The sequence below is a fragment of the Setaria italica genome, chromosome V (assembly GCF_000263155.2).
Source record: "Setaria italica strain Yugu1 chromosome V, Setaria_italica_v2.0, whole genome shotgun sequence".
Taxonomy (NCBI): domain Eukaryota; kingdom Viridiplantae; phylum Streptophyta; class Magnoliopsida; order Poales; family Poaceae; genus Setaria; species Setaria italica.
Genome location: NC_028454.1, coordinates 26,752,295 through 26,820,260, shown reverse-complemented (window position 1 = coordinate 26,820,260; position 67,966 = coordinate 26,752,295). Strand labels below are relative to the sequence as shown.

General features: G+C 41.5%; 4 protein-coding genes across 7 annotated transcripts; 2 read left to right on the top strand and 2 right to left on the bottom strand.

The window, feature by feature from the left end:
• Nucleotides 1–7,414: 7,414 nt before the first annotated feature.
• LOC101781622 (putative disease resistance protein At3g14460) lies at nt 7,415–11,741 on the top strand. 2 transcript variants are annotated; one of them, XM_004968977.3, is made up of 2 exons: nt 7,415–8,949; nt 9,643–11,741. In XM_004968977.3, the coding sequence occupies exon 1, from the start codon at nt 7,467–7,469 to the stop codon at nt 8,910–8,912; it is 1,446 nt and encodes a 481-aa protein (XP_004969034.3). In that variant the 5' UTR covers nt 7,415–7,466; the 3' UTR covers nt 8,913–8,949; nt 9,643–11,741. The 2 variants fall into 2 exon arrangements, with proteins under 2 accessions (XP_004969034.3, XP_022682286.1); XM_022826551.1 differs by lacking the exon at nt 9,643–11,741 and having other exon boundaries at nt 7,415–8,569; nt 8,688–9,517.
• A 4,684-nt stretch (nt 11,742–16,425) lies between these two features.
• On the top strand, nt 16,426–35,943 carry LOC101781233 (DENN domain and WD repeat-containing protein SCD1). Its single transcript, XM_004968976.3, has 31 exons — nt 16,426–16,788; nt 18,524–18,617; nt 18,753–18,954; nt 19,042–19,183; nt 19,312–19,412; nt 19,686–19,749; nt 19,935–20,048; nt 20,372–20,592; nt 21,316–21,370; nt 21,459–21,548; nt 23,726–23,921; nt 24,340–24,457; nt 24,545–24,608; nt 24,708–24,752; nt 25,558–25,633; nt 25,714–25,787; nt 25,877–25,927; nt 26,797–26,954; nt 29,880–29,927; nt 30,270–30,327; nt 30,413–30,496; nt 30,580–30,811; nt 30,888–31,087; nt 31,631–31,695; nt 32,489–32,612; nt 32,709–32,890; nt 32,981–33,052; nt 33,128–33,288; nt 33,401–33,439; nt 34,721–34,929; nt 35,501–35,943. The coding sequence occupies exons 1-31, from the start codon at nt 16,606–16,608 to the stop codon at nt 35,594–35,596; spliced, it is 3,618 nt and encodes a 1,205-aa protein (XP_004969033.1). The 5' UTR covers nt 16,426–16,605; the 3' UTR covers nt 35,597–35,943.
• Nucleotides 35,944–48,661: 12,718 nt separating this feature from the next.
• On the bottom strand, nt 48,662–52,972 carry LOC101780831 (putative transcription factor bHLH041). Its single transcript, XM_004968975.3, has 4 exons — nt 52,695–52,972; nt 51,887–52,595; nt 49,615–49,977; nt 48,662–49,266 (listed from the first exon to the last, which is right to left on the bottom strand). The coding sequence occupies exons 1-4, from the start codon at nt 52,811–52,813 to the stop codon at nt 49,144–49,146; spliced, it is 1,314 nt and encodes a 437-aa protein (XP_004969032.1). The 5' UTR covers nt 52,814–52,972; the 3' UTR covers nt 48,662–49,143.
• A 991-nt stretch (nt 52,973–53,963) lies between these two features.
• On the bottom strand, nt 53,964–60,308 carry LOC101779886 (dual specificity protein kinase zak2). 3 transcript variants are annotated; one of them, XM_004968972.3, is made up of 14 exons: nt 59,984–60,308; nt 59,830–59,908; nt 59,352–59,722; nt 59,000–59,258; nt 58,687–58,912; nt 58,462–58,612; nt 58,074–58,364; nt 57,720–57,981; nt 56,086–56,320; nt 55,853–56,003; nt 55,553–55,744; nt 54,962–55,015; nt 54,502–54,604; nt 53,964–54,382 (listed from the first exon to the last, which is right to left on the bottom strand). In XM_004968972.3, the coding sequence occupies exons 1-14, from the start codon at nt 59,996–59,998 to the stop codon at nt 54,360–54,362; spliced, it is 2,412 nt and encodes an 803-aa protein (XP_004969029.1). In that variant the 5' UTR covers nt 59,999–60,308; the 3' UTR covers nt 53,964–54,359. The 3 variants fall into 3 exon arrangements, with proteins under 3 accessions (XP_004969029.1, XP_004969031.1, XP_004969030.1); XM_004968974.3 differs by having other exon boundaries at nt 54,962–55,020; nt 59,984–60,301; XM_004968973.3 differs by lacking the exon at nt 54,962–55,015 and having other exon boundaries at nt 59,984–60,301.
• Between the last annotated feature and the right edge of the window lie 7,658 nt (nt 60,309–67,966).

Sequence of the window (67,966 nt, the reverse complement as noted above, 5' to 3'; positions counted from 1 at the left end):
AACCCTGCATTATTAAGTTTGTTTCAACTATGGTATGTAATAATTCGCACCTCGGTATGTGTGTAAAAATGTAATATTTGTTGATGCCTTCTCATCGTGGAAGCGATTATGATGTATGGCTATGGGACACGTTGTGGATATTTCGAGGAGTCCCAGGGACACTCGACAGACTACCGGACTTATACTGTTTTAAGTGCGTTTCGGATAATTGTTGTTTTGACAACGGTTATGCGCACTTAAACCAGCTTAAGTTGGGCGGTTCCGCCACATGAAGCTACAGTGTTTCAACCGATTGATGAAAGGGGTCAGTAAGGGTTGGCCAATTGGGAGCTACAGCGGTTTGGCCAGTATGGGCCTAAAGTGGACCGGAGAAAAGATTAGCTAAAGAAGAAGGTTGGCCCGTGGGATATGATAACTAACTCCGATACGAGTTGTGTTTGTAAATATTTATTATCATTTAAAATTAGAGATAATTTTAAAGATAGATCCTAGTCGGTTAGGAAATTAGTTGTAATAGGCTATAAATAGCCACCTCTAGAGGTTTGTAAAAATACACATCAATCAATACAACCAATCTACTTTTTCCTCGTACTTTACTTTCGAGTCGGCGATTTCGCCAAAATACCTTTTTTTCTCTTACGAGCTCATACGGGTTGGCAGGGTTGCATCGATACGATCTTCGGCCGTTCTGTAAGTTCCGCTTATCGAATAATATCTAAGCTTTAACTTCGGGTGCATCACTGTTGTTTTGTTTAGATTTATTCACCAGTTATCGATATCAACTAGAATTGCAAGTTCTACCTGTTATTTTAATTTTTATCACCAGTTATCCAGCTTGTGATACAAACTGTCAGCTTTTATTGCTTTCTTTCTTTGTTATCATACAACCGATTAGATCTATCCCAAGTTGTTTTTTTCAAGCGTTATTTAGTTTGCTCTAGTAGCTTTTCTTTACAATCGCTACGCGGTATCGGCTGTTTTATAGTTGGTTACCTTTACAGTGAATCAGTCGATTCGCTGACACGCTGTTGAAGATAGATCGGAACTTTGGCCGATCAGAACCCTTGGAATTTAATATTTTTATTTCCTTGTCAATCAACAGGTCAGATTGACTGGCACGCCGCATGAACCGCACCAGAGCGATTACCCGAACAGGAGTTGAGCAGATTCTCCCGGGTCGTGTGTCCGATGCTGAGAATCATCGGCCGATTCTTGGCGCCAACAATTGTAAATAGTGTTTGATTTGCAAACACACCTCCTTTTTGTGATACTAATTTTGCATGCACTCTAATTGGTTTTATGTGCTTATATGAAAGTATGGCAATCTTTGTAGACACAAAGAGAACATTAGGGATACGTTTTATCTATTGTTTTATCCATTTCAATTGTATCCGTATTTTGATTCAAATAATGTTAATATAATATTTTCTCCTCTATTTGGACTTTGAAATCCTTTTTTGGACTACATTTTTTTAGGTTGACGCCATGGACCATTAAGGATGAAACTTTTCTTACGGGATGGTGGAAATGTGCCTTAGGCCCTCCTTAGATACCCTGGCTAAAGTTTAGCTCCCCCTTTAGTCCTTTTTAGCCCTTGGGGAGCCAAACAGGTAGGCTAAAACATGGGTGCTAAACTTTAGCCCCCCTCCTTTAAAAGTGGTTCCCTTGGGCCAAAAGATAGGCCTTGCCCTCCCGCACTCATTGCCCTGCCCTCCTGCTCCTCCGAACCGCACCCGCATCCTCCGCCTCCATCGGCGACGCCTCGCCAGCCTCTCGACGCTCGGCCCCGCCCCCGCCGTCCTCCTTCCGCCTCCGCCCCTCCTCCGCCTCCACCTCGCTGGCCTCCCACTGCCGTCCTGACCACACCGCCTCCGCCCTCTGGCCCACCACCCTTCTCCCGCCTCCGCCAGCCCGTCCCCGCCACCTCCGTACATCCCCGCCACCTCCGTCGCTCGGCCTCTCCCCACTGATGCCCGGCTCGTCCCCGCCACCTTCGCCCGTCCCCGCCACCTCTGCCTCCGCCTATCCCCGCTGCTCCCACCCTCCCGCCGCCTCTGCCCGCCTGCACTCCCACCGTCCACCTCTTGTCCTCCTGTGAGAGCTGAGAAAGAGAGAAGTGTTCGCCTGTGAGAAAGGGACAGAGAGAGAGAAGTGTGGAAGTATTGTCCGCCTATGAGAGGATAAGGCGGCCCGTGAGAAAGAGCCCAGGCGCGCGCGCGAGCGGGCGTGGGAGAACTGGGGCGGGGCGGGAAAGGAGGGGAAGGAGGGTAAAGGAGTCTTTTGTACACCTATGTGCTAAGGTTTAGCCCATGTATCCAAACAACAAAAGGTTTAGCCCATGTATCCAAACAACAAAAGGGGTTAAACTTTATTCCTCCATTTGAGGGGGCTAAAGTTTAGCTTCTGGTATTCAAACAGGGCCTTGATGATCCCTGGGAAGAAAGGGAACAAAGGACAAGCAATTTTCTTTCATTAGACATGCCAATTAACGTATTTTGTGTTGAACAATGTTTTAAAGTACTATATATTCTGTTAGTATAAGAGGAGCACATGTATGGTATTCTAGTATGAATTTTCTTTTTATTAAATTCACTAAGGTCCCCATAGGTTTCGTTTTACAATTCATTTTTGTGTTCTTTTAGTGTACAATTATATGGATAAAATAATATATTTTTAACACTCTTCCACCTTCATATGCATGTGAAACTTCCCCCGCCCTTTACTACCCTCACATCCTGTCCCGAAAGGGAAGGAAAAAAACGTCCCAAAATATACAGGGAGAAAACTCCAAATGAAGCTAGACAAGAGAACTAGGGAAGCGAGCACCGTAGAACTAATAAAATTGTATTCGCCAGCAACTATTCCATATGCGCGTGCGCCGCAAGTCAACTACCAACGCTCGTTCGTTGGCAGCATGGACCAGCGAATGCTCGCTCACTAGTGGCCCCGAAGCTGTATAGGATGGAGAAGACCGTGCTACAGTACAATCTTGTATTTTTTTCCCCCAATTCATTTGGCATATTGGAACGGACGCACAAGCGTAGTAGAGCTGGAGCATCTCGTATTAGGTCTCACGTTGGCCAAAGATAACATAATTTTTTTTCAGCCGCATATTATTGTGCCCGATCATTACCACATAGCACGTCACGCATATATGTCTAGACACGATCGCTTATTGTTCTCATGTAATAAGTAGCCATCTAATTCTAACGTACGGATTGAAAAATCGCTTACGTATCTGTCACCTCTTATTTTGATTCGCAAAAAAAAAACTGTCACCAGCGCTACAGATTTTATTTTTTTACCTAAAATATTGAAACGATTTTTTAAATAAATGAGTTTTAGTACGTGAAATTGAAAATGAATTGAGAAACAAGCAAGTTAAAAACAAGGGAAACTGGGTTACCATAAAATTGAAAACAAAATTGGAACAACACATAGCCCCTGTTTGTATCCGCTTATTTCCCGGTAAAAATAAGCTATAAACCCACCCAAACGTCTTGCTTATTTTTCTCCCACAATCCAGAATACTACTAGCAGTTCGCTTTTCCTCTAAGCAGTCTCGGAGGCGCTTCTCCCGTAAGCCATCCGATTTTCCCCGATACCCCTCACTCCTGCCCCTGCGCCATGTACCACGTCCGCCACCAGCCCTGTCCGCCACCCTCCACCGGCTCCCTTCCCTCCTATGGGCGGCTTCGTCCTCCCTGCCACCCGCCGGCCATCTTCCCCAAGAAGGCCGGCTATGCTGCCGCAGATCCCACCAGCCCCCTCCGCGGCCAGCACCTTCCGCGGCTGACCACGCCGCCGCCGCTCCCGTCGGCCCCCTCCGCGGTCGTCTTCTTCCGTGCCGCGGCTGGCCATGCCACCGCAACTCCCGCCGGCCCCCTCCGTGGTTGTCTTCTTCCCCTCCGTGGCCGGCCACGCCGCCGTAGCTCCCGTTAGCTCCCTCCGCGGCCGGCTGCGGCGCGGAAGAAGACGGCCGCGGAAACCCCGCCGCTGTAGCTCCCGCCAGCCCTCTCCGCAGCCGCCCACACCGCGCAGCTCCCATCGGCTTCCGCAGCTGCCCACGGTGCCGCAGCCCTGGCAAGCCCCTCTGCGGCCGTCCCACGCCGCCACAGGCGTTGGTTCACCGAGTGAATCACTGAGAGAAGATAAACTTGAAAAAAATAAAGGAAAAGAAAAAAAATAAGTGGATGACATTAGAATTCACTTACTGATTCACAACAAAAATGAGCTATTATCAGCCTCAAGGGCATTCAGGTCAATCAACACATAATAATTAGGATTATCAAACACCTAGCTTATTTAGATAATAGATTCTTCATATAGCAGGCTTATCAGATAAGTCTGCTTGTCAGATAAGCGAGTTCCAGGAAGTGTATAGCCATATGAACAGAGAAACAGAAAACGAAAAGAAAAAACATGACACCAAATGGGCCTGAGGAAAAAATAAAGGCCTAAGAACACTATATGACCCAGAACCTTGTTTGGGCACGGTTTGACAGGGCCAAATTTGCCGCAAAGATGATAGTTCTATTGGGCTCAATCTCGTACACAAACAAAAAGAACAAGGAACATTCGGCCCACGACGCTGTTTGTAAAAGAAAGCAGGCAGACAGCGCACAGATCACCAGGAACATCTCAGCCGTCGAAATTTGAGTGAAAATGAAACAGATAAATAGAAATTTCGTTCCAAAATTCACCAAATTCATCTCCGGCTCCTCTTGGGTGGGCCCTGTTTCTAGTTGTCAGTACGATTAAATTTCCGTCGCACCCGAATTCGGCTGGAGTTTGACCCATCATAACCAAACAATTCAAAACCATATCTTATGGGGGCGTTTGATTTTATTGAACTCTATCTTAAGTAGACTTCATATGTTTATGATATCTTTCTTTGAATTTTTTTAAAGAAGTCCTAAAAATACTGGATTATTAGATCTAAATTTTTTTTCAAGGCAACAACGATAAACGAAAATATCTCCTAACCAAATGGCACATCTTGTGCCGTCCTAAAGATTAAGTGGATTTAGGAATAGCAAACCTATGGATTAAAAACAAATATCTACTTAGCAAATACTTATTTAAATTGCTGAATGAAGATGGCACGTGGTAAATCTTACTTAAAAATAAATATCTGAGTTCAAAAATGCCTTTCTCAGGTTACAATTAGACCTGGAGACTCGTTTTTTTGGAAAGGTTTGCTAAAGCTTAGGGAATTAGACCTGGAGACTCGTATTTTTGGAAAGGTTTGCTAAAGCTTAGGGAAGATTTTCTGGGTTGTGGGACTTTCAAGATAAAGGATGGGTTACGAACCAGATTTTAGGGAAGACACTTGGATTGGCTTAAAATTACTCAAAGAGCAATTTCCTAACATGTATTATATAGTCTACTATCCTCAGCTACAGTGGCAATGTTATAAACCAGACGTCATGGAATATCTCTTTTAGAAGAGTTTTAGTTGGGGATAAACTGACTACCTGGCATAGCTAAAACAGCTTCCTACCATCTTTATGACATTTTACTTGGCTCGTGCATAGACATGGCAATTTTACTGTAAGCTCTATGTATCAATATCTCATAAAGTAGCACTCTTTTTATTAATAAATTTATATGGAAGCTAAAGATCTCTCCTAAAATAAAGATCTTCCTTTGGTATCGCCAACGAGGTGTTATTTTAACAAAGGGTAACCTAGCTAAGAGGAACTGGTCTGTGAGTAAAAAATGTTGCTTCTGTGATCATAATGAAAAAATTAGGCACCTCTTTCTTGATTGTCAACATGCCAAGATAATTTGGAATATAACTATTGGGTTAACCCAACCTAGGTCAATAAATCATATGTTGCGAAATTGGTTAACGGGCGTAGAGAATAAGAGAAGAAGTTTGATCTATATGGGGGTTGCTGCTCTTATGTGGGTGATTTGGTGTATTCGTAGTGATATGATTTTTGAGAAAAAATAGTTCACTTCTTTTACACGAATTTTCAAGTGGATGAGATTGGTCGAGTGGTCTCAGGGTTATATTTAGGCAAGCTTATTAGCTACGGTTTGGTTCCCTATTGCAGCGTGAAGATACTAGGAAATCAGTCCGGGCAGCAAGCAAAGCACTAGAAGTCATCGCCGTTGTATCCGCTAGGAAGTTGTGCATCTCTCCATCTCCTTGCAATCTTCCTCTAGCGGTATTATTAGAGCATATTTACCTAGTAGATGGGGATAAGACATACCGGAGTATCATATACTTGTTTTTATTAAGGAATTAACACGAACAATACATAAAATACCATGCAAGGAAAAAGTTACAATCAGAATTTGACAAAAGTCTTCAGCTCCGACGCATCCAACGACCGCTCTGCATCATTCACCATCACTGTTGGTCCTTCCACCAATGGAAGAGAGGACAAAAAGGAACCAAGAAGGATCTGAAGGAACCCCAATAACCATATGTTCCGAAGAACGAATTCATAGAATCGCGGGAGAAACATCGGCGATGCCAGACCCCTAGCTTGATCATGATCAGCTCCTAAAACCGACACATATCCTTCACCTGTCTCGAATGGAACACCAGTGAGATGGATAAAGAGCTGGTCAGCTGGAAATCTGGCCAAACAAACATCCGTCATCACGGAAATCTAGCCAAACCGCATGAAAGAAATCATCAGAAGATACATGCAGCGAGACATCATGAAAATAACTCGTTCTGATAAAATGACCTGGTCAAATGAAAATTAATGTTGCCGTGATATTTTGGCGATCGCCCTATATGGGATGGAATCCAGGGCAGTCAGTTGAACATGACTATCTCCGTCACTCAAGCGGTATGATATTTTCAAGAGATTTAAATATCAATTTAAACTATTTCTTCCACCTTGAGATACAAGCAACGAGTTACGAATCCAAGCAGATTAATAAACTCGTGGTTTGATCAGTTCCCTAGCAATTTTTCTCTCCTTAGAAAAATGAAGCAACTGAAATCGATACTTTATCTATAAAATGCGACATACTTAACAAGAAGAAAATGTGAGACAAGTTTAAGCACTTCTACTGCATTTTATTTTATCTCTTATTTCAACTAAAGCTGGCTAGCTATTGAAATATCGTGGCAAATTATTTAGGAGCTAGAGGAAATAACTGCGTTGCAACATCAATACATCAGGAAAGTCTTGCCGCTCCATAAATATTCCTTTTTCTATTAAATGACCTGGTTAATTGAAAATGAATGTTGCCGTACGTGACCAGGCAAGGAGAATTGAGCTTTACTCAATTTCTTCATCAATATTTTTTAGAGAGCAAATTGCAGTGACCGAGGGGTAAGGGCATCCGAAGTTACCTTTCATCATTGGAGTTGTTCGTTTGGTCTGATCAGCTCACTATTAAATCATTCCTATATACATGTAACTCATTGGCAAATACATACATCAGCTCATCATCAAATACAGACAGATACATACCAATAGATTAGAGTACCACATATGGAGACGATTACATCTGCTGCTACCAGTGACCTAATTAGCCGTGCTCTCTCCTTTCTCATAGACAAGTTCACGAATCGAGAATGCATGGAGGAGAAGGTTCAGAGGCTGCAGCTTCTCCTGCTGAGAGTTCGTACGGTTATCGAGGAAGCAGATGGGCGATGTATCACAAACTCCGGTATGTTGATGCAGCTCAAGCTGCTTTCAGAGAGAATGTACCGAGGGTACTATGTGCTGGAAAACTTCAAGTATAGGCCCATAGTGCAGAGTGCTGGACAGGAGGTGAGTAGCTCCCCTGCACTTGCGTCATCTTTTGGGGCTTCTATAAAACGTTTCCGTATGATGAGTAACAGTACTACTAGGAGCTCAACTGTTGATGATCTTGACGGTGCTTTGCGGAGCTTAGAAACTATGGTGGATACAATGAAAGAGTTTGTTATGCTTATTGGGGGATGTGAACGCGTGTGCTGCAATCCCTATGACACGTATCTTTACCTCGATAACTTCATGTTCAGTCGCTATGTGGAAAAGCAGCATGTTCTCAACACACTGCTGCAGAAAAATTTCAACAATCAGGGTGCTCCAGCCATTCTTCCAATCATTGGTGGTCACAAGGTTGGCAAAAGAACTCTTGTTTCTCAAATATGCAGTAACGAGAAGATTCGGAGCCATTTCTCTTCAATATTGCATATTTCTGAGCAAGTCATAAGCAGAATAGAACATGAGAAATTCCCATGCGTGAGGACTTTGGTCGTGATTGAGTTTATGTTAGATGTGAATGAAGACGATTGGATGAAGTTCTATTCTTGTGTGTCAGGCATGGGTGAAGGAACCAAAGTGATAATCATAAGCAGGCTTGAAAAGCTTGCAAGATTTGCTACAGTAAAGCCAATTCATATGAAACTTTTGTCACAAGAGGAGTACAGCTATCTCTTCAAGGTATTGGCATTTGGAAGCGCAAATCCAGAGGACTATCCACAGTTATCATCCATCGGAAATGAGTTATCAACGCTGATGGGTAGGTCGTGCATCATTGGAAACGTTCTGGCTGATGTACTTAGAAAGAATCTCAACACCCAATTCTGGTTCCATGTCTTAAAAAGGTACAAAGGGACCTTAGAGAACAATATGTTATTGTTTGGTGACCACCCAAGAAGTATTGCTTGTAAAGATCGTCCAATAGACATCACAAAATTGATCTACTATCCGGCTCCATTTCAGATCTTGCCTCCTCACGTAGGATGTGATGTTTCTGCAACCCAGCTTCCTAGGGTTACATTTGGGGACTTGATAGTAGGCTCAGCTGCTCCTCCAAAGGAGATGTTCGAGCTCATGACATGGGAATCAAGGCTGCCTCCTTATTCCAAGATTGTACGGATCTGTGTTCAAAATAAGACTCAAAATGCTGCCCCATTGAGAAAGAAGCGTCGAGGAGTAGTTGCATAATTAACAGCACTAATCGCCAATCTGTGCATTCGCACAGGTTAGTTTGTATAATTTAAGTTTTATCATGTATATTGTAAGTTAGAGTTGTTTTTACATCATATCTTTTGGACACCATGTGTTACTATCAATCATGCTTTGAAAAGTATATGTGAGCCTAAAAGCTGAAATGACGACTGTGTATATCAGTATATGTGCTACTTCTGTTGGAACCAGATGAGCAATGTCCAAGAGGCCTTGCATAATCTTTGTATTATATTTATTCAGATGCATCTTCTCATTCCAATCTCTTTTCTTCGGCTGAATTAATTGACAAACTTATTGTGGGGTTAATTGGATATTGTGGTTCTTTGACCAATCTGCCTGTTGGGAAAAAATTAGGATTAAACTTTGCTTAACTTTCCATTCTATATAGTATAGATAAGCATTTAAGATGATAAATATGTTACGATGCTGATGTATTCATAGGTTACAAATAATATTGTTTTAAGCTAGCAGATTATTAAAATTTATATTACAAATGCACTCTTTTTAACACAAATATATTCACTCAATATAACAGAAATAATAAACCTTGTTCCTGCAGTCTGATACAGTGTACAGGTACTTTGCCACATTCCCTCCTTTTTCTATGGTATTGAAAAGTTTCAATTTGCAAACTGTGTCCTAGGTTGAGTGCAGACATGTTTGGTGTATTTATTTCACTTATGCTAAAATATTTTTAGTGTGTCAGGTTAATGGAGCATTGCATGCTGTACATTCACATTAGGATGGAAGAGCACTGATTTTGATTATGAAGAGATCTGAGGTTCTGCACTCTGCCATTATGCTTATTCTCCTTCCCTTTCTGTTACAATTTTGCACAGGATTTTGTAAGATGGATATTAGCAAGTTTGGATTTCTTGTCACATTGCAGTAGTAGTCAGTTTTGTTTTACATCATATAGCCGGCGGCCAGGATGTCGCCACGCGAGCATGGAGGCCGGCAGCGGCAGCCGGCTCCGCAGGCGTCTTACATGTTTCAACGACGGAGCTGCAGGTAAGAAGAAGCGGGCGCACAATGGCGTGCGCAGGTAAGCCGTTCGACGTAATGCCCGCACAAATGGATATGGTGTCCATCGTGCCGCTCGGCATGCTGGGCGGCCATGGGCGACGGGGATGGTGAACATCTGATGGTAGGGTGCCTGGTGCTCCATGTTGGATGAGTCAGCGCTCGCGCTCGAGGCTAGCCGCAGTGGCGGGAAGTGCAGGACACCGTCGGCCACCACCCAGACCTTTCTGCCCACTGAAAATCGCATTCACTCTAAGGTGAGCAGGGAACCACAGCTATTTCTCTTCCTAGCTGACGTGAATAGGACACAGATGTGTGATGTTACAAATCTTTATTGGACAAAAGTTTTTCTTCCAACATCGATGCGTAGTGGTAGCAAAATTGGTCAGTTTTCTTTCAAAGAATTCGTGTGAGATAAAATGATCAAATTCAATTTATCAGAGAGAACCTATTAATTGTAATTTTTTAGGACTTGAGCTAACTAATATCAGAGAGAGTGAGTCTTTCCTATGCTATTTTTTTAGGACTTGAGTTAAACTACATTTGCAGTGATGGAATGAAACTCGTGCCAACTTTAGGATACAATTTAATTTTTTAGCATGCATGTTTGGTTAGCCAAATAAATTTACCATGTACTTCCTCCGTCTCAAATTGTTGGTCGTTTTGGTATTCCTAGGTTCATAGTTTTTCTGTTCATCTAGACATACACTGTATCTAGATACGTAGTAAAAACTATAAATCTAGAAATGCCAAAACGAGGTACAATTTGGAAGGAAGGAGTAATGCACTAAAATATGTTTTCTAATGGGAGAAATATCAGATGCTAGGAAAAATTTGAGATGATTGGGTATTCTAATTCACAATGGTTTTTAAGATCATAGATCATTGGAAAATTTCAAGTGCACCTTCCCTCCCTTATCCACTATCCTGTGAAAATTGGTGTCCTTTTTTCCATCAAATTTAGTGTTCATGCCTTGAGTGGTTACAAGCAACTTGTAAGCTTTGTCTGAACAGACTGAACAAACATATGAACATGACGATTATTTTTATCACTCGATGATGTTATCAAAACCAAATGCTTATGAGCGTACAGTTTCCAGTGACTATTTCAATCTTTGTTGGAATGCATTGTGATGGTTACGATAGGACGTGCAAAGCGCAATCATCTAAATTAATTTTTGCCTAAAACTTCCATACTATTAGTTTTGTATGATATGTTGCTGTGACAGCAAGTGATCTCCTTCTAAGGTAAGAAAGATGGAAGCATTACTGCATAATACGTTATTTTGTGTCGGCTCATACATGCAGGTGCAAAAGATATGTGAGTTAGGTCCATTTGCACCGGTGCTGCTCGATCCGAGGGCGAGTGGCAGCAGTGACCATGGCCTGCGATGTGCTCAGGTCTCGCGGCACTGGTGTAGAGCTGTAAAAAAAGCTCGAGGATCGCAAATCGCTCGAACTCGACTCGCTAAAAGCTCGGCTCGAGCTCGGCTCGAGACTCTGTCAAGCTCGAGCTTGAGGCTACAGGCTCGATCGAGCTCGGCTCGTTGACAGCCTTACACTGGTGGCTTCTTTCTCGATTATAAGATTACTAGTAGAAATGCACGTCCGTTGATACGGGTCCTTACTTACTCTCACGTTATTATTCGCTTGTTCCTAATATGTTAGTTTCGCTTCACAAAATGTTGCCAGTAATTTGTAGGTGGTTTGATGCCATGTGTTTATTACGTGGAACCAACATATGGAAACAAAAAAAATTCACTGCTTAACCTCCGCTCTATCTGTCCATTCGATTTCCTCCGTACTCATCATCATCTAACCAATCACTGCCTCTTCGTCCATCGATGCCACCCGCATTTTGCCCCATCCTCGCCGTCACCTAGGCGATGCGCATCTTGCCGTCCTCGCCATCGTCCAGGCAAGCACCCATCCTCCCCGTACCTAGCCTCGTTCCTACTTCGAGCGATAGGCCACAGCGCCTCCGGCCGCCATGAGCAGTAATGTGTTCTCCTCTCCTTCTCGTTTTCATTCACCTCCATTCTATAATCCACTCCAAATCATTCCAATCAAGTGCAAAATCGAACCCCCAATTGCTAGATGTGGAGACCTTAATTCCGGATATGCAGGGGATGGACGTGATTAAGAGTGTGAGGTCCCGGACAAGCAGCAGTAGTGCGTGGTGAGCGCCAGGAGAGTTGGCCACGCGAGCGACGGAGCGGTTGCGCGCGTCTCGAGCCGCCGCCGGCAAGCACGCTGTGTGGGTGGGACAAAAGAACAGAGCAACGGCTGGACCTTGGGTCAGGACCTTTTTCAAAATCGTCCAGACATATTCCATGGTGGTTGGAATGGAAAACAACCGTGACGGTTGGAATAAACAACCGCAGTTTAATATTAGGTAGATATATGTACGGTAAAATGCCCATGCTAATGCTATGCTACCTAATATTTCATTATGCAAATAAAACAAAAAATAGTGTATATTTCTTAAAGTTCACACAATGCGAAATGCCATATTCTATGTCACATCAACACTAAAACAATTTACATTCAATATACTTTAATATTACACACTTGAATGTTGAATCTTCCAAGAGGAAAAAACAACAGTCACCGTCGGTCAGGCTCTCTTCCTCTAGGCATTTCAACAAACATGTTGCGTGCAGTGACCATATCACATCAAAGAGATCTTGGTGGACCTCTGATGCTTGAGGAATCTTGCATTCTTCTACTCCGCCTCCCACGACTACCACTGTTGCACATATCAACACAGACATAAAGGATCTGGAAGGCATTACCTCAACCGTTCCATGAGCCACATCTCCTATCTTTACTTGAGCGGATGGAAGATGCAGCCATGTCAAGGCACAAAGCAGCAACACCCTTGCAAGCCACCCCAGGAAAAGATCGTTGCATCACGAAGAGAAAACGACCGCACAATTCCATGACAGCACTTGGTTTCTCATAGCTGCAGGAAGCAAATTAATGTATATCGGCAAGACACTCACATTTAAGAACACATTGCTTGCTGGACCCAAAGTAGCAATGGTTGATGACAAATTTGTAAGAGCGATTTTAAACCAATGAGTGGCATAAAACTTGTCTATTCAGCATATCCTAACAGATCATTCCAAAAGCATCACTTAGTTATACACCTAAAGGGGTTCAGGAAAGAACATAATAAAAATCATTGTGGAGAGAACAGCTCTAGATTTCTCATTGTTCTTGTAGAGCTGACAGCAGAACGAACAATATGATAAATACATTTAGTCAACATGACCAGTGTGAAATGAATGGTTAAACAATCGATCATCATGGCACTGAAAACATGGTTGGTGATTACCTGACAAATATCAAAGCAGCTAGTGCTTCTGCACGCTTAAGTAGTCATCTCCCAACGCAAAAGTAATAGAGGTGATGCGCATGCCAAGTTCAGAGAACTGTAATCAAGAAACTCATGTAACTGAAATCAGCTGCCTCCATACATTATAATGTCACCTAAAGTGACTGATGATGACAGCCTGCTGCTTTACATAATTCGGCATGTCTTTGCTGCAACACTAATAATGTTAAACAGAATATACAAAAGAGGTGAAATATCAATATAGTAAAAAAGAAGCACATCTAATCCTGCCATGTTCATGAAAAGAAAAATAACAATCAGTTCGGAGGCCAATACTAACAAAAAATTCTCTCTAGAAAACAAGCTGTCGAGTTAGAGATGATAAACCAGAGCAACAGATGATATTTATTTACCTCAATGTAATTTACCTTAAAAAAATAGCAAACTACATTTAATACACTAAGACAACAACTGATAATATGTAATACATTCAAATAATAGAAAGACCATGAAAAATGACAAGCTTAACAAAATAGAAGTCAGTCATTAGCGCACATACCAATATAGCCTGAATATCAACACCTTGAAGGTGCCAAACTTCAATTGTGTAGCTCCAGGCTGTGTAGAACAAAATCCACTCTCCCACCTGATTAACATGGTAACAAACAGCTACCATGAGAGCAGCAAAAGATGGAGTTCACTGAGCACCTGAGACATGAGAGAAAGTATATTTAATCCATAAGATAGGAAAGAAAAGCAAAGATCTATTTTTTCTCGTAGCATCTTCACAAATGTTTATTTATCTATGATACTGTACTATAGAACTACCACAAATGTTTATTCATCTATGATACTGTACTATACAACTACCTAAATTGCGGTAATAAGAAAAGTAATCACGCTGGTGAACTTGATTGTTTGGATGTATTTTTCACACGATTAGGCCATGCACATCTGAAATCAATTCCATCACAAAGAAAAGGAATCGTGAGGAAAGACCAATCAAATATTGCAATACAAGGGCATCAGACCTTTGTTACTTAAAATTGGATGTAATGCAAGATCCACATTATTAACAACAAGAAAGTATACATGCTAGGCCACCAAAAGAGTGGTCCTGGGGTCATCGTTAGCCACTGTGTAGCAAATGCGGCAACAAAAGAGTGACATGGATAGAAGAGTGACAGTTCTCAACAGGCACAAACTTATGACATTGGAAAGTACTCTCTTAGCAATACTAAATGCTAGGCCACCAATATTTTACTAAAATTGCATAGAAACATGATGCACATGGGCACTGAGATTTTCATACCTGCCTCAACTGATGAGACTTTGATAGTCCTTCTTTTGAGAATAATAAATGCTAGGACACCAATATTTTTCTATGCACTGAGCAGCAACCTCTAAAGGGAAAAAAAGAAATAACTACTTAAATTAATCGGGATGGTTAGCTAATCAGCTTCAGTACATAACAACAATCAAATTAGGAGGGATGCCTAGCACATATATCAATTGGACACAAAAAGATAAATAGGAGCAGGAGTGTTACCCTGTCAGCTATTCTCACATATACTCGCAAGGACTTTGGTAGATTTATTGTTGCTGGCCACAACATGTCGTGGCAGCGGTAATCAGTTGTTGGATCCTGGATGACGATGGCACCTGCTACCTTAGTCTGATGGCCATCAATGAAAGACCCTCATGTAGTCCACTACAGTTCATGGTTTAGGCATCAATTACATTATGATTCTCCCATATCAATGATAAGCGATGCCAGTCATCCACTGAAATTAACTTTTGCCCTCTCTGATATGCACATTGCAGGCAAATTTTGATTAGGATTAGGAATCCGTTAAATCATTCACAAAATCCAAGGAAACCGTACCTTCATGGCTGGCCAAATCCTAGGCTCGACAATGGCCTGGAGGAGTGCGTTCAGGTGTCCACTCGTGCACGGTCGGCGAAGGGCCTAGGAAGGAGAACGAGTGGGGTGCACCGGGCGGTGACGTTGGCATCGTGGAGGTGGATCCGGTTGGCCGTGGCCAGTGGCTGACCGCCAATGCCACTCTTGGCCATCCCGTAGGCTCCACGCCCCGTCCACCGCATGCTCCATGCCCAGCCTCAACCCCGCGCGTCGCCGTGGCAACTTCCACGCCGAGGCTGAGGCTGTCGCCACCGCCCTCCCTTCCGCGCCTCCGTCATCCACCTCCGCCTCGAGCACATCTCCACAACCTTTTGCGCCGCGACAACGGCTTCCCCCGAAGATTTTGCCAGATCCATCACTTAGTCCAATCCCTTCCTCTTCCGTTCCTCGGTGACATTACCCGTACCCGCATCCCAGGTTTTAAGCCTGCAATTTCGGTTGTAAATTGGCGAGGTGGGGATTATACCTGGGTGGGTCGTCGTTCTCCTCCGTTCTACTCGCTGGACTAGGGGCGGAGCGGAGATCCACTCATCTGGACTTGACTGCTTCTAGGTAAGCGACCCTACCTCGGCTTGGGCCTCGGCTTGGGTGCCCCATGTCGCCCATCGAGTCCGCCTCCGCCGGCGCATACCAGGTTGGCGAGGGGGCGGTCGTGCCGCCCGAGGATGGTGTTGGAGGTGGGAGGAGGGCGGTGGAGGGAGGGCGGGGGATGACGAACCAAGGCTCCAACGGTGGTGACCGTCACCCCTCTTAAAGGAGAAGCATTTTCTCATTTAACCCCCTCTCTTCCCTTCTTTTTCCACCCGAGCTCCCCTCTCTTCAAAATTGGACTGCGGGTTGATTACTGAAAACTTGAGGGGCTTTTTCGCAAAATGACCACGACGGTTGAAGGATTGAAAGAAACATCCTCTCTTTTATATTAATAAATATTAGGTATAGATAAGATTATTTGTGTATTCTTACATATGGAATACTACAGCTGATTTTGTACACTTATCGACGCATATGGTTCCACGTCCAGCACGATGTATTATCCCGTGGTAGTATTTTGAGATGCGAAAATTTGAGAAATGCTTGATTGCTACGAAGTCAACGATAGTCTCTTGCTCACTAAACGGTCAAACACAAACAAAAGGAGGAAAAAAAAATCAATTGCCTCCAAATCCTTAACGGGTCAAAGGAACAGACGACCCTCCGACCCGCGGGGCCTCGTCGCCTTCCTCACGCACCGCAACCACCATCTGGCCTCGTCCTCCGCCTGACCGCCTCCCTCCTTCCGCTCGCGCGCGTGCAGGGCCGACAACATAGAGAGAGGGAGGCGCCCACCGGTGCGCTGAGGATCTCTCCCTGGAGGCCGGTGATCGCCTGGTCCGGCGGCGGAGATGGGGTCGTCGTCGCGGATCTTCGAGTATTTCGTGGTGTGCGGGCTGGGGCCGGAGATCCGGGCGCTGGACGGCGCCAAGGGCTTCCACGGCGTCGAGGACATGTACATGCCGGCCTTCCTCGAGCAGTTCCCGCCCTCCAACCACGCGCTGTACCCTCCCCCGCCGCCGCAGCTCCCCACCGTGAGTCCGCAGATCCCGCCTCCCCTCCCCTCCCCTAGCCGCGTTAATTTGATCGAGCATTGATCTGCTCGGGGTGATTTCTGGCCGAATTCCCGGTAGTTTGGGCCGAGTTCCTGGTAGAATGGGCCGAATTCGTGATCACTGTAAGACCTGCGTGCAGTGTCGGCATTTGGTTAGTGTGGCTTGTTGCTCATTTCGACAGAACAAAAAGCTGATCGTAAGAAGTGAATTCATTCTGCTCTTGTGCAGCGGGCTTAGCATCATTGTGTATATTGCGGGGTTCATGTGTGCAGTGGCTGAGTGTATAGAGTATGCTGCATGTCGTTGGCCTGCTGCTGAACGTGCTACTCACCACCTGCTTGCATAACAAACTAGCCTGCTGCCCCTATGTCTGCACATTGCCTGCCTGCTGGGCTCGTGCTTCACTGCTGCTGCTTGCTTGCTCAATCACCTAGCTAGTGGCTACTTTGTTGGTTCAATCGATTCAATTTGATCGAGCATTGATCTGCTTAGCATGATTTCCGGTAGAGCGGGCTAAATCTGTGATCACTGAAAGACATGTGCAGTGTCGACATTTGGTTAGTGGTGGCGTGTTGCTCATTTGGACAAAGCTGATTGCAAAAAGTGAATTCATGCTGCTTTTATGCAGCAGGCTTATTAGCATTGTACTATCTGTGTATTGTGGCCTCATGGACACAGTGGTTGGAAAGTGGCGCAGGGCTATGGCCTACCTTTCTAAAAAACGGGCACAGTGGCAGAGCCAGAAAATTACAGATGGTGGGGCTGAATTCATCTAGAACATGCTGAATATTATTGACCTGCTGTTCAATGTCCTGCTCGCCACCTGCTTGCTGAACTCACTAGCCTGCTTCTTCCTGTGCCTGCCTGTTGGCCATCCTGCTGGGCTCATGCTGCACTGCTGCCGCTTGCTAGCTCGATCATCTAGCCAGTAGCTTCTGTGCTGATTTGATCAACTTGATTCCACTAAATTTGAATCACATAGCAACAGTATTGATTCAGTCGACTTGATTTCTTAGGTTTGCAGTCCGGTCAATTTTGATGTAGGGATTTGGAGGCTGGTCTCGTAGGCCAGTGGATCTTTGTGCTGTTACCCAACTAGAGGCTAGCCTAACTTCTGAAGAAAGATTCCTTGTCCTTCGACAATTGGCATCCTCATTTGATGCTGAATTTCACGACTATAACTCCTGTTTGTTAGGGCAAATACTGATATAGCTAGGAGGTATCCCTTGTCATCACTGACCTTCCTTGGCAATCTACTCAGCTTGTCCAAGGACTGTCCTGCCCCTGTACAGGCGGTGCCATGGTGTAAGTAGGGAAGTTTGATTCAATATGTCTTGGAATGGTTGGACATAGAAGAATACTGTTAAAATGCTGGTGCTGCAATTGTGATCATGTGATGTATGATTGGACATCATGTTAGAGCACACGCAACTCTTATCCCTGCTGCATGGCAACCAAAAATATCTTTGCAGACTCAAAGTGAAATGTTATATGGATCCCATAAAAATAATGATATGAATAATCTGATGGATGGCACAAATTTAAAGTGGTAACAATTAAAAGCAAAAGGAATGTGTTCTTCTGTTTAGTAAAATCTCAGCCTGTTTGATGACAACAATGGTTCCTTATCTTTGTTTAAATCAAGAAACTAATCCTTTTCCCCCTGTGATTTGTGAATCTGAACCTACGTGACACTGACTGGTCATAAATGCAGTGTGTTTTGCCAGCAGGAGTAAGAATATATTCTTCAGGGCTGGACACGGATGATATCTCAACCTATCCACGTAGTTATCCTATAGTTTTGACAGGTATATGCAATCATTCAAATTTACAGCTCCAGTTGAACAATGATATTTTGCAATTTTTTTAGTATGTTGTTCGAGCCTTTTACTATTGCTTACTGTATACAGATCACCCTTTTAATTATGTTGTCATTCTTGTAGAGGGAGATGGTTCAAAAATTTATGTCAGTTGTATTGCATTTCGGGATCCTATTTGTGAAGATATTATTGAAGCTTACCAGATTCCGGCAAACTCTTTTGCTGATAAATGCATATGCCTTGTGTCTCATTCTCCTAGTTTCCAAGTCCTTCGTGATGCCCTAGAGGAAATATTTGTTCTTTGTTTTTCTCCGGCAGGGTGTAGGTAAACTTCTGTACTCGTTTACTTTATACATGCTCATTTCAAGTTTCAACTACCTCACAGTCTATCCTTTATGATTTCTGATTTCAGCAAGCCTTTGTGGGACATAATATCTCATATGGTGTCACATGTGACATTACCAACACCAGGAAAGAATCGTGTCTTATTTTCCATTGAGAATTGCCTTCTTTCTGCGGAAGCTCCTCCAAAAGACTGGCTTCCCCACGCTGATGTATGATTTCTGTTTCCATTTGTCATATGATATTCAAACCTTGTTTCCAGTAATATTCCTCCATTAAATTAGATACATTCATTTTATTCACTTTCAACTGGTTGTATGAAGCTTTATTGTGATTGCAGATATCATTCCAGCCATTGGTGCAGTGCCTGGATGTTGATAAACTAATACTTCTCTTTACTGCTGTCCTGCTTGAAAGACGAATATTGCTGCGATCAAATAAGTTCGTTCAATCCTCACTTCCCACTTAGCAACTTTTGATCATTTTGCTTCTTCCCATCAATCCATCCTTATGCAGCCTACTCCAATATGCTTGGGTCTAAAATTCCTTGTTGTATCTGTTCACCCTTATCTCTGCATGTCAATAGCTTCATTAGTGAAGGAACTGTTCCATTGGAAATATTACCTCGATATGAAAGTTTTTGACGCATTCAGCACCATTAATGATGAAATTATTATGAGTCTAATAGACTTTTTTTTTGGATTCATAATGCAGGTATACCCTGTTGACTCTAGTTTCAGAAGCTATTTGCCATTTAATATACCCAATTAGGTGGCAGGTAGGTTACACTCAAATTGTGGTTTCGTACTTTGGAAAATTCCTCAACCACACATTTGAGTGTAAAATACTTTTGGAAAAGAATTGCTTGGTTGAGGAATTTGTTCATGTTTGCATCCAAAATTCCTGTTGATGTTATGTTCTGAATCATGTAGTGAATTTATAAGCTTACTTTTCCTGCTGCAGCATGTTTATATTCCAATAATATTCTCCAGTGGGGTTGACTACATTGATGCTCCGACACCATACATGATGGGACTTCATTCTGGTGTTGACACGTCCGCAGTGACAATGGATGGTGTAAGTTGTAATGTTAAGATGATGAGGTCTTTCATTTAGCCAAAGTTTTGTTCTTGCCTCTTTTATCTTTGAATGATACGCCAGTTATCGTTTATTTGGTATAAAACAGAATATTCTTGCTTCTTATGTAAAATGCAGTTTTGGTTGCCTTCATATTCTTTTGTTGCATATATATAGCACACCTTCTGACCATAATTCTGCACTGTCTGCCAGTGTCCTTTTCTTTTGGTTTGCTGACCAATGCATAATTGATCTATCATGCTTTCTCAATTTTATCACATTAATGCATTTCAGCATTGTTACGATTATGTATATGACTGCAGGTAGTGGTGGTAGATCTTGAATACAACCGGATAACGACAACGGAAGAAATTCCTCCAATACCAGAAACTGAACATAGTTTCTTGCGTGGTGAGATATTAAAATTGCTACAACCCAATGTCATGGGTATTGATTACATGAAAATCAATCTTGGCAGTATGAGTGATCATTCTTTAAGGTCTGGCACAAAACCATGGGGCCAGGAGCATGATTTCCAACTTAGGTAATTCTGTTCTCCATTCCTATGCTTAATGTAGGGTAATTAGTATCGTGTTTCAGCAAGAACCTACTAAGGGTAGGCCTATGCTTAATGTAGGGTAATTAGTATCGTGTTTCAGCAAGAACCTACTAAGTGTAGGCCTAGAGATGAATAAGTTTAATTACATTTTAGTTCCTGCACTAGCATATGTACTTACATTAGATATTTGGATTATTTTCCTATTTTGTTGTGTCACATGATACCAGAATCAGTGTATACAAAATAGTCACAGGCAATCCAATTTAGAAACATAAAGCTTTTTAAAACTACGGGAAAGAAAATATGCCCATACTGAATCAGAAGGGACCTTGGAATTCTGTGATGTACTTGCAGTGCTTTACAATGTTTTTCCATTCTCTTGGGAACTATTATTTTGAAGTCTTGGTACACTGAGGTAATTTGAAATTTATTTTTGTAATATTTCCACTCCTTTCCGTCCAGTGTTGTGAAAGAAGTTTAATAGTTTCAGCATATTATTCAATGGGGCATGTGGGCCATTTCTTTGTCTTCTTGCGTGGTTAACTTAGACACATGGAGAAAAAAGGGGCTGGGGGTATGTGGTTGTAAATTGACACAAAAAGTTTGTCTCGACAGATTATTCGTGCACAAACTTGATTTTTTTACTATGTTCTTTTCTATGGTTATCATGTATATGAATTCAGTAGTTGATGTTCTGTTTTGATGCAGGCTGATATTTTTGAGATTCTTTGCACAGATTTTGAGTGGTTACCGTAACTTCATTGTAAGCCATCATGTCTATTAAGTTCCGCATCAGCTATTTATAATGTTCATAGTGGTAACTTTGGGAGTTGCTGTTTTCCCCTTTTCAGGATACTGCATCAACAACCGGTTTCAATTCTCAAGCATTTCTTAAAAAGCGTTCTAGAGCAACTAATCAGCCTGTCGAGTCCATGTCAATGGTATCCTTACAGCTTGTGCTTACTCTTTTTATTTTCATTTGGTATCTTTATGTTGTCATAATTTATAATGTACATTTGATATGTTTTAGAAAAAATATAAAGAAAAGGTGAATCTGGGAAAGTTTGTTTTGGGGTGCGTTTGGTAGCGCTCCCGCCGCTCCGCTCCGCGCGAGAATCAGTGCAGCGCTACCAAACGGCGCCGCCGCCACCCGATTCTCGGATGAATCGAGCCGGAGCGCTTCATCCGCTTCCACATGAAGGGGGGAGCTGGAAAAACCTGCTCTCCCCTGATTCTCCTCCGCTCTCGCTGGTCGCGTATGTCTGCCGGCCGCTCGTCCTCGCCCACCCGTCTGTCCACTAGCTACTCGTCCCCGCCCGTACTCCGGCCGCCTGTCCTGCTCGCCCGCGGAGCTGCTCGGAGGTTGATTCGTGGCCTCCGGAGCTCAATTGAAGGTTGATTCATGACCGCCGGAGCTTGGCCGGAGGTCAATTTGCGGCCACTGGAGTTTCTCTGGAGGTCGATTCGCGGTCACTGGAGTTCGTCTATAGTCGATTCGCGTCTGCCCGTCCTCCAGATTTGATGCCGCTCGAGCTGCTCGTGCTTCACGGCTGCAGCAGCTCGATTGGCGGCACCAAAGTTCGATTGGCGTTGCAGGAGGTCGATTCGCGGTACCAGAGTTTGATTCGCGGCGTCACAGATGGATTTGTGGCATCGGAGTTCGATTCGTGGCCGTGGACACCGTTGCCTGGAGCTGGAGCCTCACCGGAGCTCTACCAAACGGTTATTTTGGGGAGCTGGAGTGCTGGGAGCGGGAGTGGTGGGAGCGAGGAGCGGAGCGCTTTGGAGTCGATTGAGAGCGCTACCAAACGCTCCCTTGTACTTTTGTTTCCTCAACTGATGTTGCTATTTTCTTACATGGTATTTTCTCTGTTTTTACGTGATGTTCTAGAAGGTGGAAGTTTCCAATTTTGTTTTGATTGTATATGATTTCAAGAAGATAACTAGCTACATGTTCCTAAAAAGTTAGTACCTCAATTAGTATAAGCTGTACATTTTCCAACCCTAAGATATTAGCATTAATGAGGGGTGGTTTAGCCGTTTAGGTTACAAAAATATATGAGAAAGCAAGAGATGGGTTTAGCAGCATCTTGTGTTTTTTGTTTTCTCAATAAGTGTACACAAGCTTAAAATGTCAAATAAGAATGACGGAAGTACTATTTTGGTTTTTGAATTAGAGGAACATGCTATTTTGTTCTTTGCAGTAAAACAATAGCAAATTATTCAGTACCCGTTTGTTCATTTGTCAATACTCAGAAGGCTTGATTTGGAATTATCTTCAAAATCAGGACTAAAACTTGCAGAATGGTCCTCATCTCAAAGATGAGGAACCAAAAGAAATGACTTCAAATCTGCAAATTTTAGTTAATGTAAGGTCTTACTGACCACATATGAGTCATCTAAGGCTGTGTTTTAGTGTAATTCCTATACACGTGAATTTCAAAAGTTGGCCTCATAAGATAATAGCTATATCACATTGAAGCTACTTGGTGTTTACTCTCTTCTGTATACTGTGCATTTCCAGAACAAGTTAATGTTGTGCAAGGCTGTAATATAGTTCATTAACTTGTGGAAATATAGATCTTTTAAGTCCTGACACTAATCTGACCATGGTTGATTTTGAGTTTGGTTCCTTCTCTGTTCTACAGCATCTTAATATTTGTGGTTGGCACAGATATATGTATTTGTAGGGCCTAGGCTGTTGTTTACTGGGACAATTCTTCCTATTTAGAAATTAGATTTGCATGCATCCTTTTCTTTAAGAGCTTAAGTTTGAACGTAGTTAATTAAGACTATCCTGGCCATATGTGATACACCTGGGCCTTTCTCATTATTCTTATATGTCCAGTTTGACCTATAATTATTTCAGCCATCGCCAAGTACTTTTGATTTTCAAGAGATGCACTTTTAGATGTTCCAGGCATCATTTTCTGAACAAACACATGCATTGATCGCTTATTGCTACTGGTGTTCCAGAGGTAGCATATAAATAGTATAGGCAAACTATATAAGAAAAAAAAAATGAGGCGTTAACACATTGATTGTTCTGTGTGCTTGAAGCTAAATGTCAAGGAATTTGACCCAGAGGGAGTACTTAAATATCATGTTTCTTTGGCAGATTATGCAGTTTTTAGAGACTCAAGGGTTCTTGGATTATCTGGAGAGATGCAACAGCGCAGAAGAAAATGCCAACAACCTTCTTGATAAGTTGCAGGATGCAACCGGAAGAGGACAAAACCCTCTAAGCATCTTTCCTTCTGAAGCTGCTGATCCTGAGATTGTAACAATAGCTGATCCTGAGACTGAAGGTTCAGGTACTTGTTCGTTTTATTTTTCTACTCTTCTTACAGTAACACTTAGTTCAGTGTTTTAGCAGTTCAAGCTCTATATTAGAATTGAAGGCATACTACTTAAAAACATAAACCATAGTGTGTCATTCGGTTCCACTAAACGCTCATGTTGTCTACTCTCAGTACAGTTTGACCTTAAGTAACATTTGCATGTACTCTAATGCATGTTCCTTGGCAACTGGGGTAATGCTAGCATCTTATGACCTAAGAAAAGGATCCACTTAGAACTATGCATATTAGCATGCATGAATATAATTTATTGGATCTAATAGATCATACTATAGGATTTGTTGTTTATGAACAACCAAATTTCTTTAGTGAAACTAATGGAGGGTACTGAATTTGTGTGTCAACTAAAGGATTCATGCATAACTGTCTGCAGAACCAGGCAATAGACACTGTTACAAAAGGTTTCCAGCAAATGCAAGAACAGAAGAACAAGAAGAAAAACGCAAGCAGATACTGGCGTTAGCTAGTGGGGCTAGTAAGCAAGTACCAAGGTAAGGAGGCATGCCTGAAAAGTTTCTTTTATGTTATCTTTCTGATATCTAAAATATAATACAATGTCCAACGACATTCATTTTCAGTTCTCCTTCTATCCGAGTAAACGGGGCTTCAAAGGCAGAAAGTCTGAGTCCAAGAGAGAGGGCGGTAAGTCATCCTGCTTTGTGCAATAATCTCTACCACTGTTTCTCAACATGCATGACGGTGTAACAATTTTTGTGCATATGTTCTTATTTTTGTCAATAGGCTGAGAGAGAAAGGATGGTTCTGGATATAAAAGTAAAGCTCCAGGTAATTATTGCACTAACCGCAGTTACCCCAACCCCATCACCTTGAGTTCCATGTACTTCTTAGCATGTACAGTATAAAATCACTATTGTCAGTGTACTACAAAGCTATTGCGGATTCTGGAAATTATGTCCAAAGCTGCTTCATGTCATGTTTTTTTTCCTTTAAAAGTATGATCTTATTAATTTGTGAGCTACTAAAGTATCCTGGAACTAACATGAAAAAAAAGGGTTGAGACCATATGTAAGCTGGAATCTTATTTGTAATGGTAACATTTAATTTTAATTATGAAGTAACCAAGCTATTATTAACGCATCGCAGTTAATCTAGAGATTTTGTAATGATTTATTGGGGAAATTGAGAAACCTAGATTTTGAAAGTTTTGACTAGTCTTTTATTGTTTCGACTATTGTCAAACCAAAACCCAATCGTGGGTTAACCTAGTAGCTTAAGATGTTTTATTTGACACTATTTTCTACTGACATAGCAGTGTTTTCTGTAGTGGCATGAGTTTTGTTCATAGTATTGTTTTATTGTGTCTGAGGCAAAAGCCAAAAAAAAGTGCAACACATTCATTATAGGCTTATAGCCTGCAATTTAAAATGTTGCTTTTGCTGTTTTAATTTTTTTGCCACTTTTTATGTAGGCTACAAGAAGCTCATCTTTAAGATATACATTGCTATTCTGACTGTCCGTTCCTAGCGCAGACATAACTACTATTATTTTGTAACTGGCTGATGTGTACAAAATTCAATATGTATGCACACTATAAGCACGTCACTACTAAACGTATGCATTTTATCTCCAGGGACTCTGGCTTCGTCTTCTGAGACTTGGGGCAACTGAGGATCCTCTCTCATCTTTTGAATATGGCACCATCCTAGGTATCGTGAAGTTTCAGTTTACTATTTGTCCGCACCTTCCATATACTCCCTGTAATATGTTTCCTAAATTCTTTTTCCAGCCTTGATTGAGTCCGATGCAGAAGGCATTGGGGGAAGTGGCTTTGTTGAATGCATCAGAGAGCATATTCATTCGGTAATCTGGATTGTAGGATGTTACAATTGGGGAATCTATATGCTGCCACTATCTACTCCATTTTATATCTTGCTTTACTATCTTTGTAGGGCTGGCAATGCCGCTTGACTGACGAGCAGTTTATTGCTGTAAAAGAACTGGTGAGTCAGATTTCTAATTCCCCATTTCCACACTCCTCAATGTTTAAGTACTAGTTCTTTTGCAGTTCTCCTTGTACTTAAAAACAACAATATCATGGTCATAATATGAACCTACTGGTACCATTATGTATCGCATATCCACACGTTGCTTGAGTAACAATTAGTCAAAAATTGCAAAGTTTGAATCTTGAAATGCGTGCAGACCTTACAAAAAGGAACTGAGTAATATTTTACAAGAAATTGAACCAGATAAAAGCTGGTTTCTTGTTAACATCGCCACCTCATACGCCGGTTATATTTACATTATCTCGGAACTAAACCTGATGAGTATCACCAGCTGGCTTGTCAGTTTACTTATGTACAGCCATCACAATTGCACTACATGCTACGAGCCAGGACACGACATGCCAATGACTTGAGCATATATCACCACTAAGGGTCATATGGGAATACACAAATTACACCTTATATTTTGAAACACAGGGAGTACCTGTATGTTTGTTACGGTTATTTGGATATGACCTTTAAAACGAGTTCCTAGTTTTTACATTTGCCACCCAACACAGTACATCTCATCCCGATGCTAGGCCTCAATTGCGGAACTTCATGATGGCCAAGGTGGGACATGCCCCACCACCTGAAATGCTCTATGCATGCTAATCTGCTCTCTTGTTGGCCCCCTCTTAATTTTTCTGTAAGCTCGGCCACTGCTAGGCCTTTCCTTATCTGATTTTCTTTGCCATATTCGTTCTGTGCTTATGCTATCCTTAAAGCACTACACATCTATTTTATAGGGTTATGAAACTCATGTGTTATATACTTGCAGATCTACCAATATGTAATCACCTCATTGTATTCTCCGCATGCAGCTTAAGACGGCTATAACTCGTGCCAACTCCCGCAACGACCTGGCAACCATTAGAGATGCTCTTGAAGTTTCTGCCGAAATGTACAGGAAGGACCCAAATAATGTTCAAGACTACGTTCAGCGTCATCTATTATCTTTGTCAGTATGGGAGGAGCTTCGGTATGTAATACTTAGCACTAGATAATCTGATCAGTTTCGTTTGAAGTTTCGCTTTTTTTTCCTCGAACACGCAGGAGAGCTGCGTATCATTATGCTAAGAAGAAAAAAGGGGAAGAACCCTTACAGCACGCGCACACCCACCCTCAGAGTTTTACAGGAAAAAAACACGCCTGGTAAAACAAAAAAGCGACCAACACTTCCAGCACCTAATCCGGTCCAAGGGCGAGGAGGTAGGGAATACCTTTGGCCCTGGCCAAACCCCACACATGTAATTCCTCACCAGCGAGCATTAGAGCTCTAGCTAGGTTAGGAGATACACCATCAAACACACCTATTTCGTTGGTTCCATAAGATCCATGCGCCCAGAATAATCAGAGAGTTGAGACCCTTCTGTAGTTGTTCTCCTGCTCCTGAAACTGCTCTTTCCCACCAATCATCACAGGAGACCTCCCCAATCTGCGGAGCTAATGTCTGCTGTCCGACAGTTTGCAAAAGCTTGAACCAGAATTCTCTAGCAAATACACACCCCAACAGGAGGTGGTTAATGTTTTCTTCTTCTTGATCACAATGAGGACAGCAATCTGGGTGAGGGAGCCCCCTTCTAGCAAGTCTGTCCGCTGTCCAGCACCTGTTGTGGACAACCAGCCACAAGAAAAAATTACATTTTCCTGGAGCCCAAGCCTTCCATATCCTGGCCCAAGAACGAAAAATAATCTTTCCTTGCAGAAGGTTTTCATAAGCTGAACTAGCAGAATACTGTCCATTGGAGGAAAACGCCAAACATGGGTATCTGCTACCTCAGGCTGAGAGTACACCCACGGTCAAGGCACCTTGAATGTCCGAGACCCAGGACTGATCTGATAGGGCATCATGCACTGTTCTCTTATGAGCTCTTCTTTTGGAGACTAAGGCATGAACTTGTGGAGCGAGGTCGCTAATCCGTTGGCCATGTATCCAGTGGTCACACCAGAATAAGGTGTTTTTTCCATCCCCAACCTCTGTCACAATAGCAATGGAGAAGAAAGCGTGAACACAGGGAGGAACCTGAACCTGAAATGTGGCCCATGGGTGAGTGGGATCTGTCTTCTGAAGCCATAACCATCTCATCCGGAGAGCCCAACCGAGATTCTGCAGGTTTGAGATTCCTAACCCCCCTAGCTCTTTGGGCAGGCAGACACACTTTGGTCCATGCCACGACACAATGACCACCTTTCGCATCCCTTCTTCCTTTCCAAAGGAATCCTCTTCTTATCTTGTCGACTGCTTTAATGGCCCAAGGGGGCAGATCTACCGCCATGGCCAGATAGACCAACATTGAAGTGATCACAAACTGGACCAGAATACGGCATCCCTCTTTAGTCAAGAGTTCTGCCTTCCACCCCGGCAGCCGATCCGCAATCCGATCAATAATGGGTTGCACCTGTGCCTTTGTTAGCTTTCTCAAAGAGAGGGATTCCAAGATATTTACATGGGAAGTCCAATAGCTCACATGGGAGATGACTCTGTATGTTAGCAATTTCGGACTCCATGCATTGGATGGGGTATACACTGCTCTTTTGCATGTTTGTTTTCAGCCCAGAAGCCTCTCCAAATAGTTGCAGCAGCTCAAGAGAAATCTCCATGTCACTCGCATCAGGCAGCAAGAACAGAACTACATCATCAGCGTATAGGGAAATTCGATGCTGCAATGCTCTAGTGGATAGGGGCTGTAGCAGTCCTGCTGCAGCCCTGGCAAATATATGGCTAAGAATATCCATCACAAGTATGAAGAGCATTGGAGATAAGGGATCACTAGCTTGATTCTCAAGTTCATGTAAATCAGTTGCTCATGCATTGATAGGCTCTTCGCACCAATAATGTTGATCTTGCTGTTTACCTTGGAACTTTTCAACTCTAAAAATATATATACAAAAATAATCTATAATCAATACCTTGCGAACTGTTAGAGGACAATTATCTTTATCAGTCACAGGGCATGAAAAATTCTGTAACTGTTTTCTTCTTTAGTTGAAATGATGTGCAGCTCTCCTGCATATTTGAGAAAAAGAAAATCCTGCAACTGTTCAAATGCTTTGTAAGGTGGACTGTACTTATGTACTACTGGTACTGCAAGTAATTGGTGAATGGCCGTTTTCTTGACTGGTATCATGGTATGATGCTGGTCAGGTTTTTGGAACCTTAGTTACACCTTTCTCTGTGCCCTGTTGAAGCAACAAACTGAGCATCTGAATTTCATTTGCCATGTCATTCTCCATAAGTGTTGCACATGGACTTGAAGACACATTACTTTGTCATATTATCCATTTTTAGAAACACCAAGTAATGCTACTACTTCTGGAACTACACATTCTAAGGCCAGTTTCAATGTAAGGTTTCATAGGAGTTTCATGAGCAATTTTGCTGACTTGGCAAGCCCATTATGAGGAGAGAGAAGAGAGAGTTTCATCAGATGTGAGAGGAGTTTCATCCCCATGACACTCATCAGGCATAGTTACCACGTTCGCAATCTTGGTAACTGTGCAATGAAACTGTGCATTGAGACTGGCCTAAACTGATAGAGTTGATCCAAATAGGAGTTTGACGCGTAACACTTGACCAGCTAGTAATCAAGGGACTGCTAGTTCAGTTTTCTCTAAGTTAGAAGGAATGCTACTCTCTCTCTCTCTCCTCTCTCTCTGCATGTTCAAACAAATACGCTTATTAACAGAAGCAGTCGTACTTAATTTGTTTGTGGAAATCACTGTCCCAGTAGCTAGTTCAAAGTACCAACTTCTACTCTTTTGATGTGTTAACTGTTTATGATTTGTTTTTCCAAATGATCACACTCTGTCTAGAAGTTTGTGACTATCCTGCTCTTATTTTTTTTTATTTTTCATGCTATCAATTTGGGTGTTCGATTATGACATGTGACTGCTGCTTTTGCAGCTTCTGGGATGGCTACTTTGAATATTTGATGGAAAATTGTTCAAACAAGTAAGTTGAAACTTTGTATTGTTCCGTGATATCTCAGCCTCAATTCCTTGCATGGGACTGAAAGAATCATGTTCTCAGTATAGATGACAGCTTGTGCACAAGGAGACTGTAAATTTACATTCTGTTCGCTTTCTGTTATCTTCAGACTTTAAAACCATGTGAATTATAAACATCATTTATATTATTGGATTAAGTTAGTTTAACAGAAGTACAGCAGATATTTCAATAACAGCACTAATCAACTATTTATTTGTATGGAGAAGTTCTAGTATATTTGCAATGAAGAATTTTATAAGATTGCATGTTCTGTGTTGTCTTATCTTTGTTTCTTCTGTTCTTCAGGTCAGCAAATTACGTAACATTAGTTACTGCACAGCTCATTGTCATGGCAACTCACATGGTACTGGATTGCTTTCATTTCATGTTCTCTCCAAAAGACTGAATTTGACTGTCCCTAACTTACTGTATTGTACTAAATAATTAAGGCTGGATTGGGATTACCTGACATCGATTCTTGGAATATGATTGAGAAAATAGCCGAGAGAAATAACTTGGGTTATAAGCAGCTTGTAAGTCAAACTGGAACTTTCACTGTTAAGAATGGGTTGCTTTAAACACCTGTTTTCTTACATTTCCTTTAAACGTTCCTCAGATCAAACTTAGAGCATTGCTCACACATCTGCAACAACTCCGTATTGGCTATTGGGGGGTTGCTACAGGGAAAAGTCAGCCACTGCAGTCATATGGCATGGCTTCACCTCATGCCATTGATGTGTCTGATGAAAGCCAACAACCTGCTGAAGCATCTGGGTTAGGGCGAAGTTGGGTGCATAGTATGTTCAGCAGAGACAGAAGTTTAAGAACCAGCTCTTTCAACCGAGCAAGTAAGTTTTCAGCTACAACCATCTGAGGACCTTAATATAATAGATCTTATAATATAATATCGTGGTATAATTTCAGATGATGCAAGTACTGTTTCTACTACGGGCAAAACTGACATGTCTGCTCCACAAAAGAAAACTCAAACAAATATGAGGACCCTTAGAGGACATACAGGTGCTATTACTGCTCTTCATTGTGTAACAAGAAAGGAGGTCTGGGATCTTGTTGGTGATCGTGAAGATGCTGGCTTTTTCATCAGTGGAAGCACAGATTGCACGGTTAGCTTAAAGCTTATGCTGTTATACTGACCCTTGCATGATTACTTTTTGCAATACTTGCTCAAACATCACAGTTCACTTCATTATCATGCATAACAGCATCCTTCAGGCCAATATAGTTATGCTAATCATACTTCTATTCTTCAATTATGCCAACATCAAATAGAAAAAACTTTGCGAAGAGAAGGGAAATTTGCATTAACACTAAAATAATTGTTATGCAAATTGGGTCGACTCGCACTAATTATGACACTTTCAATGTCAGATATTGATTTTCTTTGTGTCGAGAAAGGGTAGCATCTGTCCATACTCCATAATTCAATTTTCTTGGGAAAAAAATATCGTTCATTTGAATTAAGCAAAAGTTCATGTGCACTTTATTTAGAATTTGTTGGTAATAGTGTTTGTTTCAATGCTTAATTCGACATGTTCCAACCATTCCTCGGTTCTAGAGCTAATAGCTTTGCTAAATTACTACAAGATATCTTTTATCTGTCTTTGATGTGGACATTGATCATTCATTTTGTTTTGTACATTTCGCAGGTAAAAATTTGGGATCCAAGTTTGCGTGGCTCTGAACTTCGAGCAACACTTAAAGGGCATACGAGGTATTAGCCATCATCTGAATTATCAGATTTAATGGTTAACTGCACAAAACACTGAATTCCCACTTTGACCCTATCGCAGTTTAATGTCTTATAAACTAGCTAGATGTTTTCTCAACTGAGACAGCATGGATTTGAAAGAATAAATTATCTCTTTTTACTGGTTTATGTATGTTACATAATTGCAAATATTTGGAGCTGACTTATTATTGATGCAACTTGAACCATACTCCCTCCGTTCCAAAATGTAGGTCGTTTTAGCTTTTCTAGATACATAGATTTTGCTATCCACCTAAATATAGGGTTATGTCTAGATACATAGCAAAATCTATGTACCTAGAAAAACCAAAACGACCTACATTTTGAAACGGAGGGAGTATCTTATAGATAAACATTTTCAAGAAATGGGATTTAATGGGGTTTTTATATAGCGTTTGTATCTATTTGATTGAACTTCTATTGGTGCCATTTTGCCTCTATCAAGTAGCAAGCATGGTTGTTTTTTTTGCCTAAAATTATGTTGATATGATCCAAGGGATATAACAAGCTTGATCATAGGGCAAGACTATCCATTTGAGAAACCATCTTTAGTTATGAAGTGTTGGCAATGTTTTCTGTGGTTGTTGGCCGATACACTGTTTGGTGGTGCTTCTAGGAATTAACTGAATCGAGATAGATCTTCAAGGGATCTACCCTTTTCTTGTTGCTCTTGTATTGTTCTTGAGATAATTATAGATTGTCCATTTCATTCACTTCATCCACTGAATTTATCTGTCAATCTCTTCAATATGTGCAGAACAATTCGTACAATCAGTTCAGATCGTGGTAAAATAGTTTCTGGAGCTGATGATCAGTCTGTTATTGTCTGGGATAAGCAGACTTTTAACCTTCTGGAAGAGCTTAAGGGCCATGAGGCACCGGTGAGGATCTTACAAATAGCTGTAGATTCATTTTAATCTTTCTAATTGCCCCTCTGTAGTAACTATGGAGCATGTTTGTGTTCAATATGGATATAGGTTAGTTCAGTCCGGATGCTCTCAGGAGAACGTGTCCTTACTGCATCACATGATGGTACTGTGAAGATGTGGGATGTCCGGACTGATACTTGTGTTGCTACCGTGGGTCGTTGTCAAAGTGCTGTTCTCTGTATGGAGTATGATGATTCCACTGGAATTCTGGCAGCTGCTGGAAGAGATGTGTATGTACCCTAACGGGGTTTTTGATACTTAGTTTTTTAATAGTTTTGTGAGCGGGGTTGCAATTTATTCTGATTTTTTATTCCCACCAGAATGGCGCATGTCTGGGACATTCGCTCCAGCAAGCAGATGTTCAAGCTTCAAGGGCATACAAAGTGGATAAGGTAATGTCTAGTTGAATTTTCAACCCTGTTTGTTTATGGGCACATCTGATTTTGACAAATTCTTGTCGGCTAAAGATCAATGAGGATGACTGGAGAAACCATAATAACGGGGAGTGATGATTGGACTGCTAGAGTGTGGTCCCTTAACCGGGGAACATGCGATGCAGTGTTAGCATGCCATGCAGGTCCCATACTCTGTGTTGAATACTCACCTTCAGATAAAGGAATTATCACTGGTATGTGACTATATCTCATTTTAAGAACAGGGCAGCCTGAAATGTTGCTATATATATATTTATATCCAAAAACTCTGCATGTCACATGATTCTGTTTCTTAATTTATTCCAGGTTCCTCTGATGGGCTCATACGATTTTGGGAAAATGAAGGTGAGGTCTTCGTAATTGTAAAACCAATTTCTGTCTACTGCATTGATGGTTTTGTTCCTATTTTTAGGAAACTGGTGCGTGTGCATGCTTTGCTCTGAGATGTTTGAGTGATGTCTATCAACACCTAAAGATTATCTATAAATTATAAAGGGTGCAATCTAAATGATTCAGTGAAATGTCCCTTTCATGAAAACATAAATACAGTTTGCAATAGGGTACTATAGTTGATATGGTAGAACTAGCACGAAGAACCTATTCGTCACCCTCCTGCAGGAGCCTTTGACTACGTTTTGTGTTCTTCTTGCTTGACTAACCAAGAACTCCTCGGCTGCCTTTATAGACCAGGCGCCTGTAACAAATCTCCCAACAAATCTTGTCCAAATAACTAATCAAATCTTATCTGCTAACTAACCTACACAAACTAATCCTCATCTACTGCTGCCGACTACTGCTCCCACATCCAGTCCAAGGCCAAGGCTGGCCCACTTGCCACAACAATAGTAAAAAAAAGTCCCTTCAGGATCCCATACATATATTTTCACAAACCCTAAAAGGTGTATAATTAATGTGCCTCTCAGCTATTTAAGATCAATGCGTTGGTATTCTAATTTAATTGATCCAATGGTTGTAGTCTAGAGATGACATGCCATAATATGGATTCTGCATTAGAAGTTAATTTTAGAGTAAAGGAGGATTTGTGGTTTTGTACCATGCATGATCAACATGCTATTTATTTATAGAGATTAGAGACTGAACTGTGTTGCAGAACTGGCTTTACCAATAATCACTTGTGTGACAACGGATACAAGATTATCTAGATTCACCATTGACTCAATAGCCAATAGCATGCTATTTAGTATTAGTAGGTACTCCCTCTGTTCCAAATTGTAGGTCGTTTTGGCTTTTCTAGGTGCATAGTTTTTACTATGCACCTAGATATTGTGTATGTCTAGATGCATAATAATATCTATAAACCTAGAAAAGTCAAACGACCTACAATTTGGAATGGAGGGAGTAGCACTTTAGCAGCAGTACATTGTGCCAATGACTTTAGAACATATTGCTAGTATTTGCAGACTAATGCATCGATGCGTTGACCATGCAGACTGTAAATTGTTTGGAGAAATATTTAGTTTTCCAGACAATGGTGAATCTTATTCCTTTCTTGATTTTGTTTTGGAATTCTGTATAAAGTCTAACATTTAGCTGATGCACAAGGAAAAATAGTTGTAATTTGGTAAACAAGTGACTGAAACTAAAGCATTTCATTCTCTTTTGTAGGAGGAATAAAATGTGTCAAGAATCTGACACTTCACACAGCATCTGTTCTGTCCATTAGTGCCGGTGACCACTGGCTAGGAATTGGTGCTGCTGATAATTCTATGTCTCTTTTCCATCGGCCGCAAGAAAGGTTCGGTGGCTTCTCAAATGCAGGATCAAAAGTTGCAGGATGGCAGCTTTACAGAACTCCCCAGAAAACTGCTGCTGTGGTATGCATCTCATCTTAACTTTCATATGTTTCTTCATTTAGTTCATTCCTTGCCAATTCCAGTATTGACCTGCCTAGTGTGACTTCTTGCTAGGCAGACTATGCGCTACCTTTTGCACCATTGCAAAATTAAAAGTGCTGTGTAGAGCCAGGCCACATATTTCGATGACCCATTAGATTACCCTACAATTAATAACGATATACACCAAGTAAAACTGCCTGCTTTTAGAAATAATGTCCTATATTTGAGTCAATCACTGCCAATGATGCTCCTGCGATCTTTTTATGTTCAACTACTGTTTTACTAAATCACTTGTTAAGGGCATGATTCCTTTATGCTAATTATGCCATGATTATAATTGTTTCATTTAATCAACTTCTCTAAGCATGATTATAGGTATGCCGTATGATTAAGATATGTGGTTCTTTATACACTAGTAATGAACTCGTTGTAGTACATCACATATCGTGGCTAGCTAAGTCTCATGTCAGCTCATCATGGGATAATTGTTTTTCTGTCCTGGGCATCTGTATTTTCCCTTCTTGTTGGGGCTAAATTTGCCCTATTGCAGGTGAGGTGTATAGCATCCGACTTGGATAGGAAAAGAATATGCAGTGGTGGTCGCAATGGACTTCTTCGGCTTTGGGATGCGACCACAAGTATCTAGTTGCCATACTAGGGATACATATATGTTCATGTAAAAAGAAGGCAATTGCCTCATGTTGTACGCCGATTTTCATCTTGCTCTTTGTTTTCCTTTTTGCTAGGAATTTCTATGCTCTTTTGAGGATAAGGGACTGGATTTGTTCCGTTCCCTCTTTCTCGTCCCAAAAACTGTCCCATTGTGTACATGCTTGATCTCTTGTGTAAAATTTTGTTTATATTTTAGGTTAAGGTTGCCCTATACGGCGATGATTTTGTAACTATGAGAAACTTGGGAGGTTCTTGGGCTACTTGTCTGCTAGGCTGCTACTAAAGCAAACGTTTGGTATAATACAACATCCCTTCTATGTCTGTGTGCACATTTCTCCAATGAACTGCTCATGGGAGCTTTGTTTCCTATGTAAAATTACTCCACTAAATTGTTAACTGCCAATATGTTACTGACTGCTAACATGCATATCATCTGCAATCTCTGTGGTCGAATTAGGGTAATTCTGGATTGCTAACACGGTGTTTTAAGCATCACATGCGAACTCCTTGTCGTCTTCCAGAAAAGCACGCGTCAACGAGTCGGCTTCTAGAAAAGCACGCGTCAATGGGACCAGGATCCGATGCAGTAGCCACAGGCACTGCAACGTAAGCAGTGACACTGTACCATCCGGGTCCAGCTGCAGGGAGAGGAAGGGGTGGATGCACTGTGCGGTCGCTGTTCGCGCGCCGAAGGAAATGGCACTGGTCATCAAATACTGTAGCGATAATCACTGTAGCACTCAGTTATATCCGTCCATCTCTGCAAACGGATGGCTCGGATTGCATGCAGTGGTAACTTGCATTAGCAGTTACCACTGCAAAGGACCTCGGTCCGCGTCTCAACGATGACTGGCCACTGTGGGAGTACGCACGCATGGAAGAACTTCAATCTGTGGCGGCGCAGGAAGAAGCACATTGCATTCTATAGAGTTTATTTGATACTGTTCAAACCAAGCCGCACCCTTTGCCATCAGTGTGGATATTATGACTGGGGGGCAGGAGTGCCGGCACCGATCACTGTTGGATTTGGATCCGGTTGTGGCCTTGTGGGGCGCTCTTGCTAAGGCCATGTTTAGTTGCCCAATTTTGGAGTGCTAAAATCACTGTGCCAGCACTGTAGCACACTGTAGCGTTTCGTTTGTATTTGTGAATTATTGTCCAAACATTGACTAATTAGGCTCAAAAGATTCGTCTCGCAAAGTACAACAAAACTGTGCAATTAGTTTTTAATTTCGTTTACATTTAGTACTCCATGCATATACCGTAAGTTTGATATGATGGAGAATCTTCTTTTTACATAGTGCCAAAGTTGGAATTTGAGGGTGAACTAAACAAGGCCTAAATCTTTATAGGCCCCAGTCAGCTGCTACCGACTTTTTCTGGATCAAAAGTTTATAATGATAATAATGACATTACCTGCTAACATCATAGTTGAATCTAGCGGCACAACTGAGCAGGCACCTTGCTACAAAAATAGCATAAAGTTGATAACTTCCCACAACCTCGTGATACAAGTAGGAAAAAATGAAAAAAGAATCCACGATAGTTTGACGTGGACACTATAAAAGCATGAGTAGCGTTTGCTAACGAGTAAAATACATGACCGGTCCTTAAACTTATCCAGATGTATCACTTAGGTTCTCGTACTCTCAAAATACATATTTAGCTTCCTAAACTTGGGGCTCGGGTGTCACTTAGATCCCTGTACTTTCAAAATGCATATCGTACTCTCAAAATGCATATTTAGCTTCCTAGGGGCTCGGGTGTCACTTAGATCCCTGTACTTTCAAAATGCATATCGTACTCCCTAAACTTAGCTGACACCTGAGATGACATCCGAAGCCAAGTTTAAGAGGCTAGATCTACATTCTGAGAGTACAGTGATCTAAATGGCAACCGAGCTCAAATTTAGGAAGCTAGATATGCATTTTGAGAGTATGTAGACCTAAGTGACATAGCTAGACAAGTTTAAGGACCGACTATGCACTTTACTCTTTGGTAATTTAGATATACATGACAAATATCCATTCAGCGAAAATCTGTATCCCCGTTTTCTCTAAAGCACGGCATGCATCTTGAGTCCACCACCAATATGATGCGCCTAGCCTCCTATGATCCTTTTGTGTTCACTTCTAATAGTAGTACCGAATTAATTGTTAAAGGTGATATTCACGTATATTATTAAATATGTCCTCCTTGTCCCAGATTATAGGTGATTTTGACTTTTCTAGATTTATAGGTATTTATATGCATCTAGACATACACTAAATTTACCTAGAAAAAAATCAAAACAACCTATAATTTGAAACGGAGGAAGTAATGGCTTCATTAAACCAACTTTATTTTTCTAAGTATGACAATAGGTCTGTAGCATGTAGCATGATTAAAGATTAGAGGTGCTTGATACATTTCAACACGAATGCTTTGTAGCATATCACAGGCCGCGATTATCTAGGTCGCATAAGGACTTATCATAGGCCGATTGCTCCTTAGTTAATCGTATTTTCATTTTTTTGGGGACATTCTAAATTTCCCCTACTGTAACTGAAATATATAGTATTAGAGAATATTTAAAATGTGATCTAACTCCAAGGATTAACAACAGTTACATGGTCTAATGGACATGTTCTTTCACATTGAACGTACATGACTCTTTCCGTAAGTATCAAGACCTATAAATATACTTAATTTGATAGTAATACTATCAAATATTCGGACGTGGAAGCCATACCCACGTACAAGAAATAATTAAGTTTTCACAGCTAAATCTGCACCATGTAAAAATTTTAGTATAATATACTATTTGAGATAATAATGAATCAACAAAAATAATCACTCCATGAATATCTCTTCCTGGCAAAGAAGAAGGAATGCCGCTGCAGCAAAGAAGCCAAGAACACCACTAAAGAATTTAGTACTGCCTCAGGAGACCATCCAAAGTCCTGAGTCCATGCGCAGTGAAGTACTAGAATATGCAAAGAATCCAATAGCTCCAGTCAAAATCACAGTTAGAGCCACATACTTCAGGGATAAAGATCAACGAACGAAGAAGGTAGTGCTCCTCGCTCCACTATAAAAGGAGTCGACACAGCGCAGAATAGAGGCATCGGGGAAGTTCGCAGATCACCGATACCAGAAAAACTTGCATATTCTCTGAACCACCTAGAACTTAGTAGTAGCATACCACATTTAAATTAGCTCATCGTTCAGTGTATCATAAGCGGTTGTAAGGTAATTTTCCTCTTTTCTTTACCCAAGTATTTGAGGTTCCGAAAGCAAAAACCATATGTAAGTTTGCTTGTATTAATGAAGTAGTTTCTTTTTAATATCCGTGTTTCTGCGGGTTTGATTTCTCGGTACGAGTATCTGTGCTAGGGACTCTATAGGAGAAACTTCTCGTTTATACCAAATCTGGCAATCACAGAGAACCATCTGACTACAGAGAAGTGTTCCCTTTAGGTGGAACTGTCTGGGCAAACGACATAAACTTTTACTGTTTAGTCATGCCAGTAGATAACCAGGGAGAGAGACAAATTTTTAATTCAATCTTGCGATAAATATGGTGAGTACCGAGTAGGATTTTAGAATAGCAAAGTTAACTGGCTATTGCAATAGGTCTCGCATACCTGAAAGATCTTGTGAAATATTCAATTCTAATCATATAAAATAAAATCATACATAATAATCACAAAATGATAAAAAGAATTCTATACATACTCTCGTACAAGCTCATATTCTAATACGAATATTATAATCATACAAGTCAAAAAATCCAATCTGAATATTCTAATCAAGTCACTTAATCACATATAGACAACTCTCTAATATATAAATTCTGCCCTCTTTCTTTATCTGTTGGTATACGAGCCAGGTTCAATATTGAACGGTTAAGTTAACTTAATCTTGTAGTTAATACCAGAAAGATCGTGAATACGAAAGATAATATTAATATTAGGTGTAGACTTAATAATACCGAAGATCATATTTGGCATACCTCTCATAGTCAATTAAATTTAATTGGTGATCTAATATATAACTTCTATATTACTTGGGGAAAGGACAAGATGGATAGAACCATAAAATAAAAAGTTTAAGTAAAGAGAATCAACAAATCACAGAAAAATATTCGATTATACAAACCAAAATAAGCTTAGTTTTACACACAGTAGAAGAAGTTAAAACAAATCTAGGTACGATGAGTAAGAATAGTGATCATATTAAAGAAGCTACCAATACCCATATTTTAAATAAATTAGAATTTAAAGAAATAACCAAAAGCTCCGAGAATCTTAATACATCTCAAATAATTGGTGAAGTCAAAATGCTAATACAATATCTAAACACACTCATTATTTCTTAATTATATGTCTGAATATAATCAAGCTTTAAAAGAAACAGGAAAATATTAACTTCACGGATTGTTTTCTCAAATTACAACACTCCTAAGGAAGATTCTGTAGTAATAATAAGACAAAAAAAATACTATACTTTAACTTCTAGTTCAAATATTCGAAAAATTAAATGGTGATGAAAGTAATAAAGATATAATACTACCTTCATCACGAATAGTTTCATCTAGTAAATCAATAAATTTAGAAAAATAGGATATCTAAAAGCCTCATCATAAGAGACAAAATTATCCAATTAGTTAGGCAAGATACAAAACTATAAACTTTGTTCAGTAGATTAAATGGATAAATTAGTTATCCATTTAATTATCAATATAATATATGTCTATATATATGACCTCATCTAAATTATCAATAAAATCACTTTTGCATTTTAATCTATCGAACAATGTTAATGGTTTTGTATCTGGCCTAACTAATTGGATATTTGTCTCTTATGACAAGGCTTTTATATAATTCCATTTTCTGAATTTATTGATTCACTGGATAAAACTATTCCTCATGAAGCTAGAATTATATCTTTATTACTTTGATCACTATTTATTTTTTCTAATATTTGGACTAGAAGTTGAAGTTTAGTATTATTTTGTCTTATTATTATTCTGAAGTCTTCCCTAGGAGTGTCGTAATTTGAGAAACTAATCGGTGGCATTAAATATTTTCATGTTTTTATTAATGCATAACTATATTCAGATAACTAATAAATAATGAGTACTTTTAGATCTTCTATTAATATTTTGACTTCATCAATTATTTGAAATGTATTAGGATTCTCGAAGCTTTGGGTTATTTCTTTAAATTCTAATTTATTTGGAATGTGGGTATTGGTAGCTTCTTTAACATAATCACTATTTTTACTGATCATACCTAGATTTGTTTTAAATTCTTCTAATATGTGTAAAACTAATATTATTTTGGTTTGTATAATCAAATATTTTTCTGTGATTTGCTGATTCTCTTTGCTTAAACTTTCTATTTTATGGTTTAATTCATCTTTTTTTCCCCAAGTAATATAGAAGTTATATATTAGATTGACAATTAAATTTAATTGACTATGAGAGGTATGCCAAATATGATCTTCGGTCTTATTAAATCTGCACCTAATATTAATATTGTCTTTCGTATTCAAAACCTTTCTGGTATTAACTACAAAATGTAGATAACTTAATCATTCAATATTCAACCTAGCTCGTATACCAACAGATAAAAAATGAGGGTTGAATTTATATATTAGAGAGGGGTATTTGTCTATATGTGATTAAGGGACTTGATTAGAATATTCAGGTTGGGTTATTTATCTTGTATGATTATAATATTCGTATTAGAATATGCAGCTTATATAAGAGTATGTATAGAAATTTTTTTGTCCTTTTGTGATTATGTATGATTTTGTTTCGTATGATTGGAATTGAATACTCACAGGATCTTTCGAGTTTGCGAGACCTATTGTAATAGCCCGTTAACTTTGTTGTTGTAAAATCTTACTCCGCACTCACCATATTTATTGCAAGATTGTATTGAAAAGCAGTTTCTCTCCCTGGTTATCTACCGGTGTTACTAAACAGCAAAAGTTTCTGTCATTTTCCTAGTTTCTGTCATTTCCCCATACAGTTCCACCCAGAGGGAACACTTTTCTACGGCCATATATTTCTCTATGATCACCAGATTCGGTATAAAATGAGAAGTTTCTCCTATAGGGTCCCTAGAAAATCAAACCAGCAAGCACATGGATATTAAAAAGAAACTTCTTCATCAATACATCCAAGCTTACATATGGTTCCTTTTCGGGAACCCCAAATACATGGCTAAAGAAAAGTGGAAATTACCTTACAACTGTTTATGATACACTGAGCGAAGAGCTAATTTACTGGTGGTATGATGCTACTAGGCTCTAGGTGGTTTAGAGAATATGCAAGGCTTTCTTGTACTGGGGATCTTTATCAGGGATAGATCCCCAGTATCCGCAAGGAAGGAAGAAGACGAACTCCTACTAGGATTATCATGTAATCCTACTAGAACTCATACCTTATAATTCTACTAGCACTCCTCCTTGTAACCGACTAGTAGTCCCACCCCCTGGAGTATATAAAGGAAGGTATGGGTACCTAGATCTGCAGAAGCACCTCAAGCCTAGACTAACATAGGCTCAACTCATACCTCAACACCCAAGCGCAGGACGTGATATACAATGCCCCAAACAGGATGTAGGGTATTACGCTACTCTGGCAGCCCAAACCTGTATAAATCCATGCCTTGTGTCCTCGCTTTTACCATCAAGTTCGTTTGGCGATACCCCTCGGTAGGTTGCCAAGTATAAAACATCGACATCTGGCATGCCATGTAGGGGTGATCGTCGAGATCATGGGGCGAGCTTGAAGGATCTCATTATCAAAATCAATTTGTTGAGCGATGGGTTCGCTATTCTCCTATTGTTGATTTGTTGGCTCGGCATTTGCCATTCTCCTGTTGTTGATCCGTGCTGATCTCTCGGCATAATGCTACTCCTGTTGTTGATCCGTGCTGATCTCTCGGCATAATGCTACATCAGACACGTTGTGAAGACGAAGACAATGCAGAATCCGATTCGAACTTTAACTCGGTGAGTTCTCCATCCAACGCTAATCTGCATGTCTTATTGGCTCTCCTAACTAGAGGTGGAGTTCGACTCAAAGTGGTGTTGCTTCCAAGCCAGAGTTAAAAAAAAGAAAAAATAGCTATTCCTCACGTGGATCAAGGCAAGGATATGGCACACAAATCCGAGTACTTCCTATGCAAAGCAATTTTGAGGAATTTGTGCTACACGCACAAGGAAGGCTTCAAGATCTTCGCTTGGTGCACACAAGAGATGTACGCGAGCACTGCTACCCGACGTCCGGCCGCATCAACTCACCGACGACGACAACTACTCGTCTCGACTAGAAACTAGTCGGGGCAAGCCTCACGCCATCAATAACTAGTTGGAATCAACTTCGACTAGTTGGCTTCATCAATAACCGTTGCGGCTTCATCGACGACCATCACGGCTTCATCAACAATCGTCCATGAATCAAGCTAAGTCACTTTTCTAATTATTTCATATAATTTTTCTGGCTTGTTTCCACATGATGGGCAACGCGCCGAGAACTTATTTGTGTATGCCTCTCGATGGGAATTACCCTCCAGAGCTACACTTTGCCAAAATATTTCTGGGGCATGTTAATCGAAAGCCATGGGCTCGGTACACCGAATTACGGAGGCTATCTCCACGGGTTTAGTGCATTGAGTTCCGGAAGTTTTGCCACGGGCTTGGTACACCGAATTAGAAGGCTATGCCACGAAGTTTGGTGCATTGAGTGCTGGAGGCTCATAGCGGCTACACCCTAAGGAGGCACAAATTCTGTGCGCGACAACACGCGCTCTTCTCGCCAAAAGGCAAAAAAGTCTAAATGACTACTTTACGTGCAATCGCGCAGTTTTTTTATCGCAATGTCAACTACTTATTTTCAATGTCTCTTCTTAGTGGTCGTTAATCTACTCAAGTAGAACATACCTTAATGTGTGAAAGCCTCAGATCTTCTGTCATGCCTAAAATGCTAGGATGCGTACACAAGACAAAGATCTCATACGCGTAGCAACAGTGCCAATACACGTATACGAGATAGATCTCACACATAATGGCAATGGCTAAACAGGGACTGGGAGCCTAAACGTAACAGGCTAACTACTCGAGAGAAATATGATCGAAATAAGAGCACTACACAAAACATTTACATTCATCACTGAATAAATTTCAGTAGTTTTAGTATTCTACAAATATGCTACATAATGTATGCATCTCTTTTTTCAGGTCAAGCTTCGACCGCAACTCTCCATGATGCTTAGTGTACCTCCAATGGCTCAACTAGCTTCCAAACTCAGGGGCTAAGCACCAATTACTACTCGAAATACCTCCAGTGGCCCCGCTAGCTCCCATACTCGGGGGCTGGGCACCAATAACTACTGAACATGACTCCTACAGCTCACCTAGCTTAAAAGCTCGGGGGTTGGACACCGCAAAACTACTCAGATGATGACTTGCGTGAAGACCAAAAACCCTCGGATTGATTATTTAATCATTCCAAGGCTCGGGGGCTGATAAGCTACACCCAACAATTGATTTTTTCAAGACAAAAGAAGAAGATTCAATTTTTTCAAGATGAAAGAAGAAGATTCAAGATCTTATTGACCTTCAGCCCAATTATTCGATTCAACCTAAGGCTCGAGGGCTACTCCATATCTCAATCTGAAGATGAGGATTACAAAATCAAGACTATTAGGGCTTGAGCACACCATAGTCTAATGGAAGCTTTGAGGAACTTTGAAGATTCAGCCAAACAAAGTACTCGAGGAGCACCAGAACTACTTGGCGAGGATCTTAGAAGTACTCAATGGTTGCTGCACTTGACTATGAAGTGCTCAGGAGCTTGTCGGGGATAGATCCCCAGTACCCGCAAGGAAGGAAGAAGACTGACTCCTACTAGAATTTCCCTGTAATCCTACTAGGAGTCATACCTTATGATTCTACTAGGATTCCTCCTTGTAACCGACTAGTAATCCCGCCCCCTGAGTATATAAAGGAGGGCAGGGGTATCTAGATCGGTGGAACCACCTCAAGCCTAGACCAACATAGGCTCAACTCATACCTCAATAGCGCAGGGTGCGATATACAACACCCAAAACAGGATGTAGGGTATTACGCTACTCTGGCGGCTCGAACCTGTATAAATTCATGTCTAATGTCCTCGCTTTTACCATCAAGTTCTAAGTCCGGCGATCCCCCACCAACCAATCTACTACCTCGAGATACCCCTCGGTAGGTTGCCGGGTATAAAACACCGACAATCTTCGAACTTCTCCTATGCTTATGTTCTGCGCTATGTCGACTCCTTTTATTGTGCAGCGAGGTGCATTGCCTTCTTCGTTGATCTTTATCCCAGAAGCATGGCTCCAACTACGACTTTGACTGGAGTTGTTGGATTCTTTGCATATTCTAGTATTTCAGTGTGCATAGACTTCTGGATGGCACAAGTTCCTGATGCAGTACAAAATTCTTCAGCGGTGTTCTTAGTTTCTTTGCTTTAGCGGGAGTTCTTGCATCTTTGCCAGGAAAAGATATTCTCATGTAGTGATTATTTTTGTTGATTCATTATTATCTCATATAGTATGTTATACTAAAATTTTTACAGTGTGCAGATTTGGCTGTGAAAACTTTATTGTTCCTTGTATTTGGGTATGGTTCCAAGGCTCGAATATTTGATAGTATTACTATCAAATTAAGTATACTAGTCCATCAACCCATGCTCCCGCACGGGCTAATATTTTTAGAAGCTATTGTATTTGAAAATTATGTAAAAATTAAACTCCTAACTAATAATCAAAATTGTTTACCTACTACTCTCTTATTTTTTAATACTTTAACATAATACTTATATAGATATGTACCTATCTTTATCCAGTTGTGATTGATTTCTAATTAATAATTACTCTATGCACGTTTGTCGTTGTCAAGAATTACGAGTCAAAACAACAACAAGTGAATTTGTTTTTATGCGTGTAAGGCTCGGATGGTTTGCACGAGAGGACACGGGGTTAGACTGGTTCGGGCAGGAATAGCCCAACATCCAGTATGAGAGGCAGCTCATGTTACTCGTGCAGAGTTTGTAGTAGAGGTCACAAATGGATGAGAGAGGGCAGCTGGTCCCAAATCTCTTGGGTGTGCACTGATGCTCGTATGGAGAGAGTGTGAGTTGGGGGGTGTTCGGTTGGTTTGAGACCTGTCCTTTGCTCAGTCCCCCCGGTCCTCCTTTTATAGCGTAAGGAAGAGACGGGAGTTACAATTGAGCCAGGAGTCAGGAGAAGTAAAAGAGATAAGCAAGTAAAGTAAAGTAAAGCATAGGGGGAAGGGCCGAGTCCCCGGGGTCGCCGCCTTCCCTTCCAGTCTCTGTCTCCCGTCAGCGTGACTGCCGGAGGGGGGCGGCTGTTGTTGGGTCCTGTCGACAACCTTCCGATCGACCATCATTGCCGAGCGTGCGAGATGTGTGTGTGTGGCGTCCGACCACTGTAGCCATGCATGATGATGATAATGTCCGGCCGCCGCAGCTGTGCACGTCATGGGGGACGGCCGACCTCTGTAGCCCTGCATGCTGGCCGGGAGGTAGGGCCAACATGTCTCTGCCGCCGGACTGAGCGTGAAATCGGGCGGCGCTCCCTCCTGTGATAGGGGGCGTGGGTAATGAGCGCCCTACGACGAACAGGGGAGGCAGCGGATTAGGACGGTGCCGTTGTAGCCTGTGCAGTCATGGCTACAGTGTACCGCCCGAATACTGTGGTGGGTCACGTCGAGGAGCGCGGGAGCCTTTCTGCGCGCTAGAGCCACCTCGCATTTATGGCGAGGTTGGTGGGGGCCCACGAGATCTGCGCCCTCGTCTACTGATCCGCGCCCGCTCTCGGGCGAGGCGAAGCCCTGTCTTCTCGGCCCGAATGCGTCCGACCCTAGGACCATAGGTCGGGCGAGGCGGAGCCTTGCGGTGAGGGGTCGGGCGTGTCCGACCCTGGGACCATGGGTCGGGCGAGGCGAAGTGGGATGCTCCCTGTCCATGCCGAGTCGGCGGAGGTCACTGTCGCCGCAGGTGGGCCCGGGCCCTTATGAGCTTTGTTTAAGGGGCATAAGGAGGTCGTTAATATTTCCCCCCAACAACGTTTTCATCCATCTTCGTACTTTTTTCATTTTGTATCACACCTCCAATCCTCCATACATTATGTTTAGCATACAAATCAATATTTTTCATTGATTCCTCACATACATGTATAAATGGTCTAAATGGTGGCACTCATCACGTGTATATACTTTAACTTAGTATTTTATATTAACAATAACATAAATAGGTAATTTAAAATTATATATTAGTTTACTTTTTGACATTTATGTATGATGCACATGAAGATAATTAGATTAATATTTAGATATTTACTTTAGGTTATTTTTAATAATGACAAACGTGGGTAACATAGATAAAATTTTAGAATGATATTTTAAATTATGCTTCATAATGATGTGTATTAGTAAATTGGATGAAGATTATGGGGTTACTTTAGATTATTTTTTATAATAGCTAAGCTCGGTAATTTAGATATAGGTTTATAACTTATTTTTGAATATTTTCACAATGACATTGATGGGTGACTTTTTAGAAAATATAATAGATCAATGGCTATCATTATTAGAGTTTGCAGGATTGGTGTTTGATGTTTTTAATTTTTATGAGAATTTGTCTCTTTTTTCTAGCTTGTCTCGTGGAAGCTAATGCGGAGTCTCCAACAGAAAAAAAATGAGACTACATTGCTACAAAACTATTACCATAAGCTACCTCTCGTTTGTTAAATATTCGAACGCAATACTTATGTATATATACTTAATATCTTCATCCAATTGTGATAGATTTTAGTTAGTAATTACTCTATAATATTTTCATCCACATTTATAATCTTTAACTTTTCACTTTGCATCGCAGGTATGCGCTTGAATTTGTTTAATGAACCTTAAGTTTGAGATATAATTTTAGCATAGAAATCTATATTCTCATCACTTTATAAATGGTGACACACATCATACATATGGACCTTAATTATTATATCGTATACCAATAGTGAAAGATATACACGATTTAGGATCATATATTGTTGTATATTTTTAATTAAGGCTATTTGATTCAAACGTAGGGTTACCTCATGTTATTTTTAATAATGGCATGTGTGGCTAATATAGATGGAAATTTAAGAGGTCATTTTAAGTTTTTAAAGTAATAGTGGTAGGCAATTCAGTTGCAAATTAGGGGGTTATTTTAAATATTATTTATAATGGCATAAGTGGGTAATTTGGATGAAGATTAGGGGGTTAGTTTAGTTTATTTTATATGACGGCAGAGGTGGGTAATTTATATATAGATTTAGGGGGTTAAGGCTATTTTCATAATGGCATAGGTGGGTAATTTTTTAGAAAACATAATAGATCCAATGGCTATGATGATTTAAATATATCGATTAATGGTCGGATGTTTTGCCTTTTTTGAGAATTACTAGGATTTCTCTCTTTTTCTAGAGTATCCACCTAGGAATCCTAGGTGGCTTCATCTGAAAGCTTCAAAAGGAGCCTCCAATTAGTAATAGTAAGATTTATACGTCTTGGATACTACGGAAAGAGCCACATATACGTTTAATGTGTAGAACCTGTAACTGTTGTTAATATGTCCAAAGGCGACCAAAACCGACGGTGATAGGCAGTTCTGCAGTAGGGTCCTGCCCCATGCCAGCAGGCAGTAGCGGCCTCCTTTGCTGTGAGCTTTTCCGTCGTCACATTGTGCTTCCAGCGGTTGAGCTCGTCACGAGATGACATGAGATCGGAGCTCGCAAGAGAAGAGAGATGATGGAAATGAAAATGAGTGGAGTAGAGCGGAGATGAGAAGCACCTGTGTGCGCTGCGAACAGATAAAAATGCGGTTACAGTGGGTCCCTCACTTGCGGAAAGAAAAAAAATTGCATTCTTTGCCTTGCTACTTTGCTAGGTAGCGTTGAACTGGATCCCGATGCAAATGCATGTGGTGATACCACAATCCTTTCGTGCGTGCACAATTCTTCATCTTTAGTGCTCATGCGAGCTTCTGTCCTATGTACAAAATTCCTCCATTATATGTTGGTAACCAAGTGCCAGCAATGTACATATGGACCACCTTTTCTCTTCTAGTTTTTTTTTTAAGCGGCGGTACTTACCACTAACCATGCATCATACAACCTAAAACCTCAGTGTGCCATCATCTGCAACTTCGCTTGTCACGTTAGGGCAACACACAGGGTTTCCTTACTTGCTAACCACAATCTAATATAACCTTTTCTAGTTAACCACCCATGCCAACCCGTCGTACCACGTCGTCCGGTACGTTTAATTTTACCCCTTCAAAGTCCAACGTTGACTGATGTGGGCTCAATGCGGATGGGAGCGAGCACGCGCGCATGGCGATGGCTGAACCGGTCGCTTCACAGCCAACCTGTGGCGGAAGAACCGAGGTGGCAGGGGCTTACGTGGCGGGCCTGCTGCTGACTAGGCCGCGGCCACGAGCGGTGCCGGGGCGGCGCAGGAGGATGAGGAGGGGAACGAGGTCGCGTCGTGCACGGTCTTGGTCATCGTCTCGTGGAACAGCGCCTCGTTCCAGCAGTCGCCGTCCTGCCATGATCACAAAGACACCGAGTCAACCAACAGTTACGTGCTGATTTGTCTCAAGAAGATCGAAATGAGCAGCCAGGATGGCGTGTGTAGTTTGTCCGTTTACAGCAGAAGAGCTTTATTTGGACCCATTCCTTCCTATACATGGAGCAAATAATATATAATTCCTGAATTCTAAATCAGGCCAAACTCAATCCAGAGATGTCATGCATGCTGACTTTTTCTTGTTTTACTTAGTTTCTTTCGCAAAGATGGCACGGCACGTAAACGAGAAGATTAGTTGAGTGGGATGCAATGCAAGAAGAGAGTAATTAACAATGTCATCAGCATGAGCTAATGAGGCTTTACCGTGATGTGCAGCTTGATGTTGGCGCGGGCCTTGAGCGGCGCCTGCGGCGAGTAGGTGTCGGCGTCGACGGAGAGCACGCTGACGCCGCTCATCCACCGGAGGCACTCGAGGACGTGCAGCACCAGGTCCACGATGTCGCACTCCACCATCACCATCACCACCAGGCTGATCACCTGCCGGTCGCCCGATGCCGCCCTGCTTATATGGACCTTGGCCCTCCGGTGGTGCGCCGCCACGGCGGTGGCGCCCTCGCGGGGGACGTACCTCTCCAGCCTGGCGTTCTTCTCCTCCAGCTCCGACACCTGCGCCTCCAGCGTCTTCAGGAAGCTCGCCGCGTTGATCAGCACCGTCGTCTTGTCCTTCTGCGATAGATGCAACGTATATATGTTACACGGTGGTTTAACAAATTTTATTTCTTTAAAAAAATGTCATGGCTAATGTTTATATTAGAAAAATTGTAAAGGAAAGAATATTGCTGTGATCCTGCTATAGTGGTGAATTTAAATGTTTCTAAAGTAAAGTTAGCATTCAATTTCTCCATTGGAACTACGTCGGAAGCTGCGTATCACCTTTATCCTTTAGCACTTCCTGATTAGTGGGACTTCATTCACCGGGTGGCTTATCCTAACCTAACCTGCTGTCCTCTCGGCTGATTAGGACAGCTCGGTCAAGCATGTTGCTAATTAATATCCTCCAGTTCTACTTCTATGCAGGCGACAGGTTGTTTCGGGGCAACCACTGGAAGCTGTAAAGTAATGTAGATGGTGATGTGGCTTTTGTTCTCCTTCCAATAACCCAATACTCCTTAACAACCTGTTTAGGCTTTTGGACCTTTTTGTGGTTGTTGCTTGTGCCTCGGGCACCAACTATTGTCAAGTTGCGTATTCGTGGGCCACAGTAGTAGACATCCTTCCAATCGCCTTCCTCGGCTGATGTCTTCCTTGGAAAGAAGAAAACTATGGACCAGCTAACATGCTTGACTTTCTAAGTCCTACTTTGCAACTCAGCAAATATTTTATTGTTATCATCCTCTAAGAAAAATTGCTATAAGAAAATTATTTGATCTTCTTATATATATAAAAAGATAAACATGCATATCACTTTTATTCTAATAGATGCTATAGCGATATTCTTTAACAAAAGAATTCTTTTCTATTTATGTATGTTATGCCTTTGGCTGCGTATTCTGATGCAGTACAGAAAGACAGCACCATGCATTGACCAAAAGTAGTGTCATTTGTTAGCAGCAACTTAAACAATTTTGCTGAAAGCTTCCACCAGCTCCTGCGATTTATTAATACATAATCCTAGGATAGCCCTGTTTGTCTCCGTCACAATTAGCTCCGATCCACAAGTGTACTTCCTCTTGGAAGCTTCCATGCATTGTATTGGACCTTTTCCGCTTGTGCAACTAGGGACCATTTATCTTAAGAATCTATTCTAGGGCGCTTCTAAACACCTTCCTCTGCCAATGTCCTTTCCAAAAGATTGCTACCCATCGCAAGGCTGGACATAGTGGCAAGACTTCCATCCTTCCAAGTCACCTTTGAAAAAAGACCAGAGGATCGGATCTATTCTCTGCCTCATAAAAGCAACAGGTCTTGGCACAACTTTCTTGGGGTCCCTTTCAGACCATCCTATCGTAAATTGACAACCTAGAATTTCATATTTTCGTCCGTGTGACTATGTTCTAGGTTAGACTGTCTCTACAATAGCGCAGGTCAAGTTGTTGCAACGGATCTATATATATATCCATGTAAAGATAAACAACAAATAATGTCAAATGCATTGCTTAATCTTTTTTCAGCAAACTTGATCGGTGATATCATTTGTTGTTTAATCTCACACATTAAGATTATATTGTCCTATATTAATCTTATATGAATATTACAGTTTTATAACAAACAAGACCATTTTTTTTTTGCATTGGACCTTAGAGTTTATATAGCAAACACCATTTATCAATAAATCTGAATGCCAACTAGTTGAAGGTGTGTAAATGTATGTCCAGACCACCCAAGTTCGAGTTCTTATCGAGACGAGTTAGATATATCTTCTTTTTAATGGCGACACATTTAGCTCCTCCTAGGTTGGTTTTTTTTTATGATCAACAAGTGAAAGGTGGAAACTAAACTTGCACCAAAGGATGGTGATCATGCCATGCAGATAGTGTTCATGGAAAGATAAACTGGTACTCCTAATTAATAACAATGTAACAACCAAGGAGATTTGAATGAAGAATGAATGGATGCATATTGCACAGTTGCATACCTTGGAACAAGGTGGGAGGAGGGACCTCAGTGTGAGGAAACTGTCGTTGAGCTTCTCCCGCCTCTTCCTCTCCGACATCATGTGGTAGACCTGGCTGCTGTTATTGCTGCCGGCCGCCGCCCTGGTGTCCTCCTCCTGCTGCCGGCCGCCGCCGGCGGCGCTGCTCAGAGACGTCGTCCCCTCCGGCCCCACGGCGAGGCTGGTGCTCCTGACGGTCACGTTGCTTGCGTTGCCCCCGCACGGGCGCGGCTGCGCTACGGCGGCTAGGGCGGCCGTGGTGTCCTGGCTGAGCGGCGGCGACGAGGACTCGGAGGAGGATGGCGACGCCGAGGAGATGATGGCCACCATGGCCCGCATGAGCGCCTCGTCCTCGCCGCCGGCGAACGGGTCCTGCGTGGCGGCCGGCGCCTCGGAGTGGTGCGACGACGAGAAGATGCCCGCGGCGGCGGCGTCGAGAGAGAAGAAGGTCGACGAGGAGCCGCCGCTGTCGATGGAGAGGGAGCGCTTGGAGGACAGCGACGAGGACGAGTACACCGGCTGCTGCTGCTCTTGCTGGTGCATCAGGTGGTGGTTGTCGTCGTTCTCGGCGAAGAAGCTGGCCGTGTCCATGCCGTCCACCGCATTTCCGGTAGCGGAGCCGCCGGAGAGGTCGATGCCGGCGACGCCGAAGCACGCGGTGTCGTCGCCGGCGAGGAAGCTGGCAGCGCAGCTGCACAGATCACACCACATGAATGTTAATAACAGCGTGCGGTCAAGTTCCACTGAATGAGCCAAAAGAATGAAGCAGGCAGAGCACTAGTGCACGTACTCTGCTAGAGCTGGCCAGAAGGGGTCATGGTCGTGGAGGTCGGGAGAAGGGTGGAGGCCGGCGAGGTCGCCGTCCTGCAGCTGCTGCAGGTCCTGCAGGCAGGACCACACTTCATCCATGGATGACGGATCTCGACGGCCACCAGGAAATTAAATCGAAGCAAAGCAAAGAGATGGATGGTGGCGGAGCTAGCAGCTAGCTGGCGGGCCGGTGGCGGCGAGAGTGAGTTGGCGAGCAGCGAGGCAGCTGCTTTATACGCAGAGCGCGGAGGAAGAAGCCGATGCGATAGCAGGGGAGTTGGTGTGGACGTGCGGTTCTATTTGATTTTTCCAAAGGAAGAGGTGGCGGATGCAACAAGTGGCCCGTAAATAAAATTAGAGAGGGAGAAGAGACGTAGTAGGGTGGAATAGTCGCTGCGGGTTGCGGTCAAAGTCGCGGCGGGGGCATGCGCGGCGCGGGCGAAGCTGCAGCGAAGGCCGGTCAAATTCGGAGATCACGGTCAGTCCTTCGTCGTACTCCCTGCCTCGGATCGCCCAGGCCAACGGTATAGCATAGCAGCCAGCGATCATAAACGACAAGGGTAGCCAGCATGGGAAGTAACATCTATCCGCAATTCATATGCAATAATCTTCCTGATTCCATGTGCGTACATGTTTTTTTTTCCTAGAAAAATTGTTGATTCCACTTGTAGGCAGGTTTGGGTAGTTAAACAAGGCACACAAGATGGTGGACAAGCTATGACAAAAGTGGGGTCTTGCATAGTTACATGCGACAGAATTGGTCGTCAAGGATTTGTTTATTGTTGTACATTGGATGAGTTTTTGGCATGCCGAGGGGAGAATTCTGGGTCATTATTTGTCGCGTGCCCCGGGTACTCGGAACACGACCCGGTGTAATATGGGCAGTGCAGTGGGAAATTGTGGGTCATCAGTAGAGCAAATATGTCATGGACAGTTGGAGAAATGGTTGCCCTAGCTAACGCTTCCATCCTTCTAATATTTTTTCTTCAAGGGTTCATCCTTACATATAATATAATATTGATACGTGTGTAGATATAATCCAACGTTTTCCAATCAAGTAAAGCGCAACCTTATAACATTTAGTCCGTTTTCTCCAGAACGAGTCACCGTGCTAAGCGTCACAAATTAGGAAGCTGGCTGAAGAAATTGGACATAATTAGAGAGGGTTTTCTCAAGACATAGAAGAGCTTAACAATAATTAATTGGACATACTTATATATAGTGAGGGTTTTCTCAGGACATAGAAGAATTTAACAATATCTAACAATATAATTAATAAAGAACAATCACATACTTCCTTCATCCCAAATTACTATTCGTTTTGGCTTTTCTAGGTATATGCACTTTAGATATATACTATGTCTAAATACATAATAATAAGATGCATGTACGTAGAAAAACTAAAACGAATAATATTTTAGGATATTATTCTGGGACGGAGGGAGTAAGGTTACGTAAAAGGATCCCAATTTTCTCAACACTGAAGTTATTCATGTCAATCAGCATATTCATATTATGGCACATATATAAGGCTGTGAAAACAATAGATGTGAAGATTGGCATTTGCTTGCTTGACACTTGACAGTCTAGAAACCAGCACGGGTACTTTTGGGTGTTCTGCTGATGAAGACGTTCTGTACGTACGTCAAGTTTCTCGGCACCATGACTCTGCAGATTTTTGGAAACATAGGCAAGTTAAGTGAAGCCAACATACTCGTGTGTCCAGGCGATCCTGTTCAGCTACAATACGTCAATACTTCTTATAAGAAAGTAATACGTCAATATACCTGGACACAATCGAGGCCATGCCAAAAATATGGCAACCAGTGCAACTAAGAGGGGCAACCAATATTTGAAGTGAGTGAACAATAACGAGGCCCTCCACGCCGTCTACATTCAGAAAGGAACATTTAAATTCTTTACGGATCCACACAAAATAGAGAATATATAGCAAAGATAGTCATTTGCTCTGCCGCGTACTTCTTTGCTCTCTGTGAGTTGATTTCCCATATGTATATGGAGTCCGCAGTAAAAATATTATTGTAGTGTTAAACACTCAACAATGCTTAGGAAAAAAATAATTATACCATGTGAGCTTACTGTTCTGATTATATCATACATTACTTTAATCAAGAATTTGTAATAGAGTGCAATTACACCACATAAGAGACACGCTAAGCTAAGGAAGGTTACTAAAATGCTAATCGGTGAACTAATCCCAAATATGAATATGATAAAGGAACTTACAAATTTGAATTCACTATGAACACAGCTATCATGGATGTCCTCTTCATGATTACTCTTTCCTCAAGAAAAAAAAGAATAACAATCGTATAAGACAGGTAAGTAGTAGTAGTGTGCACAAATTAATCAAATTAAAAGTATGCCATTCCAATACAGAATGTGTATTAAATAGTCCAACAAAGTATCTGAGATAAGAGTGCAGGCTAGTGAATTGATGCTTAAAAATCTAAATCATTATCATTTAGATATTTAATTGGTTCCAAAAAATATATATCAGGAAAATTGTACGTACAATTATTAGAGCAAGAGAAAAACATGTCTGTATGTCCGGTTATCTCACTACTATTGCACATAGATAATTCGAACACTTGTAGGTAACCAACGCACATTTATTTAAATTTGAACTATACCTTATCACTTGTAGTTCGAACATGAACATATTTTCACACTAAATATATTTTACTGAATCTTTTATTGTATACTTTTGTCCTAAAATAGCTAGCCACTAGCCCCTGACGGCTATCACCTTACAGACAGAAGGCAAATTGTGAAGAAAAGGATATCATCCACTCATGGAGCAGTGAGAATGTATACCTGACCTGCTGCCGAACTTTTAGCAGTACCAATGTTACTCAGTTCATTAACAATCTGGGCTATGGTAGGCCTTTTCGCTCGGTCATGGTCCACACATCTTAACGCAATTTCGATGCATGTCCTCACTTCCTGAGATGCATAGTACGACGACATTGTTGTTGCCTGCAGCCTCTTCCGCCAGTTTCCATGTACCTGCACAATTAAAATATAATGCAGAAAAAGGCATGCATATACAGCGGTGAGGTACAATAAATTATTTGTGCAAAAGAATGGTTTCCATGTATCGTTTATTTTTCTTACAAGCTTAATAAATTCTTCTGGAGGTGTGTCTACACAATCGAAGTATCCCTTCTTTCCTGCCATCATTCGTATGATTATCACACCCAGACTAAAAACGTCAAACTTCGGACTGATTGTCTGTCTGTGGATGTATTCTGGTGGCATGTATCCGCTACATTAAATCAAATACAATTATATATATTTGTGAAAAACGTAATATAAGTTGATTAATTAATTCTGAATCATTAACTTACCGTGTTCCTGTAACATTTTCGGATTGCGTTATATACGTTTCTACCGAATCAAAGAGTCTTGACAAACCAAAATCACCAATTTTTGGCATCATGTCTTTATCCAACAATATATTTTCAGGTTTTAAGTCCAGATGATAAATGGGATGATCTGATCCATTATGAAGGTAATGTAAACCCTCACAAATTCCTTTGATTATTTTGTAACATGTGTCCCAATCAAGTCTGCATGCCTCATCTACAGAAGTAAATAAAAAGCATGTTACCCAGAAGTAAAATGTAGGGATCAAGTGTTTCTATGGATAAATTTCAGCCAAATAACCCAACTATTTTTGAGGTACTGGGCGTCATCACCTTTAATTTTGTACTTCATTTATATGTTTGTACGATCAAGAGAATCTTATTTCGTATGCTGGATCCCTCTCTATGAGAAACGTAGCACCATCCTCCAGTAGGTACTAGGTAGTTGTAAACAGGGACTAAATGGCGCACTTTTGCCCCTGAGAGCTCTTTTACGGTACACAATACTAGACTATACTAATGTTCGAAAAGAACTAGTATAAAAATATCCGATGGTCAGGATTAATTGTATACTACTAAAACCTTCACATGTGGTATAAGTAGTATACATGAGTAGTATAGGTAGTATAAGGGTATTATGGTAAAAGAACAAAAATGGCATCATTATAATTTTATTTTTGACACTAGCATAAAGTTTAAAAGACCATTCCATTTGAAATATCATTTTTTACAATGTAATAATTACTAAATTATCTATAATGATGAACAGGTAGATCTTATATATACTATATACTACGTAATAGTAGTATTGTGTACTGTAAAAGAGCTCGGGGACATCATGCTGGCAATGGCCAAGCCGCCGGAGGAGTTCCTCGCATGGCCGCAACCCGTCGACCTATGCTTCTTGGTGATGACCTCCCATCGAGAGCCCACTGCGGCGACAGCAGCTCGTTCAACAACCTGCCCTTCTCCTCCCTGAGCACCCCGTGCTCCTAAGTCCTCACCGATGACAGTGCTAGCAGCAGAGCAGTGGTGGTGGTGGGCTGGCGGCCACTCCACTTCAACAGCTCAACGCTTTTGCCATCCTCCATGCGCGGACCATAGAACACATGCACTTTAATTTTTGGGGGCCCATGGACCTCCGCAGGGCAAATTTTAGCACTGACTAGGGATGAAAACGATCGAAAATGGTCGATAACGATATCATCTATATGAAAACGATTGTCGGTTGATTGGAAAGTTTGCCGGTTTCACTATTTAACTATTCAGAGTACTACTCCCATCAACCGGCAATCGTTAAATAAAAGAAATCCGAAAATTCAAATTTAAATACGGTAATGGTTGGAAACGATATCACCTGTACGGAAACGATTCGAAAACGTGCCGTGGTAAATGAGACTTTCGGTTACGGTTTTCATAGGGAAAATTGCCATCCCTAGTCCCAACGCCTCTAACACAACAACTATCAGGGTCTCAGGTAAAAAGACAGGCCCATACATGAATTATTTTTATATATCCAAGGACGACTCAATTGATCATGCTTTCCTAATTTTGTAGCTGACAATGTTGCAGAAAACCTAATATAATCTAAGTCTAAGTAGAGAAAAAAATCATACCAGAAAGGTGCTTGTCAAGGCTTAGACCCTGCAAGTATTCCAGGCAAAGAGCTCTTTGTTCCACACTAGCAGCAACAAGTTTTCCATTGTACTCAACAAGTATTTGTGTTGTATGGTTGCAGTAGCCAACTAACCGTACAATATTTTTGTGTTGGACCTTCATAAGATTATTAAGCTCATTCTTAAATAATTGCCTGTCGCCAATCCACGCCATTGGGTGAAGCTTCTTGACAGCAACCTCTTCTCCATTGTCCAGTACTCCCTGTTGAAGATCTGTTGTTGTTATGGCAAATGGATTCTTGTAGTTAACGGTAGTGCCATTTGAAAAATAGAAGATGCAAGTAATAATTATACCTTGTAAATAACTCCAAATCCACCACGCCCAACTATGTTCTCCATAGAAAAATTACTTGTAATACGCTCTAAGAACTCGAGTGTAAACTCCCTTGTCCTATAAAGCTGTTCTATAGAAGACCCTTCAGCAATATAAATCTTATTCAGTTTATCTACAATTTCGGTTATTGTAGGCCTCATCACTCGGTCAGACTTCACACATTTTAACGCTATTTCGATGCATGCTCTAACTTCACGAGAAGCATATCTCCAACTTGTTTCTGGCACCCGCTTTGCCCAGAGTCCATGTACCTGCAGAATTGAAACTTGATGCCAGCATTATTGCATGCCTATAGGTAAGACACAAACCAATATTAGTGAAAAATGATTACATAGGATTTTTCCTTACAAGCTGAATAAATTCTTCTGGAGGAGTATCTGCGTATTTGGAGTAACTCTCCTTTCCTGCCATTATTTGTATGATTATAACACCCAAACTGAATACATCGAACTTTGGTGAGATTTGCTGTTTATCGATGTATTCTGGTGGCATGTATACACTGCATGGTACAAAAAAACATATTTTACAAGAAGTTAATAATAAGTTGATCACTCCTGATGGTTGTTAACTTACCTTGTTTCCATATCTTCTGATATGTTGTTGGTTTCTAGTGAATCAAAGAGTGATAAACCAAAACCTCCAATCCGGGGGATCATGTGGTCATTCAGCAAAATGTTTGTTGGTTTTAAGTCCAGATGGTAAATAGGATGCTCGAGTCCCTTGTGAAGATACTGTAAACCCTCGCAAATTCCCCTAATTATTTTGTAACATATGTACCAATCAAGCCCACATGATTCATCTGTACAAATAAACAGAAAGCATATTGCCAATGTAAAGTTTAGAGATAACTATTTTTAAAAATGCGGAAAGTAGAGCATAACCATACTAGAAAGATGCTTGTCAAGGCTTTGTCCCTCCAAGTATTCAAAACATAGAGCTCTTTCTTCCACTCTAGCAGAAACATATTCTCCGTTGTGCTCAACAGGCACTTGTGCTACATGATGGCAGTACCCAACTAACCGGATGGTGTTCTGGTGTCGGATCCTCATAAGTTTGTTGAACTCATTATTAAATTCTTCTTCTTCGATCCCCGGTTTCAGATGAAGCTTCCTCACCGCAATGCATTTCCCATTGACAAGTATTCCCTGTTAAACCGTGTTGTTAATATGGTACATGGGTTTGTAGCTAAATAGTGGTGGTGGTGTTTGAAATATAAAAGATAGAAGAAGCAATCATACCTTGTAAATCGCTCCATACCTACCACGATCAATTATGAGCTCTTCAGAAAAATCATTTGTGATATGGTTTAAGAACTCGAGTGTAAACGACTCCACTGGATGCGGAACGCCATAATAGTACCCCGGATACGAGCACGGCTCCGGCGGCTCCGGCTTCGGCTTCGGCGGCTCCGGCTTCGGCTTCGGCTTCGGCTGCTCTTCTGGCTTCTTTTCTCCATCCTTATAATCTTTCTTCTCCTCAGACAGCGAGACGGTGATGACGTGCACCGTGAACCAGAGCTTTCGCAGCTTGGACACGACATCGACAGGGTCGACGCAGCCGATGACCGTCATCTTCTGCGCCCTTGTGTCCATGGTCACGGAGTCGATACCTGAGGTTACGTTGCAGCGATTTGTTGTCGTCAACGAATTCACAAACGAAACTGGACAGAACTGGTGGATAACAGTGAAAACAGAAAGAGGGGAAGTGGTACCATACCAGAGAGGTTGGAGAGTGCTTTGAACGCCTTCTTCTTCTGCTTGTAGTCGGGCAGGTCCACTCCGAGCACAATCTTCATCTGCAGGCATCAGAGCACAAACATGATCAGCAACTGACGGAGCAACCAAAAAAAACTGCAAAATCAGTATAGCACCTTGGTTGTTGCCATCAGACCGACGGGATAGATCCCAGGGGGCAAATAGTGGGTCGAGTCGCGTGCTCTGCCTCGGCGATTGATTTCCGGCGGCGCCAAGTTGCGGGCGAGACCAACGCCGGCGAGCAAGGCGTAGCTGGGTGCGACTGGCGAGCGGCGGCGGCCCACAGGGGCAGCCGGGAAGAGGAGATAGGGGCGACCTGGCTCCGCTGCTGGAGATGCCACGCCGTAGTTGGGCGAGGATGCAGTGGAGCCGTGGAGGAGAGCGGAGCAGTCGCGGTGGGACAGAGCAGATACTGCATCCGTGGAGGAGAGCGGAGCAGATGACTTGTCCACTTAGGGCACGTACAACTGTCGTGGCAGCCGTCGTCTCACGACGGAAGTTTTGCAAAATCCCCCTCGCTTCACTGCAGTAACTGAAGAGAGAGAGGAAAGCCGTCGCGTGGGGAGACGACGGCAAGCGCTCGTGCTCCCAGGCGAAGAAGACGGCTGGCTGCGCGTTGTACGGAGCGTCGCCTCCTCGTCGACACTGTGCGGATCATGGTTGCATGCAAACATTTAATGATTTGTTGACAACCAAAACAGATAGCAGCTGTCTGTGGGTGGTACGAGCTGTCTATTTAACCGTCTATGTTGTAAATTCTAAGAACTTAGAGACAGCAGCTGTCTCACTGTTGTACATGCCCTTATGACTTGACAACCGACGACCGACCCAGGTCTATAGGCCGCGTTTGTTTCCGCGCGGGGACCGCCGTAATCCCGCCAAACGCCCCGGGGCATGCGCGCTTATCCGCACCGCGTGCCGCGCGCTTCTTTTTTTTAACGGGGCACCACGAGAATTTTTTTTTTTTTAAATGGAACGCCGCGAGAATCGAGACGCGCCTCGCCGCGCGATTCTGAGGATTGCGATTGTGGCATACACGATTCCGAGGACCTCGGTCCCAAACAGGGCCATAGTATGGTTCGAGCATACCAATACGAGCTGCCATAATTGACGTGCTCGATCTGGGAAGAAACCACCCCGAAGGCGCCAACAGACGAAAGGGACGGAGTGACTGACGAAGAAACCTTATTATAATATGATGAATCATCACCACTGGCAAGACGAAATCAATATTTCATCTGCTGACTTCTGAGTAGATGATTGGGGTACATTTTTATAATTCGTACCAATTTGTAATTTTGTTAAAAAATTCGTATTAAAAATCATTGTGCATGCGTGTCACAAGCTTCCTTGCATTCTTTCCTAAGCCTCGAGTGGTAAAGAAAGAACTTTGTATTCATTATGCCACCTCATCAGAGCGACCGAGGGTCCCTGCGAAGGTTCGGGTACGCGGAGCTGCAGTGGAGGTGGAGGGGCGAGCAAGTTGCAGGGAGCAGCGGCGAGGTCTGTGGGCGGCAGTGGGAGCACGGAGGCGCGGCGGAGGGGCGAGTGGGTTGCAGGGAGAAGCAGCGAGGTCTGCAAGCGGCGGTTGGAGCATGGAGCTGTGGCGGAGGAGCAGCGATGTGGTCTGCAGGCGGTGGTAGGGGAGAGCGGAGGCGTGTTGGAGCGCAGGACCAGTCGCAACGGCTGCCCTTGGGGTCGCGAGAGCGGCCAGCGTGGCAATGCGCAAAGGTAGCAAGCGGAGTGAGGCGCAAGACGGGATGGCAGCGGCCGACAACGAGCGGGGTGGGAATTTTTTTTTTGTTAAGGAAAGTGCACAGCCCGTCCCCAAACTTGTGAAGCTGTGTCACCCCGATCCCCAAACTAGTAAATCGCTCTTTTAGACCCCTAAACTCTATTTGGGTCTCATTTGCATCCAATCTGGTTCCACCACGTGTTATTAGCTGACATGGCGATGCCACCGTGTTGCACACATGGCAGGGACACTGTTGGGCTGCCTAAATTTGCAAAGAAGCCCTCAGATATGCTGGACCTCTCATTTATCTCCTCAATTACCTCTCTGCCAGGATCGATGAGGGTCTGCACGACAACGATCGAGGACGAATAGAGGGAGGCAGCGTGGCGGCAATTGGGGAGGAAAAGAGGAAGGTCGTGTAGAAGGAAGCACCGAAGGTGGTGCAGGCTGCCGCCGCGACGGGATGGTGGCAAGACTGTGAGGCAAGGGGGAACCGGCTCCGAACTACGGTGAGTACCCTAATTTCTCCACCATATCGATCGTAGGGATAGTGTAGGGATTGGATTTTAGGGTGTGATTCTAGAGTATTGATTTGAAAAACTTGGATTTGGCAGATGGGATTGTTGATTTGGGGATAATTTGTTAGGGTTTTGACTTTGATATGGGTTTTAGAATTTCAAGGAAAAACATAAAATTTTGAGAGGTTGTATCTAATCAATTTGATTTGCTTGTGCATTATAGGTCCTGGTTTAGATGAGTTCGGTATTGAGGTTCACCATAAGGGTTTCTTCGTTGGATTTGGTCATCTGAAGTCATATGTGGGTGAGAACATTAACTGGTTTGATAGGATTGAGACTGATACTTAGAGTCTTTTGTGGTTCGAGGATTTTGCTCAGTAGCTTGGTTATGTGAGTAACAACAACATCAAGTATTATTGGTTGTTATCAGGGAACACTGGACTGAGAGTGATACCTTCTGACCATGACACCAATGTGATGGCATCAGTGGTATAGAAGGTCAGGACTTTAGTAGTGTTTATTGATCATGATGACAACATGGGAGGTCTTGATTGGGAAGATGTGGTTGCCAATCCCGTTGCTGATCTGCCTAAGGTTATTAGCCCACGGAAGGTTGAGTATATTGAGAGGAAAACTAGTGAGAAATTACCAGTGTTCTATACTGACTTGAAGAAAGGTAGAGTTGATCAAGATGGTCTTATTCAGGAGGAGGTCTTATTCACGAGGAATATGAGCATGATGAGGAGTTCATAGATAGTGACAACGACATAGATGCCAGATATGAGGACTTGTTGGAGAATGCTGTTGAAATGGATGTGAAGGGTCTGAAGGACAACAAGAAAGCAAGAGGAAGCAAGCTGAAGTCATATGAGATAAATAGACCTGCACAAGTAAGTAATGATGAGGATAGTGATGATGAGGGCTTGGAGCTGCCAAATTCAGATGGGGAACATGGGCTAAAGTTTAAATCTTGGAATGAAGAGGACATCAACAATCCAACATTATTTGTTAGACAAGTGTTTCAATCTGCTAAAAAGTTGAGAGAGGCAATTACAGAATACAGTGTAAGGAACAGGGTTGAAATCCTACTGCCTAGGAATGACAGCAGAAGGATAAGGGGTCATTGTGCTAAAGGTTGTCCATGGACCTTATATGCTTCAATGGGTAGCAGGGTTTAGTCATTTGTTGTGAAGACATACTATGGAGTTCACAATTGTTAGAAAGAGTGGGTACTTAGGAGGTGCACTTCTAGGTGGTTGGTTAGTAAGTACACTGATTTGTTTAGAACCAATGAGAAGATGAGCATCACCAGCTTTGGCAAGACAATCCAAAAAGATTTGAACTTGACCATTTTCAGGAGCAACCTTGCTAGAGCAAGAAGGCTGATTTTGAGTTCTATTCATGGAGATGAGGTCCAGCAGTACAATTACTTGTGGGAATATGCAGAAGAGTTGAGGAGAAGCAATCCTAGGAGCACATTCTACTTAAATTGTGCTAAAAAATTGTTCACTACATGTTACATATCACCGGATGCATGCAAGAGGGGTTTCTTGGCTAGATGCAGGCCCATCATCTGTCTAGATGGATGTCACATTAAGACCAAGTTTGGAGGTTAGATTCGGATAGTAGTAGGCATTGATCCTAATGATTGTATATATCTTATTGCAATGGCTGTTGTGGAGGTAGAGTCACTATGGTTTCTGGAAACTCTAAAAGATGATCTGAAGACCACGTCCACATATTCCTCCTTCCAGAATCAAAATCGGCAGCCACCCTAGCACACACCAAATCAAACTAAATTCAAATAAAATGACTTCAATCTGAGCAAATCAAGACATAGACATACCTTGTGAGCAGGGCACTTGTAAAATATGCGGCCGTGATTCCCATTCTCATCAGACTTCATGGCGAACTCAAGAACTGTGTGGTGTCCACACTCAGTATAGGTGAGCGGAAAGGTCAGGCATCCAGCGCCGACTTTGTTGTGCAGACGAGCTCGAGGTAGCCGATTCAAGTGCCATGGAACTGCGGGATCTACTGGCCGGCGTTGCCAGGAACTGTCGGGATGGCGGGAGGGGGGGGGCGACGGCGCAAGCAAACAGCAGCGGGGAGCGGCGTAGGCAAACAGATGGGGATTTCGGGGCCTAGGGTTAAGTCAACAATTCAAGATGATTTAATTAACCTCCTACAACCATGTAGACATTGCACGTCATCGCGGATAACGGGTCTATACCCGCAAGCGACACAAATGAGACCCAAACAGAGTTTAGGGGTCTAAAAGAGCGATTTGCTAGTTTGGGGATCGGGGTGACATAGCTTCACAAGTTTAGGGACCAACTGTGCACTTTCCTCTTTTTTGTTTTTGGTGATGGCCATCACTGCCAAGTGGTGGTCCATTAGTGTTCATTGTGATTATCACCTTCGATCCTAATCCAATACCACCCCATACCGGTGGCGATGCGGGATTTGGGTCCAGTGGTGATAGCCCTTTATGTAGTAGTGAACGGTTTGGGAAGAGGGCAAGCGTATTAAAAAAAACCGCAAGGCACCTCTCAATCTCCTAGGCTCATAGCCATATGCAGCTCGTCAACCATTAGGTTGGTTTTCGGCCACCAAAAACAAGATTTGAGTGGTCATCATATCTCACATATGGTATCATCACTAATTTTTTGGTCTTGTCATTTAACACATGTCACATGTTGTGATATTATCATTAATTTTATGATATCATAATTTTTAACGTACTTTACATGTTGTGATATTATATTTAATTTTGTGATCTCCATGTTTGATAAGAAAATAAGGACTAATTCATTAATTGCAAGGAGGATCAGACCCTGTATATATATATGACATGCACCCCTGGTCATTGTTCACCTCCATCCCCTACTCCTTATATATTTTATACTACCTCCATTCCAAATTGTAAACGACCTACAATTTGGAACGGAGGGAGCAACACAGATCCAACATGAGGGGCAGCAGCTTGGTGCGCGTGGTGGGGATGCTCACGTTCACCATGCTTTTTAGAAGCATGCAATTATCCTCTGTTCAGTGTAAGTATATGTCATCATCTTGGCTTTATGTCATCCGGTTTTGTTCCAAATTATAGGTTGTTTTGGTATTTCTAAATTCATAAATTTTGCTATTAATCTAGATATACACTATATCTAGATACATAGTAAACACTACAAATCTAGAAATGTCGAAACGACATATAATTTGGGACGGAGTGAGTAGTCATTATATCGCATCACACTGATCAAGAGGTAAAAAAAAATATACCTCAGCAGGTCATCCTCAGCTACTGAGGGCCACTAGTGCTGCTACCACTTCTGTTGTCAATTCCACATCATCATATGATAACGGCAAGATATACCTAATATTTTGCATCAACGTGATTTGCAATTATTTTGGAGGAATAACGGACTGCACCTGCTGCAAAGATGTTTCTCAGAAAAAGAATTGCTACAGAATGATGGAAGAGTGCAGGCCCAAATGCGTCAAGTGCAACACCAAATGCACGCTATGATAATAACTAGTACATTAGCCCATGCCCCCGCACGGGCTATTGTTTTTAAACGCTATTAAATCTGAAAATATCTAGAAATTAAACTCCTAACTAATAATTAAAATTGTTTACCTACTACTCTCTCATTTTTCAATATTTCAACATAATACTCATATAGATATGTACTTATCTTTATCTAGTTGTGATTAATTTTTAATAAGTAATTACTTTATAAACTTTTTGATCCACATTCACACTTTTTTTTCATTTTGTATTGCACCTCCATACATTGTATTTAGCATAAAAATTAATATTTTTCATCAATTCCTCACATGCATGTATAATTGGTCCAAATAGTGACACTTATCATGTGTATATACTTTAAGTTAGTATTTCTATATTAACAATAATATAAATAGGTAATTTACAATCATATATTAGTTAACTTTTGGACATTTCTATATGATTGAAGATAATTAGATGATTTAGTTGTTTACTTTATGTTATTTTTAATAATGACGTACATGGGTAACTTAGATACAAATTTAGAATGATATTTTAAATTATACTTTATAATTATATGTATGAGTAAATTGGATGAAAATTACGTGGTTACTTTAGATTATTTTTTATAATGGCCGACCTTAGTAGTTTAGATATAGGTTTAGAGTTTATTTTGAATATTTTCATAATGATAGTGGTGTTTAACTTTTTAGAAAATATAATAGATCAATGACTATGATTATTAGAGTTTACATGATTGGTGTTTGATATTTTTATCTTTTAAGAATTTTAGGATTTGTCTTTTTTTCTAGCATGTCTCGTGTGAACTAATGTGGAATCTCCAATAAAAAAATAAAACCACATTGCTCTAAAACTATTACCATGAGTTACATCCCAATTGTTAATATTCGAACACAAAACTTATATAGATATAAACTTATTATCTTCATCCAATTGTGATAGATTTGAGTTAGTAATTACTCTATAATATGTTCATCCACATTTATAATCTTTTACTTTTCACTTTGCATCGCAGGTATATGCTTGAATTTGTTTAATGGACCTTAAGTTTGAGCTATAACTTTAACATAGAAACATATATTCTCATCACTTGCTCTATATCTTTATAAATGGTGACGCACGTCATGCGTATATACCTTAGTTATTATTTTATATACCAATAGTGTAACAAATACACGATTTAGACTCATATATTTATGTATATTTTTAATTAAGGTGATTGAATTCAAATGTAGGATTACCTCATATTATTTTCAATAATAGCATATATGGGTAATATATATGTAAATTTTAAGGGTTATTTTAAGTTTCCAAAAAAAGTCCAAATTACTCCCTCGAGTATAGCCAAAGTCTAGATGACCCACTAAAGTATTTTTTGATTCAGTTTACCCCTAAATTGTGCTATTTGGTTCAATTTACCCTTAACACAATTTGTCTTTTATGTTTCTTCATGCACAAGTGAAGTTTTAAATTTCAAATTTTGCGAGATAATAGCATACAACATAAGACATTTAAAAAAATATATATCATGAATTTTTATCACTATTTTGATAGCGTGGGATATTTAATAATAAAATTTATCATTGAGATACAAAATTATATAAAAATTAATGATGAAGAATTCATAAAATATTTTTTAATATAGATTATGATGTCCACCACTACCCTGCAAAGTCTCAAATTAAAATTTAATTTGTGTATGGAGAAACAAAAATGACAAATTGCATGATGGGGTAAGTTGAAGCAAACAGCATAGTTTATTGGGTAAATTGAACCAAAACATAATTGAAGGGATTATCTGGACTTTTGCTATACTTGAAAGGAGTAATTTGGAATTTTTCCTTAAGTTTTTTTTAGTATTAATGGTGGGAAATTTACTTGCAAATTTAGGAGGTTATTTTAAATATTGTTTATAATGGCATGAGTGGGTAAATTTTTTATGAAGATTAAGGTTACTTTAGTTAATTTTATATAATGGTATAGGTGGGTAATTTAGATATAGACTTAGGGGATTACATTAGGCTATTTTTATAATAGCATAGGTGGGTAATTTTTTAGAAATCATAATAAATCCAATGGCTATGATAATTTGAGTCTACCGATTGATGGCTCGATGTTTTACTTTTTTTTTGAGAAGTTTTAGAATTTCTCTCTTTTTTAGAGAGTCCACTTCATGTGAAGGAAAGGAGTCTCTAATTAGTAATACTCTAATTAGTAATTGTAAGATATTAAGCTTGAATTCATCCGACTCAACCCCTAATTGCAATCCAACAAATATTATAGAACAAGCTTGCAAGATTATACGGAGCAG

Excerpts from the sequence above, each read along its gene's own strand:
- LOC101781622 (XM_004968977.3), top strand. The coding sequence starts at position 7,467 with ATGGAGACGATTACATCTGCTGCTACCAGTGACCTAATTAGCCGTGCT.
- LOC101780831 (XM_004968975.3), bottom strand. The coding sequence starts at position 52,813 with ATGGATGAAGTGTGGTCCTGCCTGCAGGACCTGCAGCAGCTGCAGGAC. Across the intron at positions 49,978-51,886 it reads TCCTCCCACCTTGTTCCAAG|AAGGACAAGACGACGGTGCT; the intron begins GTATGCAACTGT and ends CATCTATCGCAG. Across the intron at positions 49,267-49,614 it reads ACATCAAGCTGCACATCACG|GACGGCGACTGCTGGAACGA; the intron begins GTAAAGCCTCAT and ends TGATCATGGCAG.
- LOC101781233 (XM_004968976.3), top strand. The coding sequence starts at position 16,606 with ATGGGGTCGTCGTCGCGGATCTTCGAGTATTTCGTGGTGTGCGGGCTG. Across the intron at positions 18,955-19,041 it reads TTTTCTCCGGCAGGGTGTAG|CAAGCCTTTGTGGGACATAA; the intron begins GTAAACTTCTGT and ends TTCTGATTTCAG. Across the intron at positions 31,696-32,488 it reads ACACTTAAAGGGCATACGAG|AACAATTCGTACAATCAGTT; the intron begins GTATTAGCCATC and ends CAATATGTGCAG.
- LOC101779886 (XM_004968972.3), bottom strand. Across the intron at positions 58,913-58,999 it reads CCTTGACAAGCATCTTTCTA|ATGAATCATGTGGGCTTGAT; the intron begins GTATGGTTATGC and ends TTATTTGTACAG. Across the intron at positions 54,605-54,961 it reads TTCATAGTGAATTCAAATTT|ACGGCGTGGAGGGCCTCGTT; the intron begins GTAAGTTCCTTT and ends TTCTGAATGTAG.